Genomic DNA, 65,313 nt, shown 5'->3' with positions numbered 1-65,313 from the left:
TTTCAACTTGCTGTACTATGGGTGACTATGGTCACAATGCTCCTTAGGTATTTTGGGTTGTCGTCTACACCCTTAAATTATCCTAACTGCTTTTGCCTAAATCCGATTAACATTTTGTTAATAAGGTGTATGTTATTGTCATAATACAACTAAACGGGGATAATGTTACAACACACGGGTTAGTTTCATAGCAGGAGAGATGTATGCTACTATGGCAGTTTTAAGTGTGACAACTTTTTCTACGGTTGTATGTTGTTGTTGTTGTGATGTATTCTGCTAGGTCGGTTGACAGTATATCGAACCATTGGTTGCTTGTCTGTTGTTAAAGTGATACTAACAGCTAGCTCTGTTAACACTTTAGTGTGTTAACCGCTAGGTCAGTTAAATTGTGTTTACCGCTAGGTCGGTTAAAGTGTGTTAACCGCTAGGTCGGTTTAAAGTGTGTTAACCGCTAGGTCGGTTTAAAGTATTAACCGCTAGGTCGGTTTAAAGTGTTAACCGCTAGGTCGGTTAAAGTGTGTTAACCGCTAGTCGGTTATAGTGTGTTAACAGCTGTGTCGATTTAAAGTGTGTTACCGCTATGTCGGTTAACGGATAGGTCAGTTTACAGTGTGAACTAGGTTTTGCCCATTACTACGTAGCGTAATTCCTAGTTTCACAAGTCCGCAGTCTGCAGTTGCTATTTTAATCAATTTATTGAAAACATGCGCTTGCTTGCTCGCCAGTCAGTGGGCCTGATATCATGCGGCCTTTTCTGCCACTTATTAATATGACTGATATACAATTTTGTTCAATACCCTTTGGTGTAACTTGTTTGTATGTTGAAGTGTTGACCTGGAATAAAGTATTATCGCTTATATAATGTTGCTAGTTATTTCCTTGAGAAGTCCTAAAATAAATAGTGGTAACACGCTTGACTGTCAATCCAGAGGTTCGAATCCCGGTCCAGGCACTGGAAATTTCTGAGATGCTGTCGAGTGTTGAGTGTCTCCCACCTACCTAGAGGCCTGTACTGGTTCTTCCCGGGAAAGACGGCTTTGCGTGTATCGGCGCTATACACCGGGCACGTTAAAGAACCAGGCTGTCTATTCGCAAAGAGCTAGGCTAAGTTAGCTGGACAAGTCTTATCTAAAAAGGATTCTCTCTGTGTTCTGGGGGCTCTATCTTACTCTGTCCCTCTGGTCAGATCGCTCTGTGTCTGTACTAGAAGAGGATGAATTTCGCGCCCTGTGTGGCTGCGTTTGCTATATGTAAAGTGCCTTTGAACGTGTTTATCATGAAAAGGGCGCTATATAAATCTGGTATAATAATAATAATAATAATAATAATAATAATAATAATAATAATAATAAATAATAATATTACTAAAAAGATAATACGTAGGGTTAGATTTTCTGGAAGCACAGAGCACCCCTTGGAGCCATGCATCGCAAAGCAGGCCCGCAACAAAGAGAAAATTGTAACGGAAAAATAAAGTAGACGGGTTGCTTCAAAAATCCAACACGTACTTTTAAAATTATATGCAAAATATAAAAAAGGGGAAAGGGGTAGATAAAAGGGTGGTGGTTTTTGCGTACTCCGTAGAAAAATCTAACGATGTGACTTGGTAAAGACTATCAGGTGATTCACTAAATTTTTCAATCTATCCCAAATATTTGAAAAAACACACAACACTAAATAGGTGAACAAATCTATGTTATTAATTCCTTTAGTGTTACAAACAGAAAGTTGGCGAAACACCCTTATGCAGCCGAAATACATGGAACAAAGCAAATGTGGAGAATTTTCCTCTTAAGTACGAATGTAATATCACTGATCGTAACACATAGCAAATGAACAAAACAATCGTTCGGCATTGTCCGTACATAACTAGATTATTGAATTCATTTTAACAAAAGCGCTACTGTTAGACTGGACGTTACCTCAGCACGATCCAATGAAATAAAGTTTAACATAACCTGAATTCTAGATAGCATTGCAAACCATGTCTATAATTGCCAAACGTACCGTACTTTTCAAGTTCGGCAACATAAAAATTGCTTAGTTATTTCAGGATTTTGTTGATATTGCAGCTTAACCCATATTTAAAGCTATTTTATTGTTTATTTTGATATCATGACATAAAAAGTGTTTGTAATCTATGTGTCCAATTTGTAAAATGAAAAGGAAACCAGATCTAACATATTTCTTCTACAAAACAGAAATAGATATAACTATGCGTATAACTTTGTCCGTTTGATAATGTCATAATGTCATATGTCCATGTTATGGGCTATTTCTCCGTATGTCAGATCCAGGTTCTCCTCTATGTTGCCCGGGTAAATATTTACATTCACCATGTACACATGTATTTCTTATAGAAAAAAAACGTTTATTTTTGTAAAAATAACATTGGTGCAATAATATCAAGGGCAATCTTTTTCCGCGATACTTAACATGTGATCTGACTTCGATCACAAGCAGATCAAAGAACATGTCGTTAAAAAAATCATTAAAAATCGGCGATAAATTTTTTTAAAGAAGCAGTTAGTGATAGCTAAGACAGTTTATCAAAACTGAATCCTTTTCCCTTGGATTTCAGGTATTTTTTTACCAAAATCAGGAACTGTATTTTATCGGTAGGCGAATTAAAATTAAGCGTGGTCGCGACTGTTTTGCTTTTTTATCTATCTATTGTAAAGGTCTACAGTCGAAGTTTTATTGTGTGATTTTCTTGGAAAGAAGCCTTTTATTTTTGTACTCAGCTGCTGTAAAAATGTAAATATAAGGTCCTAGAGCGTTCATACTGGTATAAACCACATCCTCCAAGAATCGCTAGCGCGATAAATGGATTTGCCAGAAGTTTCAATGTGGGACGCGCAAGAAATAACGTTCAATCCTTAATTAAAAACCTGGAAGTTCGGCTAGCATTTCTTTCCCTTGTCTAAACGGCGAATGAATATCGAAACAAAAACAACTGTGAGTATGGCATCCTTTCAAATATTCATCTGTTCAATCTGGTGCGAATGTGTGATATTGGCGTCATTTCTTTAGTTCTTGCAACACAAAAAGGCGAAGTCGTTGCATACTCTGTGTATTTCCATCCATCCGTCCGTCCATCAGTAAGGTATATTTAATTATTGCATGATCGTTTTACTGTCATTGCCTTCTGAGTCTAAATTATTTTTAGTCATAAAGTCAAGTGTGTTCCAAGTCGTAAACTCCAAAACTGCGAGATAAGTCTTAACACTTTAAGTTCATCTACATGCGAGTTTAAATCTTATCAAGGTCAGGCTATTTTTAGATTTAATAAGATGTTTAAAGTTTTGCACATAACTTTTCATTTTAGGGAGAGATTTATCTAATTCATGGAGGTAAAAGAACGTGTGGATGAAATATTTCGGCTGTATGAAGATGCTGGACAGTCGCAGTATCTTGGAGAGGATGTAACAAAAACACAGCATTCAATACAATGCGCCATGTGTGCTGAACGGGATGGCGCAACTAGCGAAGTAAGAAATTACAATTTTACCACAGTCATTTACAAATGTTTCATTAACTGATGTGATTGAATTGTAAGCGCTTATTGTACAACATATGGATAGTAAAATGTACAAATATATGTTTTAGTTGTGGTATAATTCTTTCCATTTAACGATATGTTAGGTCACCATCACGTGGTTGCTTTTTTTTATTTCATTATTTGTAGGAAGTAGTAGCTGCCTTTCTCCACGACGTTGGCCACTTGATTGGAATGGACAAAGGTTTACCTGAAATGGTGACAGATGGAAGGAATATTGGGACAAAAGATCATGATATAGTCGGCGGACAGTATCTCCTCAATAAAGGATTCCCGAAATTCATTTGTGATATCGTTGCCGGTCATGTTCAAGCAAAAAGATACCTCGTTTATAAGTATACGGACTACTACGAAAGTAAATATATCGCATTTTTGCTGAAAATTAGTAAATTCAAGTTGAGATATTCTTACGCCTCTTTTTTGGTAATTGAAATAATTTTTTGGTAAGAAAAACATATATCTGCCACTCACAACACAATTTATTATGACTATTCCATGGTGTAAATGAAAATTTGCAGCTTGTTTTATAGTTCTAAGGTACAGCATATACGAACGCTTGTAATAAGAGTCATTTACTGGTAATAAAGTGGAGATATTTTATATTTATCCAAAGAGATGCTGTACCTATTTATTAGCACTTGCTTAATGAAGAATTCCTTTTGAAAGTGTTCACAATCATTCTGAAAGTGTTTTAGATGGCAAAGAAACATTAAAATGAAAACACAAATTCAAAATGCATATCTCTGTCGCTAACATAAGCTTCAACGCATAATACTTTATTAACAGATTTTTTGTAACATCCAGTAAAACATTATGTTTCAGAACTATCTGAGGCTAGTAAGCAAACACTGGTTCACCAAGGTGGGACAATGTCAGAGGAAGAAGCTAATACCTTTGAGCAATCAAAAGCCTTCCAAACTATACTAAGAATGAGAAACTGGGACGAGAAAGCTAAGGACCCCACAGCAAAAATGGAACATTTAGACAAATATCGACAAATGTGCATCGACGTTCTGTCAAAACAGCGAGAAAACTAACTTAGATATGACAAATATATATTGCTTTTCTTCAATCTATTGTCATTTTACTCTTTTTGTAGAACTATTTGATGTATGTCTGTATTAAGTATTTCACATTTCAAGACATTAGACAACGGGTATTACGTAATCTGTCCACGTTCACTACTGATATTACTTATGATTTATCAAACTAATGCTTCGTCGGAAATCGTGATAAATCATTTATAACTTAAAATCAAGATGTAACTTTTACTCCAAAATAATCAATCTATGTATTCAACAATTCAACCACACAACCAGGAATTATTTTGCAAGCTGTGAAAAAAATAAAAACATTTGTAACTATAGTATTGTTGAATAGCCTTTTCACGATTAATAGGACTTACCATCATATTAGCCATCTTGATACATAAGGAGAAGTCGACCAATACTGTCATGGACATCCTGGACGACATCAGCTATATTGACAAGCCGCAAAAGCAGATCTACCATCAATAGCTCATTAAACACAAAATATATTTAAGTGTTTACATTGTTTATGTAACAAACTTGGTGCATTGTTCCGTCATCAAAATCATCGCGAAATCATCACCAAATATGCGCTCTTTTACAAAGGACCTTCTAATGTTCGTTTGCCTGGAAAGTCGTTGATTAAATGTTTTGGGACTTTAACGTCGCACCGATACAATTATATGTCGATCATATATAGCAACTTTCCAGCTTTTAATGATGGAGGAAGACGCGAATTAAGTGCACCGCGTGCACTATTTCAGGCATGAGCAGGCACCAGGGTAGAACATCGGCTTTCTTCACATGAGCGAAGTCTACATCCAAGCGAGGTTTTGAACCCGAAGTGTTGAAGTGCTAGTAATACTACCAATTCAAATGTAAGTCTAAAAAGTCATACTCTTTCTTCCTTTCCTCGTGCCCTTTCTTAATAGCATTGTGTTTTCTTTTACTCTACTGCATTTCAGTATGTATGTGAAATCGGCATGCTTCTATATCATACTAGATTAAAATGGCGTGGTAAGTCTCAAAAAAGAGATATTGAAAGAAATGAAAAGGTGTAAATTCAGGGGTTGTAACTTTCTTATAAAAGCTAACATCCCCCTTTCTCCTTTTCTATAGTTGCGATGAAGGCTCTGAAAATTTTATATTGTAGAAAATGCTGAAATAACGTTATTAAGTAAGTGGATTTTATATGGAAAAAAATAGAACAGCCGGATTTAGTGATGTCCAACAATGACAACCGCGTTGCAGTATGTATGTGTAGCGTTCTATCGAAATCGGTATGTGTAGCGTTCTATCGAAATCGGTATGAATCTCATGTTAGGAAAAATGGCGGTGCAGTTGTATGCCTAGAAAATAGACTCTTCCATGCGTTTATACTACACATTAACATTGCAAGAAGGAAAAGAAGTAACATCTGAGGGTTGTGTTTAATGAACTGTAGGGAAAGGAACCCGAAGGGGAAAGTTGAACAAGGACGAATATACAAAGGGAATGCCACGTTCCTTAATAACAGTCACACTACAACGTAAACCACAATAGCGCAGACACTCATGTACCAAAGATAAACAGACAACCACGACTAACTGAATAACATAGGAAAACGAACAAGCAACACATAAAAAAACAGTAGGGCAACGTTATAGACTCACAAGCATACAAACGCACCCACACAAGTAGGAAAACCGTGTACCGTTTTAGGATTCCGGCTGTCAAAACAAAGGGGACCCACGAAAACTTACTCAAAGTAAAGGGGTAGGGGATGCACAAAGTAGCGTAAATGCAAGGGAAATGAGGGTGCTATGGGGGGGGGACGCTTACAACAAACAAGAAAACATACACAACAGATAATACAAGACAGACAAAACAACCAGTTGAAAATAGGGGCACCGCCTTGGAACGGTCAGCAACCTATATAAAGGAAACTGGGGATTTAAACGCGTTTAGGGCATGCCAACCTCGCACTTACCCTATTTTCAACAAGTTAGACAACACAATGCAAATAAAATCCCCGCTGAGAAAGGCTCTAACATTAGTGCAAAAATAACAGATAAATAAAGCAAAACCTAAAATTAAGGTAAATCTAAGGTATAATTACACCAAAGTACTCAACAACATGTCTGAAGTCAGAGCAACAAAAGCCTAACTTTTAAGGGCCCTTCACTTCTGAGTTTCCTTAATTCATCGAAAATATCATACATGTTTTGTTCTGAAGAATTAGAGATAAATGAACTGTCACTTTCAAAACAAATCCGGTAATAAAATCTTTTCAAATTGACAATAATGAATTATGTGAAAATGAAGTTAAACTTTTAGAATTTAATCTTGATTACCTCTTAAATTTTAACAGTCCGGTTTACTTACTAATTTATGTCAAAAGGCAGCAAAACAACTTAATGTCTTGATTAAGTAAATTCTTACATTTTGATACTAGACTAGAATAGTATTTTTTAAACCATTCATTAAATCAAGCTTTAATTATTGTCCTCTAATTTGTCACTTTTGTAGCAAAAGTTATTAAAAAAAATGGAAAAAATTCAATACAGAGCACTTAGGAGGATAGTTTTTGATGATTATTCTTCCTCATACGACATATAATTTAACGAAGTTCATATGACATCACTTCATTTAGGTAGGCTCAGAACTATTGCCACTGAAACATTTAAAATAATTCATAATAATAGACCTTTCTAAAGTAAACGTAAATCGGAAACGGATTACTGAATCCGTAAATGTTATTTGCAAAAAATGGTCTAAGGGAGGTTACTATTGCATTACTATTGGATGAAATTGTCTCCCATAGACCACAAATTAGCCTAAAATTTTACGGATTCAGTATTCCGTTTCGTAATTACGTTTACGTTAGAAAGGTCTAATAGTATGTGACCAGAAGATTTAAGACCTCTAATCAATGTTAAAGACTTTTCTTACAAAGTTCAGGTTTGTAAATACATTAGAATTACACAAGGTGAAGACTGTCAGGTATGGCAAAAAAATCATTAAGGTTTGAGCTTGTCAGGGTGTGGAACAGTCTGCCAAATAATATTAGGATCATTGATAATTTCGAGCACTTTGTCAGATTTGTCCGCACCTGCATTAGCCCCAAATGTAAATGTGCCATGTGTTTATAGTTTCTGTTTTAGTTGTTTTTCCCTTTGTTACATTTTTTTTTAGTTTTTATTATGCTTTGCTTGCTTTGTTGTCGCAATGCATATTGAAACGTACACGGGGTCTGCTAGCCCGCGCACACATTAATATCCAAACGTGGGTTCTTCTCAAACACACGTGGGGGAAAATAGGGAGATAATGAGTAAATTACACGGACAACTGAAATAAAGTTAAAACACAGTGATTTATTTATATGTCATTTCACAAACAATAAATTCGGATATGGTCTATCTTATTATGGCTCGATCTGGTTCCTCGTCTACCTCTTGGTCTGGAATGCTCGCCTACGCCAGTCAAAAGTTCCTCATCTAGATGTAGTTCAGAAAATTCTAAAGAGTATAGAAAAGGCTTGACAAAAACAGTGTCACGTCTTGCCTTGGTAATATTTGAGGCTTGACAAAAAACGGTGTCAAGTCTTGCTTATAGATCTTGTCAGGAAATCCGGTTGATGATTCCGGCTCTCGGATGGATGAATAGAGTTAAGCTATATAGTTGAAAGGAATCTGTGTTAAGTCAAAATAATGGTAGTCTTGTATTGGTAGTATAGTAGATAGTAATCAGTTTATTTGGCATACGATGCCTAGCTTGGCAGGGTTGTCATGGCATAGTTGCCATCTAGTATATATTGCCAACTGATGTATGGTATGAACTTTAGCCCTTGCCAGAAATGGCATAGATGATAGGCAACAGATGGTATGAATATTTCAATGTCTCTAGCATGATGTATGTATAATGGATATCATAAGCATGAAAATACGCAGAAAAAAGTATAAATTTCCATGCAAACCGGTATCGGACTAGGAATGTGATATGTGTGAATTTAAAGCTTTCTACATTCTACATGCATTTATATCTGGAGTTAAAATGATAATGGCTAGATCGTTACTATATGTTATATTATCCCAAACAAAAAAGGCCCAATAAACACTGTCAATAAACGCCATGAACCGCAAGTGAGTTGTTAATCCAATAAACACCATCAAAACCGTGTTCCAATTTCACATGCAAATGAGCTAATGGATCGCTAATTAACATAAATATGTCATTTAACAACACGCTAATGGAGCGCAAAATAGATCACTCAATGGAACGCATAATAGATCGTATAATGGATCGCATAATAGATCGTATAATGGATCGCTTAATGGATCGCATAATGGAACGCTTAACGGAACGCATATATAATAGATGTGTTTCATCAAACTGATACATTCCTAATATTAATTTAATTGTATTTAATTGAAACCATGCATTCAGTTTTGGCAAATCGTTTATGTTACTGGGTGTAGCCTGGATTTGCAGAGATATGCAGTAACTGTTGAAAAGGCCTTTCTGTTAAAATTATTCAAATATTAATTTGTTACAATAATGTTAACTATATATATATAATACAAATTTAGCAATCATTCAACATTTTCATGATCATTTGGTTGCAGTCTTATACAAATCATTTGATAAATCATGCAGCTAACAGAAATTCCATCTTTGTGAAATATGGATAGACAAAGAAAAACAATTTTTTATAAACTAGTTTCCATATACAGGTCATTTGAATCAGCATTTCAAAAACTACTGCGTTATATTTAATAAATCTTTGAATTCTAACATACACTTATTTTTATTGAAATCGGATATTTTAGCATCACAATGTAAACATGCATTTATTTATATATTAAGAAAACACCTTCAGTTGTAAATCATAGAAAATAAATGAAATAACAATCACCATTTTCTCTTCAAATGCACCGATTTATGTCCCTCTATATTATACCTTAGATGAGATTACATAACATAACTATAGCAACTAGAAGATCTGCTGTATTGGTACATTGGATGGATTAAAACAATATGTTTCCTGATAAAAGAGGAGAAAGCCTTCTGAATGGCTCTGTAAAGTTAATAACTCGCTTCAAAATCGCGATCCATTTAATGGAACACGTTCCGTTAGCGATCCATTGCAACCATTTCTTGATTGTTTCAATGGATTCACTAATGGAACGCACTAACAAACACCAAAAAAGCGGTTTTGATAGTGTTTATAAGGTGTTTTTATAGTGTTTATTAAGAAATTTTTTTGTTTGGGATATCAGTGCTCTTAAATGTACTTATTTTTATTTTTGTGTGTGTAATCCTTGTTCTTGTTCTTACTTTTAGCTTCATTATTTTGGCTTTCTGTATGCTAATGCTAATGTTTTCTCATTTATATTTTATGTTGCTTAAGGTGATTTAATATGTATATGATTTCTTCTTATTTTCTTAGTGTCAGCTATGTTTTTGTTGCTTTAGATGTGCTTTAACATGTATGTAATTTCTTACAGCTGTTTTACTTAATATGTTGATCTTATATTTACTTCTGTTTGTCGGAAATGGCTTTAAGCTTATAAGATTCTTTCACTGGTTGTAGGTGCAGATGGGAATTTCCGGCCTCGAGGGTAACTGTTTAGGCGGTAACGAGGTTCCTACCGAGTTCCCAGTAGGCATTTGACGTCAGTTAGACGTCGTATAGACGTCGGACCCCGACGTCTGATTAACGTTGGATTTTGGTTGGATTTGCAAACCGTTTAGACGTCGGATCCCGACGTTGGCTAGACGTCGCAATCCGACCATTTTCCAACCAAACTCTAACCACTTTCCAACCAAAATCTGACCAAATTTTCAACAGAATTTGCAATCAAACAAGTAATCAACATATGTATTTTATCATCTTTATTTCACATGATAGCGACATAAGTCTAATATCATAAATTCCAAAAAGGTTATCCAGTAATTGAAACTTTCAAGTTTAGTCATGTCTGCATGATTCTTCAACTCCGCTAAAATTCCCATCTGAAATGTATAAAATTTGACAGTTTCATCATTTCATAAAATTTGAAAACTTATACAAGTATGCTAGAGCTATTACTAAAGAACATAATTGCTACGTGCAAAACAAACATGTTTTATTTTAAACTCCAAAAGAAATCTCTATAATCTCACAAAATGTAATGAAGTTTTATGTTAAATGCAATTGACTTTTTAAGTAAAAAACACAATGCATCAATCTTTGAAAGAATACGTAACACTAAAAAGAATAACTATTAAACTAAGTACAATTTTCAAAAATCTGCTACTCACGTTGCGGGTCCCTTTGTGTAAAGTATTTAACTTGCTCTATCTTATCCCACAAAATATCAAATTACCGGAAGACTTGTGTAAACCGATGCAGGCTTATCTCGCAAAGGCACGACTAATAAACAACATGTGTAGAAGAAGATCCTTAGGTGAATTTAGAATAATTTATACATGTGTATAGAATGCAATTTTTTCCTGAACAGTTTTAAATTGGTAAAAAAAAAGAAATCCGTTTCCGAAAATAGACAATCTCATGCGATTTTGTAACATAATTAATGATCATGTTTGATATGCGAATGACTTATTATTTATAAGCGCATGTTCAGGCATAACTATCTTTAAACTATTCTAGCAAAATTACACCAGTTGATTTCATAAATGAAAACATTTAAACAGACTTTCTAACCAACCTAATTCCAACGTCTCCTAGACGTCTAAGTCTGACGTCTATTAGACGTCGTGATAATGACGTTGGTTAGACGTTGGATTCAGGTCGCCGACGTCGCAACCAAAATCCAACGTCTAACCAACGTCGGTACGACGTCAGGTGTTTACTGGGTTACCGCCTAAACAGTTACCCGAGAGCCGGATATTCCCATCTGCACCTATAACCAGTGACAGAATCTTTTTCTTGCATACCGATATCAAGATATAATAATAAAAATAAAATCAGTCGAACGGCTTTCTTTTTAGAACTATTTCTTATAGCAGCGTATTTAAATAAAGCGCGGGAAAGCAACGTCCGTAAACAGGAAAGACGTGATGACGTTTCAAAGACAAATAACAATGTTTAGTTCTGGTTTTGTTTGATCAGATGCAGAGTAACGTTATGGATTTTTGATAAAATAACGTGTTTTGAATCGAGAAATATACTATCAGGAATAAAGAGGAACTGTCAAGGTACTGGATTTTTATTCCATTTTTCGAAATAAAATATAAATAACTACATAAATCTTCTACATATATGTAGTTCGTAATACGTCATTTAAAGCACGAGAGTCATCTTACACCCCGGGGTGTAAGATGGATTTTTCCAGCACCGGTAAAAATACCGGAAATCCCCGTCTGGTATGCAAGAAAATGTTATATATGTTGTACTTATCCGACGTTAAGAGACAAGCATATTAGAATATTTGATATTTTTATAACACTGTTATATAGAACTTGCTTATTCGTGAATCGGATACATTAAATCAAAGAAGTATAAAATTTGTTTTTATAGCTGTTTGATTAAATATTTTTTCTTATAGGAATAAGGTCAGTATTCGGTCGAAAATGTGCTTCCGTGGTGTATTTCACAATGAAACTTGGCAATATGTTTGGTATTACATCTTTCTTGAAAATAGAAATGAAAATTGTGTGATATATGAAAAGAAACATTTCTTATAGGAATAAGGTCAGTAATTCGGTCGAAAATGTGCTTCCGTGGTGTAGTCGAAAGAAGTCCATAATAAATAGATCCTAATTTTCCCATTTTTTGCGCAAATTCGTGTAGAACGAGTGCTTTAATCACCATTTTTCACTACTAGAAGACATTCTGCATGAAATGAGATGGTTTTCATGTTCATACACCCCACATGGCAAGTTTTGCAAATCGAAACCGGAAGTAGGTGTTTATTGCGCGGACGAGAGCAAATATGCGCCATTTTTAGGGTAGCAGACCACAACTGACTGGCATTTCACTAGGAACTACATAACCCCCTATTTTCTTTTCATTTTTTCGTTAATTTGTGATAGAACTTTCATGAAAGATAGGTGTAGGAAAAAGTGATGTTCTCTAAAGATACGTAAAGACTACCTGAAGTTGTCGTTTTTTATATGAAACAAAGAAGGATTTGAATTACTGACCTTTAACCTTGTATCTTGAATTGTATCTCTTAGTGGTCTTCAGCCTAAGTTAATTGTAGTTTCAGACCTTACATAAGCGGAAACACACGAACATTGTCGACTGTTTCCGATTGGTGTTGTCAATATAAATAACCCATAATGCTTTGCGAAATTTTTTTCCACAAGTAAACGTCAACTCTGGGAATGCTAATTTTTCCATTGATAACTTAGAGTTTACGGAGTAAATCATAATATTGTATTATTAGGTTTCAATTTAAATAAGGTAAGAAATGATCAGTATGTTAGATGGCTCTGTGTTTACTCCAGTAGGCGAGATAGGTGTGAATGTTTTCAATGTTCGTACCTAAATAAATTCGTACCCGTACCATAGGCATAGCATGCTACATTTCTAACAAATGATTTTATAAACATGTGATTATGAAATTTCTTGAACAGAGATTCTTTAAAGGCAGGATTTATTCCAGCAGACCTGTAAAATCATATTGGTAAATCTACAAGCATAGCCATTTATAAGTATTCAGGGTTCTAGCCAGGCTATTATCGCCTGTCGCGTGCGACATGCCTTCAGGCTTTGAGTTGTATATTCGACATCCCTTATTTCCCCCGTCATCCCTTAATGGCCAAAGCGACATGTCTTACATGCATTCCAATAAACACCTCGATTAATCCGATAGTGTATTCCAAAGTTTACCACGTGCTCACCCGATAGTTCAGGCAGGCCTTTTTTTCATCAATTTGGGAATGCCACCGGCACCGGTGGAATTGGGAAAATGTTCTCGGAAATTGTCTTAATTGGGACAATTTGCAAATTACCAAAATCTACATAAATATGTTTTTGTGTGAAAAATTAATGAATTGCATTTCAGTAATTGTTCAACAGTATTATAATTTACCTAAATATACATACAAATTAGCAAAACTATCTTAAAACAGCAAAAACCCTAAAAGGTATAATCATTTGGGAATTTTGAATTCAACTTTGGGGAAAAAATATACTTTTTTGCATTGGGATTACTTCCTTTTATCGGAGGTAGATTTATAGGGGAAAAAAGCCCTGTCAGGTAAAGCGATGTCAGTTAAGATATACGATAAACCAATGACAGCTTCCTATGTAGAAACGTGTGAGGTAAATTTCATCGTAGCTCCGCCTTTAAATCCTTTGACAGACGGTATCTTGTGATGTGTACATGAAAGTGTTTTAAGATTTTTTATGTAATCAGAAATAATGACAGATGACTTTCAACAATAATTGTCCGAATGTTTTTCGCAATCAAGGAAAGACAATGGAAGGTACTAAGTCAAAAATTGTGCAACACGTTAAAATGATTTTGAACAATTCTCGGCGTAATATTAATGTTTTTTGACATGTAAAAATTGTGTTTTCTCGGGTGGAATATCGAAAAGACAATGCCAGAATTAATGTTTCTGTCGTCACTTTCAAAATAGAACTTGACAGTCTACAAGTTATAGAGAAAAGTTTGAAATATTGTTGATCTATTACTTAATTATTGATGATGCCTGGAAATAAACGTAAATCAGAGAGTGGGACATTGTTAAATATGAACTATTTCAAGAAGCTCCGGAAGGAGAACAATGTTAGTGACTCAGTAATAGAGGAGACAGTGCGATGTAAAAAGTGAGACAATCTGTGAATGACAGTCTTCCTGAACCAGGTACACCTGGGAAAACGGTCACAAATTCAGAATCCAACCCAGTCACGCCAGATGGCCAACGGAAATCAAGCATTGATCCAAAATAGAAACAAGCGTTTCCCTGGATGACAGTCTCAGAGAATGGTAATTTAAATCATTTTTAAGTAATCCCAAAACTACTGAACGGTCTATTGAATGTATCATATCATATGTATCAAGCGATCAGTTAACGTATTTTAAAAAACAAGAGCACCGCCTTGCGGGTGCTGACGCTCATCTGATTTTTTTTGTATAAAAGAAATATTGTCCTACCCATGATTTTCTAAGTCTAAAAAGGGCCATCATTCTTGCAAAAAGCAGGATAGAGTTATGTTTCTTGATGTACAGTGTCCACTTATGATTGTGAAAAACTGTTGCAAGTTTTAAGTTGCAATAGCTTTGATAGTTTATGAGAAAAGTTGCCTTAAACATAATACTCAACCAAGAAAATGATTTTCTAAGTCCAAAAGGGGCAATAATTATTGCAAAAAGCAGGATGGAGTTACGTTGCTTGCTGTACAGGGTCAGCTTATGATGGTGAACAAGTGTTGCAAGTTTCAAAGCAATAGCTTTGATAGTTTAAGAGAAAAAGTTGACCTGAACATAAAACTTAACCAAGAAATCTGATATTTTCTAAGTCCAAAAGGGGCCATAAATCTTGCAAAAAGCAGGATGGAGTTATGTTTCTTGCTGTACAGGGTCAGCTTATGATGGTGAACAAGTGTTGCAAGTTTTAAAGCAATAGCTTTGATAGTTTAGGATAAAAGCTGACCTAAACATAAAACTTAACCAAGAAAACTGATTTTCTAAGTCCAAAAGGGGCAATAATTCTTGCAAAAAGCAAGATGGAGTTACGTTGCTTGATGTACAGGGTCTGCTTATGATGGTGAACAAGTATTCCAAGTTTCAAAGCAATAGCTTTGATAGTTTAGGAGAAAAGTTGACCTAAACATAAAACTTAACCAAGAAATCTGATATTTTCTAAGTACAAAAGGGGCCATAAATCTTGCAAAAAGCAAGATGGAGTTATGTTTCTTGCTATACAGGGTCAGCTTATGATGGTGAACAAGTCTTCCAAGTTTCAAAGCAATAGCTTTGATAGTTTAGGAGAAAAGCTGACCTAAACATAAAACTTAACCAGGCAACGCCGACGCAGACGCCGACACCGACGCCGACGCCGACAACCGCTCAAGTGATGACAATAACTCATCATTTTTTTTCAAAAAATCAGATGAGCTAAAAAGTGCAAACTATCAGTTGTTAAACAAATTATAAGAAGACCACATTTTATATTTCAAATCTGATTCCTTTGGGGAAAAAATATTGGACATGCATACTTAGAAAATAGGGAGGAAGAGTTGATGACTACAGTACAGTACGTTTTATGTGTTTGTGTCTTTTTTTTTTACATATATATAAGTTCTTGAAATTCATTAAAAACATTTAGATCTCTTATCATAGCAGTGACGGATCCCTTTGGCTACGTAAATAACAAAATTGTTTTAAATTCTTTACTTCAGGCCAAGGTATGTTGTGTTCAGTATGTGTAAAGCACCAGAGAAGGCCAAAGAAGTGTGTTCCTGGTAGATTTGTGTGGGTTGACATTCCATGTACCTCAATAAGGCGATCATCTTTAGTATTTCATAAGGACTGAGACTCACACAAGAAAGCATTGTTATTTGACGTTGCGGAAGCAAAAACAGGTGGTGGGATCGAGGCTTGTTTTCTGAGGGAAGAACATGTGAACCGTGAGGCAATGACAGCATCTATGACACTTCTTTACTTTCCGTGTAAGGAGGAAATTCCCCACACTACCAAACACAAACCTTTAGTTGATGTAGCTAAGACATTAGGAGTGGATGTTCTAAATAGTTTGGAGAAGGGGGATAACACCAAGTACACAAAATTGATAAGTTTACGTTGTCATTCAGCAAATAAATTCCACAGGAATAGAAGACTGAAACTTTAATGTGCAGTGCTAAAATTGTGTTGTTTTACGTAAAATAAATAGTGAACATTTTCAGAAACTTATATATTAACTGGATAAGTTTACATTGTCATTCAGCACATAAACTCTAGAGGAATTTTTTATGACACATTATCTCTATTTGTTCTTGTTGAGCATGTAAATGATGCTTATTAAACATTGAAAGTAACACTGTGTTTTTCACTCTGAAATGCACCAGAATGCACCAAAATGAGTTGTAGTAATACATCAGAAAATCCTGACTAGAACCCTGGTATTTATATAGTCCAACTAATTGTTTGTAAGTTGCGATATATAGTAATAATTTTTGCACAGGTCAGTATCTCTCCATCAGGGCTCCGGAAATTTTGATAACTCAATCGGTCCGAAACGAAAATCCTGACATCAGCGCTACCCCACCCACCGCATTCCCAATATTACATATTTTGTAAAATGTGATAGGGTAAAGAGTTACCAGTCACCGCGCGTTACCATACAATGAAGACAGTTATTCAGTGTCATGTGTGATCGTTACTTTGTTTAAATTTCGATGTTTTTCCGAGATAAGGGATATGGTCAGTTATTCGGTCGAAAAATGTGCTTCTGTGGTGTAGTCGAAAGAAGTCCATAATAAATAGATCCTAATTTTTCCATTTTTTGCGCAAATTCGTGTAGAACGAGTGCTTTAATCACCATTTTTCACTAATAGAATACATTCTGCATGAAATGAGACGGTTTTCATGTTCATACATCCCACATGGCAAGTTTTGCAGATCGAAACCAGAAGTAGGTGTTTATTGCGCGGACGAGAGCAAATATGCGCCATTTTTAGGGTAGCAGACCACAACTGACTGGCATTTCACTAGGAACTACATAACCCCCTATTTTCTTTTCATTTTTTCGTTAATTTGTGATAGAACTTTCATGAAAAATAGGTGTAGGAAAAAGTGATGTTCTCTAAAGATACGTAAAGACGATCTGAAGTTGTCGTTTTTTATATGAAACAAAGAAGGATTTGAATTACTGACCTTTAACCTATAAGAGCTGAAATAAGACTTTTTCGAAACACATCGCAATTAGTCTTAATAGTCATAGATCGGTTGTATATGATATAAAAGTGTGTTTCCAATGCAAAATAATAGTGAAATTTGAAAAAGTTTGAATTTTGTCCATATTTTGAGTAAATGTGCCTATTCAGCAGCAATTTTTGGGATTAAAAAGCCAATATTTTGTCTGCAGAATGTCAGAAATTGCACAAAATGCATCCTTCTTGGTCGTATTCATGACGGAATGAATGATATTTCAGAATCCAAGTGAAAAATAATGCAAACGAATGAAACTTTTACCAAAATATACAATAAAAGGACCATAGGGCCAAAATTTAGCCCAGTAAATTGGTAGGGGGTGGCTTCTATTAAATGTCTGTATTTCTACAAAATCTCGAAATTTCACAATGAAACTTGGCAATATGTTTGGTATTACATCTTTCTTGAAAATAGAGATGAAGATTGTGTGAAATTTGATAAGAAACATTTCTTATAGGGATAAGGTCAGTAATTCGGTCGAAAAATGTGCTTTCGGTCGAAAAATGTGCTTCCGTGGTGTAGTCGAAAGAAGTCCATAATAAATAGATCCTAGTTTTTCCATTTTTTGCGCAAATTCGTGTAGAAAGAGTGCTTTAATCACCATTTTTCACTACTAGAATACATTCTGCATGAAATGAGACGGTTTTCATGTTCATACATCCCACATGGCAAGTTTTGCAGATTGAAACCGGAAGTAGGTGTTTATTGCGCGGACGAGAGCAAATATGCGCCATTTTTAGGGTAGCAGACCACAACTGACTGGCATTTCACTAGGAACTACAAAACCCCCTATTTTCTTTTCATTTTTTCGTTAATTTGTGATAGAACTTTCATGAAAAATAGGTGTAGGAAAAAGTGATGTCCTCTAAAGATACGTAAAGACGATCTGAAGTTGTCGTTTTTTATATGAAACAAAGAAGGATTTGAATTACTGACCTTTAACCATAATACGAGGCATTGACACCGTGTGCGTAACTAGTCTAAAAGCCAACGCACGTGACTTCGATACCGTATACACGGCAGATACTTTGTAATGTTTCCTCATTCTTTGACGGAATTCTATAAAATACAATGCGTCAAAGTGAGTTACACGACACATATTCTCTGCTAAACAGCCTCAGTATTTAAGGAATACCCTGCCGCGGACCGAATGTGTACGTTATTTGAACGCTGAGATCGAATTTCCCGCATGTATAGTACCAAAACGTCACGCGGGTTGGCCACGGATATTTCATTTCACTTACGTTGTACTTCAATAAGCAACTACATTTTATAAAGTTATATGTTCTCTTCTGATGTAAACAAAAATTTCATTTTGAAACGTTTTTTAAAAGACCGATTTGATAAACAGTGCCACTCCGGTTTTCTTTATCATTCGTGGTTGCCCGTCCATTTTTTTCTTTTTTTTACAGTCTGGTTTCAACTGGAGCCCCAACAAATGAATCATGTAATTTTTTCAAATCAAGTAATTATAAAAATTATTTTTATCGGTTTTCCGTGTGATGTCTCATTAAATCAAAGACCTATAATATAGTTTTTTGATTAAATGCAGCGACCATTTGTTTGTTACCGTGATCAAACATAGCCTTTTAAAATAAACCATCCGTCGGATTCTAAATAAAAGAAGTGGATCCCCGTCGAAATGATTTGGATCCAGTCAGAAACGTTAGGAAACCAGTCAAAAATGTTTAATACACCGCAGTCGGCTGTCTGCAAACATTAAAGGATGTGCCGCGCGAGCACTGATTGCGTCACGCGCTAATTACGGACCAATTATCAAAGTGACAATCAGACCAATTGACACGTTTATTGATTATCTGAAGGTGCGACCAACAATTTCCTACTTGGCAGGTGATCGTGTATTGAGATATCAGACCGAAATTTATACTTTTCTCCATTTTTACGGGACCGATATTTTTCGTTTTTTCACTTCACGAATCGGTCTGAAAAGTCAAAAATCGGTCCAAAACCGAAAAACCGGCAAATTTCCGAAGCCCTGCTCTCCATGTACACCCCTCTTACCATTCGAAACGATGTGGAAAGTTTTCCTTCTATGTGTAGGCTTCATATTTCAACACAGTTTTTCACACTAAAAATTACATGTCTGGAAAGCTCATTCCAAATACAATCATTATATGTCCTAACTAATGAGAAACCCTCCATTTTGTAGGCAAACATCTCTGTATGTCAGTGTGTTTTCCGCTTACACCGTTAAATTTCGACCTCATTCAGGGTTGGCAAAATGCAGGCATTTAAGAGTATTTGACATGTCAGTGGCATTTACTGACATATACAGAGCGCCTAAAAACTATTTTTTTAACCCTTCATCAATATTAGAACAGCCATTAATGAAAATCTGTGACATGTTGATATCACGTACTGACACCATTAACATTAAAACACAATGATATCTAATATTCCAGTTACCGGACCGCTTAGCCACTTCCATTTTTACTTAAAGGTGTTTGCCCACTAGGAATTGGTTTAACCAGTAGATTAGCCCCTCTTCCAGATACCACACCAGCTTGCTGAGGTTTTTATATGCATCCAGTAGTCAATTAGTAATGAGTATTATGCATAGTTTAATTGTTAAGTGATGTATTTGTTAATTTATCATATGGACGTTTTCTAAAAGCATCATGATTTAAATCCCACTAAAAATGAAATCGAATGAAATATCAAAACATTTGTTGATATTATGTTCAATATAATTTTTCAATGACTTTATAAAAAAAAAGAGAAATATCTAAGCATACTAGTTGCAGGAGATTGCTGCTTAGATAAAATGACATAAATTTGTAATTATTATAAAATAGATTAAAAATTTTTTGCTTAAAATCAAGTTAGCCATTGGGCAAAACCATTCAAACTCCATTACAACTGAAAATTTTGTCAAACTTGGTAAGTATGTAAGGCTACATTTAAAAAAGTATTTGTTTGCTGTCTCCCAACCCTACTAAATTTTTAAAGTTGGGTAGGTAGGTAGGCCATTTTTTTTTGTTTTTGGTGGGGGTATTATACTTTTACCAGTAGATACATGATTGTTTCTTTAATACAGAATATTTCTTCTGCATATGTTGTATAAAATGATGAAATTAAATAATGCAATTTAAACTTTCTCTGTATTTATTTAATATTTTGCTTAACTGTACTTGAAATATGCGGCACTTGTCATATCGCAACTTAGAAAAAAAATTGACCAGTATTGTCCAGTAAAAACTTTTGGGGCGCAGCATTTTAAGCAGGTAGGTAGGGAGACTGCAAACAAACATATTTTAATTTTGGCCTAATGTATTTACAAGGACTTGGAAATCACGATCAAAATAACTGATGGGATTCTGCTTCCGCCCCGCCCGGGCCGCCCGTCCCTAGATTTGCCACTATAATGCCACCCTTTCCAATGGTGGAGTATTTAGACAATTTTCCACCAAAATGCCACCTAAAATTGCCACCAAAATGGTGAAAAAATGAACAGGACAGTGGCAAACCTGTTTTCCACTAAATTCCACCTTTTTCCACTTGTGTACACCTTTAGGTGGCAATAAGTGGAGTATTTAGACAGTTTTACACCATTATGCCACCATTATGGTGGAAAATTTGTTTGCCACTTAATTCCACCAAAAGCCACCTTCATGGTGGCAGTAAGTGGAGTATTTAGACAAATTACCACTAAAATGCCACCATTATGGTGTAAAATCTATTTTCCACTAAACGCCACTTGTTTCCACCAATCGCCACCTAACAGGTGGCAGTAAGTGGACAAAATTTCACCAAAATATTTCATCATAATATGCCAGGAAATTCTATTAATCGGTGTATTTCTTTAAAAAATTAAGGGTTATTAAACATTAGCTTTTATAAAAACATATAATATTTACCTGGTTCAGAATCATCTTGATATGTTTCTTTTATGCAGTAATAAGCTGTATGCTGCTCAGGTATATACAGTCAGGCAGATCATGTCACAAAGTTGCACTTTTTTTCACAGAAGGTTCCTGGTATGAACAGTTTAAAGTACATATTGTATCCTTAGTGCTAAAATAATGTAAATAATTACAAAATAATTACAAAATGATACAATTTTACAAGCAGTATTATAAACATGATTGAGCTATATTTCAGAAAATATATCTGGGATTTATCCATCTGCCAAACTTCCTAAGACATAAAAGGAGATTTGTTGATTTTAATTTAAAGCAGTTTTGTAAATGTTGTTTCAAATTCAAGTATTTGTTAAGAGTAAGTAACTAAGACAATGTTAAAGACAGTAATAATTAAAAAAAATAAATAAACAGTATAATATTGTTACCTCTCACAATGTATTTCCATTTTCTCCTTGACTGACTCATCAAATGCCAGATTTCAAATTTTGGTATTACTACACAGATAAATTGATTCCACACATGCACTTTTTTGGTCAGCTAAAGAAGGTGTCAAATACTAAGTTGAAAAGCTATGTAAAAACATCCTTTTTATATACACTTCTTTTTTTCAATTAATGAACAGAAAAGACAAGAACTATTTCTTTGCTTCTGACCTCATGTTTGCCTGCATATAAAAATCTTAACTGACCCAAATTCCACCTGGGGTTGTTTCTATACATTAGTGTGGGAGCTTGTAACTTGATCATTCATTAATCTTATCTTTAACCAACTTTCACTCATGCAGAAATAATACACTGTAGACACATTCAAAGATGATCTTTTCAGATTCAGCTTGTACAGCCAATTTCCACTAGTTGCCACCTATTTACCACCTTTTTCTGTCTTTCAGAATTGTTGATTGAAAAAGTGACTCATTTATATTTACGTTGAATATAATACAAAGATATAATAAATTATAAATATTCTGTCTCACAAAATAACCAAATTTCAAATTTTCTGTATACCACTCTGAATATTATTTTTGTCCAGCTAGAGTCAACATAGACTTATTCTCATTTTAATGAAACCCTTTGAAGAAGGAGCCTGGGTATACTGTTTTGCAGATGTCGGTCAGTCTCTAGGTTGTTCGGTATGTAGACAAATCGGTTTCCGGATGACAGTTAAGCTGTTTCCAGATGTTGATTTGAGAACTCTTTGACCTAGGATCATGAAACTAAATAGGGAGGTTGATCATGACCGGCAGACGACCCCTATTGATTTTGAGGTCAGTTGGTCAAAGGTCAAGGTCACATTGACCCAGAACACTAGAACTTTTTTTGCCTAAATACTAGAGAATGTTTTGGTCTAAGATCACATTTGATACAGAAGTCACAAATGACCCATAGTTATTGATTTGAGGGCAGTACATCAAACGTCCAGTGCACAGTGACCAAATGATTTCTGTTTCTTGTACAGTTACTGAATGCATCAAGGGTGGGGGGCTTGTGGGGGGGGGGGGGGGGGGAAGGTGCATTTTATGTTCTGTGAGCTGTTGTCAATGTGGAGTTTTAGCAAAGTCAGGTTCGGTGTCAGTTAGGCCTGAAGTTTGGTGTCCATTACACCTTGATTCCAACCTGAGTCCATGTGAAGATTTTTGTACAGGGTAATCCAATGTCTTACAGTTTGCTTTTAAATCAAACATCGCAAAAAATTCTAAGTTTTATTTTCCACCCATTCGCCACCAAGAAAATTTTCTAAGTCCCTATTTTCCACTAAACGCCACTCATTTTCCACCATGAAAAAAAACTATGTTCTACTTTCCACCAATTTCCACCTTTTTTGCCACCAAAAAGAAAAACTGTGTTCAAATTTACACCTAATGCCACCTAAATGCCACCAAAATAAAGTGGCTTTTGGTGACAAATTTACCACTTATGTGGAAAAAGAGTTGAATTACACCAAACGCCAGCTAATGCCACCTATTTCCACCAATTGCCACCCTTTTTTCATGGAAATAAGTGACAAAGAGTGGCATTAGGTGGCAAATCTAGGGACGGGGGTGTGCAAAATTTAAGACTGTCTTGTGAGGGCACCCACGGGTTTCTAAAATACATGTGTTTCAAACTCAGCATAGAGTGGTAAGAAACAAACATAGCCATGCTTTAAGTGATACCTATGAAATTTAAATAGCATTTTTCAGTCTGTTGTTTTCCCATCTGACACAGTTACCTGGTGTCCGAGTGTTAGTATGTCAATAGATACACTGACATTACAAGTAAATACATTGGCTCTCATACTGGGTTCAAATATATACAAAACAATTGTCATTGTTGACTTGACTTGACTTGTCAAGAAGTTGCAAAATATTAACAGTACTTAACCTTTAATGTAAAAAAAATATTAGGTGGCAAAGTTATCCACATACAGTGATTCAAGAAGCTAGACCACTTATAGGTACATGTACCCTTTTCTGGGCCTTTTGATAATTCATTTTATCCTTTTTCTAAATATAACTGTAGTCTTTTCACCAAAAAAGCAACAGGTGAAGTGAGTTTCAATGTGCAGAACTGTGAAATATTTTCACAGAAAAGTAAATGAGCATTGCGAAAAAACTTCAATTTAGTTATCTCGTCAACCAATTCATATGATACAAGGGCCATAGCTCTTTCTCTTATATTTCATGAATTGTCATTCATTTCAATTTGATTTTGATGCTTTAATTTACACCATATCTCTGTTGTTACTTAATGGATTTGATTAAAACTTAAAAAGGTTGAACATTCCATATCATCATCATCAAATGACACAAGGTCCATAACTGTAGCAACAGTATTTTATGAATTATGGCATTTATGCCCCCTTTTTAGTTAGAATTTCAGGATAAGGTTGTGATGCACTTTTTCTCTACCTCAGTTATTACTTGATTGATTCAAATTTAAAATAGTTATTCCACAATATTAGCTGCATGATATGACACAATCATGGTGCTTTATTTTTTACTTGAATTATGTCCCTTTTTTCTGGAATCATTAATCAGTCCAGTGATAGCTCCAGTTTCTGCAGATGTGCCCTATTGCACTATCCAGCATTGAAAAATACCAGCATGAAATCTTTAAAAATTAAGAATAACATGTTAATTCAAAACAAGCTACATGTGATATAAACAGAATATTAAATAAATACTGCTCTATCATTAATAATAAAGACATTCATGATTAATTGATAATGAACATTTAAAGATTTTTTTCATCAGACAGACACAATTTCACTTTATGTCTGATGATTTTTTAATTTTCAAGTGTTGTGGTCCATGATACAAAATGTAGGCTGGTAATCATAAAGCAAATTCTCTCTCTATTGACATAATATTGATTCTTTTGATGAAAGGTTATGTCTCAAAGGTAGTTTATGTATTACAATGGAAAACTTTGGTATTGTATCTGAATAATGTTAATATATTAAACATATTAATATACAATGTGTGATATTTTGTTGCTTGTCGTATAAAAGTGCAGCGATATCAATTTTTGATGCAACTGTGATATACATGTTAAGTATAAATTGAGAAATAAACAAGTGAACCTAAAGACTGAGTAACAATTTTTTTAACATTTGAAGAGGGGCCCCATTGACTGAGTGGTTAAAGTCACTGACTTTGAATCATTTACCCCTCATTGCTGTGGGTTGGAAATCTCCCGTGGGGTGTTGAATTCTTCCATTTGAGGGAGCCAGCTAGCTTACTGAAGGTAGGTGGTTCTACCCAGGTGCCTGTTCATGCCTGAGATAATACCCAGAGGGGCACCTGGGGTCTCCCTCCAGTTTCAAAAGCTGGAAAGTCACCATGTGACCAATAATTGTGTTGATGTGACATTAAAACCAACAAAAATAAACAACAGCAGCATTTAAAGAATACACAATCAGTTTAGTTTATTGTATTCTGAATTTCTGTTAATACATTGATTTTACCAAATTTTTAAATTTGGATATAGTTTGATTAGTTATTGAAGCATTTTTGAGTTTACATTTGAATGTTTGAAGAATTTGTTTTTATTCTGTGATTTGTTCAGGACTGTTTCTTACCTAATGGTTCAAAAGTTGATATGTACATCTTTCATTTTACTTTCAGCATTGGTCATCGTAACAAGAAGTATAAAACATGGCAACAGGGGAGTGTGTAAAGGTCATCGTAAGATGTCGGCCAATGAATGCAAGGGAAAATGACCTGAAATGTAAATGTGTACTACAGATGGATGGTAACAGGGCCCAGTGCGCCATAACAAACCCACATGATGCTAAGGCACCACCAAAAAGTTTTACATTTGATGGATCGTATTTTGTTGATTCAACGACAGAAAATATCTACAATGAGATAGCATATCCACTTGTCGAGGTGAGTTCTCTAACTAACGAACCAGTTTGTTATCAGTCCATTGAAAGGAAAAAGGCATTATCTTGACAATCAAAAACATCTTTAAATTGCCAGTTAGTAAAATATGCATATAAGAAAAAGACATGTCTTGAAAATGAAAGAAAGGTTTAACTAGTTAGTGGCCTTTAAAACATTAAAGAAAAAGATGTGGAAATTTTCTTTAGCAGTTACTAGTCTATTATAAGATACTGCAATTTATTTTGTAAGACTGGTAAAATGTTTACAATAATTTTTCAGTAACGATGTTTCAGTGCTTAATATATATATAAACATTCAAATAAAACAGAAGTTACATAACATCAAGACAATATTAATGTTGAATGGCAGATTCATGTGATAAATACAGCCTAAAAATGCCAAAACAGACATATACAAAAATATAGTATTGGATCTGAGATACAAATATTTTCCACAGAAAATATCTATTTGTACATAGATGTAAGAAAAGACTTTGGCTAGAAAGCAAAAGAAGAATTTATCAGTTAAAGGTCCAATACTAAGGAAAGTGAACATTTTAATTTCTTTTAAAAAGCACAGAAACTATTTCATTTTATTGGAAAATGAAAGTTGGTATGTAAAAATTCGAAATAAATCGCAGTATATGTACAATTATTTTTCTATGAAGTATGAAGAAAGTTAAAAAGACCTGGGGCGTCATTCTGTCGATTCATTGAAATTTCAACATAATACACATACATTTCTTTGAGTTCCAAAGACCTTCTGTAAATTTTGACCTGCCAATCTTCATTATTTAGTGTCTTGCAGAAGTCTATGCACTGGCTATGAAAAAAATTGCCAACTCACTTTCCCTTAGTAATGGACCTTTAAGGTCTTACATATGTTAAAAAAAGATGTGGCTTGAAAATCAAAAGAAAAAATGAGTATAATCAATACTAGAAATATGCAACAAGCAGGTATTGTAGTATCCTTATATGTGAGTATCATTTGATTCATCCTTTTGGGATCCAGAAAATGCTCCAATGCCTCTACCAAAATTGTACCAAATTATTGAAAAAACCCACGAAAGAAACATGTAGGTACAACAAATTTGCATGCTATTCATTTGTCATGCACATAAACCAGAAAGGTAATATCTACCAGATTTCAGAAGTTTACATAATTTTCTGAATCCACATTTTAAATTTAATTTCAGTAAGGTGGAAAAAACTGATCTGTCTTAGCAGACATATGTTTTTTTATGTGTTTTTTGCTCACTTTATAGAGAAAATACAGAATTAGAAGTATAGAATAGATAAAACATTTTTTTCTTGTTTTGTCTCTGAATTTAATCAGGAGGAAAAGATTGCTTTACAATATTATGAGATTTTTGTCTTCCTGGTTGGTCGACACAGGTTTATATTCAAGTATTGAAATGCATTGTGAAAATCTATAAATATGATATATCAAGTACAATTGCAGATAATCTATCATACCCCTTTGAAGAAGTGACGTTTTTATTAGTATGAGGAAAAAATCAATCTATTTCCATTGATATGTTATCTGTAAGTTTTGTTGAAACAATTTCATTGAAAGGTATTAGATGATTATTTAAACCATTGAAACTGGTTTTAATACCATTGTCTAGCTAAATAATGAAATAAGATGGTCTGAAAATTCTTAAGGCAGCTTGTTTCTGAAATAGAAGTCATAATTATGTTTTGTAAGTTCAAATCTGCCTCCTGAAATGCTCAAGTGAGATATTTTTATTGAAAATTTCAGTCTTGAGATGTTGCTTCCAATATGTTTCTTCAAAACAGGTTGTTTTTCCTATAGATAAAGATACCTCCATTTAAAGGATAAAAACTAGCGAACTAAATACAAGGGCTGTCATCCTAAATTGGCAAAATTGGTACAGAATTTTGGAATATTGATACAAAAAGTAATCAATGGCAAATAGAAAAGATATGAAAAAAATAAATGATACTAAAACATTGCAACAGTGGTATCTTATTTTGAAAAGTTTTGATAGTTGTAATTTCAATCTGCCATAACTTCTGTGGAAGAGTCCATTGAAATTTTGATGTATTGTTGAAACTAAATGCCAGCAGAATATTTTCAATCAAAGACTGCCCTGTTCTAAATACTAGTGATTTTTTTATCCAGATATGTCAAGTGTTATATAGTAAAGATATTTTACAAGCAGTAATTTATTAACAAATCTTCTGATAAAAATGTGCAAGAATCATAGAGATCAATAGTACATAGAGTTAATCTTAAGTTGTGATTTGACATAGGGCATAACAGAAGTAATTTACAAGTTGAGTAAGGTCATAATTATTCTTTAGTGTTGAAATCATATATTGAAAAATGATGTTTCATGAACTTTTTCTCTTCTGTTAATTGACAGGTTTTCCTTACTTGCAGGGTGTCACAGAAGGTTATAATGGAACAATATTTGCCTATGGACAGACTGGTTGTGGCAAGTCATTCACGATGCAGGGTATTCCAGATCCACCAACTCAACGAGGTATTATTCCCAGGTAAGTTACTGACAGTCAAGAAAATTCACAGATAATTTGAGTAGGTGTAATTTCAGTGTTACTGACAGAGCTCTATCCCACACAGTAGTGTTACTGACAGAGCTCTGACCCACACAGTAGTGTTATTCTGACAGAGCTCTGACCCACACAGTAGTGTTCTTCTGACAGAGCTCTGACCCACACAGTAGTGTTATTCTGACAGAGCTCTAACCCACACAGTAGTGTTATTCTGACAGAGCTCTAACCCACACAGTAGTGTTATTCTGACAGAGCTCTGACCCACACAGTAGTGTTATTCTGACAGAGCTCTAACCCACACAGTAGTGTTATTCTGACAGAGCTCTAACCCACACAGTAGTGTTATTGCAAGGAAAGTTACTTAAGGTAGTGGGCCGGTAATGATAATTTCAATTTCTGTTCTAGTTATTAGTATAAGCAGTTTTTTCAAAGAGTGTCAGTAAGTTTGGAGGTTAGCGCAAGATTTAGGAGAAACTTGAATTGCAAAAGCCTGTCGTGGTTTTTATAGTGCTAGGTATGAAGCATCCACATATAACCTTGATTGAGAGTCTTCTCTGCAAAAAGATATAAGTTATGTTTGGAAGTGTGGGGGATCTAGTTCTTTGGAATAGAAATTTAGCAGGGTAAGGGTTAAGCATACATGTTTGCCTCAGGATTACAAGTACCGTATTTTGGTGTGTATAGGTCGCGGTAATGTATAGTCCGCATCTAAGTTTTGCTCTGGAAATGGTCGGAAAATTTAACTTCCAGCGTATTAGTCGCAGTTAAATTTCGGATTTTTTCCCCAGCAATATTTAATATTTACCGGCAAAAAAGTTATGGCGGCGGCCATATTGATGCCGCGGACTGAATTATTATCAGAACCTGATTGGTGGAAATCGGACAGTGTTATTTTCCTTCCCAACCGTTTCGTACCAACAGTAGTATCGGTAACAGACTACATCAAAGAAAAGCGGCTTTTTGACACTAATTGGCAGCAGACGGTTTGCGTTTTCATTCTGTTATCATGCAAGTTTAAGTGTGAATTGTTTGCACAGCAATTATAGCACCTTTCCGTGTCATGTAATTAACAGCGTTCTTTTGATTCTGAGTAAAAAGATTAACAAAATATCTCTGTTTGGATTTTTTTCTTTTATTTAAAAATCAAAAGTAAAAAATTATCTTTCAAGTGGTAGTGGAATAAGGACTTACATAGATGGAGATAAATAGAAATAGACATGACCTCGAAAAGATTAATAGAAATAAAAACATAGCACATCCAATTTTGTATTTTCACAGAGCATTTGATCATGTATTTGAGACTGTATCCTGTGCAGACCAGACAAAGTTTCTGATCCATGCCTCATACTGTGAAATTTACAATGAAGAGATACGTGATCTTCTTGGCAAGGACATCAAGGCAAAGCTAGATCTTCATGAACATCCAGAGAAAGGAGTCTATGTCAATGGTAATATTTTCTTTATTTATATCTCCTCAGAGCATTCATTCTGATCTACGTTAAAAAAAAACAATGTCTTCAAAATTTGAATGTAGTTTTCATCTAGCAAGACTGTAGGTCTGTAGTCAGGCCTCTGCATGTTTCAAAGAAACAGCTCTGTGAGTCATAATTCTAAGGAAAGTGTTACTTAATGTTAAATTTTTTTAATTTGATAGCCTATTAACCTGTCAGACTTATATATCTGCACATTTAAGATAAAGGCATTAAGAGCCTATAAAGAAAATCTAGAATGATACAATATTTAATATTGATAATCTCTACACAATTCTATAATTTTCATTTAAAGGTCTTTCAACACATCCGGTACATAATGTTGTTGAATGTAACAAAATCATGGAAAAGGGTTGGAAGAACAGATCAACCGGAGCCACATTGATGAACGCTGATTCCTCGCGAAGTCATTCCATATTTACCATCATGTTAGAGATGATGTCGGCTGATGAAGCTGGTGAGGAACATATACGAGCAGGAAAGCTAAATCTTGTAGATTTAGCGGGTAGTGAAAGACAAGCAAAAACAGGTAATTCATATCATTTATCTGTACATGACTTAACTGTTTTACCTTAAGTTTGTTTGTCTGGTTGAAACGCTGTAAGTCTCGGTTTTAATTCAAGGGGTTTCAAGGAAAATTTACACATATTTTAAGCATGAGAAAAAGGTATGCCATTTGCAAAGTTAGGATCTGTACCTACAAGGTCAAGGTCACAGGCAAGGGGACACCTCTTAAGGGGACATTTGCCAATTACTATGTTGGTGACATTTTTTCTTTTATATTTTTTGACTACTTTAATACACACCTACATATATTTATACCATGACTTACACTGGGCTGTAAGAGATATTGCCAATTTTCAGGGTGTTAAGTAAGAAAAAGATAGAAATATTCTTTGTCCTAATGTTTAGGCGTGTGTAAGAAATATTTATGCACATATTTAAAAAAAAACTCATCTTGTGAATATAGTTAATTTTATCTGCATGAAAGTAAAAAGTTAATGTCCATTTTTCTATTCATTTTCAGTTCAAATTGTCTTTGTATACATTTTGTCAGTACCTATATTTTGTAGTGTTTAAGTGGGCATTTTAACTTGTGTTGAACAAAGCTAGTTTCTGTGGTGGTCAAATGTTTTGATATTATGTAGAAGCAATAACCTTTGCCGGTGGTCTTTATCATAGTTGAATGGCATTTTCTTATGCATGCATGTTATTTATTGTAGGGGCTACCGGAGATCGTCTGAAGGAAGCCACCAAAATCAATTTGTCTCTATCGGCTTTGGGTAATGTAATTTCTGCATTAGTCGATGGAAAATCCAAACATATACCATACAGAGACTCGAAACTTACTCGTCTTTTACAAGATTCTCTTGGCGGGAACACAAAAACACTGATGGTTGCTTGTCTGTCGCCGGCCGACAATAATTACGATGAAACATTAAGTACGTTGAGATATGCTAATCGTGCGAAGAACATTAAGAACAAGCCCAAGATCAATGAGGATCCAAAAGATGCTCTGCTCAGACAATATCAGGAGGAGATAGAGAGGTTGAAGGCCATGTTGATGGGGCAGATACCTATGCCAGAGGGGGGATTTACAGGTATGACAGTGGTATCAAAATTTTTCCCCCTAATACTTTAAAATCAATTAATTTGTGGACACAAAATTTGGCAGTTGTAAAAAAAAAAAATGGCAACTTTGTTTGAACACTAATTTTGTAGACATCACACTGTATAGGTAAATAAACATGAATTTTACATGTTGCTTGATTTTAATACTTTTTATGTCAGAAGCCAAGAACTTCACAAAAAATAGTTTTGGGCACATAATAATGATTTCAAATATTCATAAACAGGCTACATGACCAATGGAAGTTTATCCTATACTCCATAAATAGAACTTTTTAGACTTTTTTATGAATTCTTGATAAGATTTTCCTCCTCACTCCATTATTCATAGGATATTCACTCCCCAACCCCATCCTATATATCCATAAGCAGGATTTTGACACATTTCCTGAAACTAATAAATTCAGATTGTTGGGAATATTACAGATGATTATTGCACATTCTAGCATAAAACTTCTGTTATTGTCACGTTTCGGGGGTGTTTTAACAGGAGAGAAAACGTGTGTTAACAGAGAGATTCTCGCGCTCACGTGCTGTTATAACACCATTTTTATATTTGCGAGTTCCGTGGCAAAGCGTAAACATCATTCGGCCCCAAAACGGATAATTCAAAACGAAATGACGTCAACGTAAAAAACAGCTCAGACATTCCCGTGCATTTCATGAAAATTTAATGACGTTGAGATAGGATGTATTCATTTATTAGTATTTTTTCCGTGTTTTATGCTAGAATAGCGTTAGCGCATGTTCATTTCGTGTTATAACATCTGCAGAATCCCTCGGGATACGTTGGTACCCTGGCCCTACGGGCTCGGGCACCAACCAATCCCTCGTGATTCTGCAGACGTTATAACACAAAAAAACATGCGTTATCCCTACATAAAAAAAACCAACGAGATAATGGTAATGCAAATGATATGATGTTGGTGATTTAAACATTATAAATTGTGGAAACATATTCCAATAGCTGACATAATAAAGTATTTTACAGATGTTATGGCTGGTGACACCAGTCAGATGTCAAGTCGGTCAAAGGGATCAGATGACTCAGCTCGTCTGGAATTAGAAGAAGAAAAGAAGAAGATAAAAGAGGTTTGAGAAACTTGATCTGACTTTGTCAGTAATTTATATTTTACTGTTGTTTTTTGTTATAGATGAAGGAGATATATTCTGTCAGAGTTTCATTGAAGCTGTGCCAGATTAACAACAAATAAAGGAAAAAAGAAACTTTTCCATTTTAGAGAACTGAATTATTAATTCCTTCTAAGTTAACACTCTGAACGTTAGACCATTTCGAATTAATTATTAGATTATCATCCATTTTTTTGTGTAAAAATGGAATTTAAGGAGAATAGGCATGAAATTGAAGTGTCCACTCTAACTTGAGCAGTTCTTATCCAATAATCACCAGTCTTGGTCACAGTGTTAATTGGCATGATATCTCAGCCAAGTAAGATAACCAGTTGAATCCTCTAAGTCTCAAAGTTACTGCCCTTGAATTACTTAAAATTGCTAAAGTTTACAGTTGTCTGCTTTCTGTCTTGAGCAGTTCTTATCTAATGTTCGCCAGACTGGGTTAGAATGCTTATTGGCATAATATGTCAGCCATGTTTGATAACCATTCAGATTTTCTTAGTGGTTTTGGATTTATGGCCCTTGAATTGATAAAAATTGCAAAAATGGACATTGTCTGCTCTCTTACTTGAGGTGATCTTGTCTAATGTTCATCAGACTGGATCACAACAATAATAAATATAATATCTCAGTAACCAGCCAGACTGTCCAAGTTCTTCTTTGAGTTATGGTCCTTGAATGGCTTGAAATTACAAAAGTGATAGTGTCTACTTATTAGCTTATGCAGTTCCTATCCAGTATTTAACAAACTTACGAAGAATGTTTATGGGCATATTATCTTGGCCAGTTAGATTTTCTTTGTTGATCTTCAATTATGACCCTTGAATTAGTTGAAATCGAGAAAATTGGCCGCAACATGTAGCCTGTCTGTAAGTAGCATATTTTTTATAAGTCAAAAGTAACTTTCTTTGATGAGCATATATTGTGACAGTTTGGTACTCTTGTTATGTTAGAAAGATGAAAAAAGGTCAGGGTGGCATTGGGATGGTGGCAGGAGAGGATGATCCAGTTATTCATTTATTGCGGCCTCAATAAATTTGGGCCCACCTTATTGTTTTTATGTACTTAAAAATGTAAATTTTCTATAGGACTATGACAGGAAGTTGGAGGAAATGCAACAACAATATGAAACAGAGAAAATAAGCAAAGCAAAACTTGAACAGGACATGATGAAATTACGGCAGTTTTATGACAGCCGACTGGCAAATGTTGACGGACAAATTGAGAAACTTCCCACAACCGCCGAAAGTAAGTTTCTGTAAAATGACCACTTTTAATCTGTCTCTTTATAGTTGATCACTTACACATTAATTTCATATTGTTTCAGTTTTTATCTAGGTGTAGTCAACTTATAATTTCATTCATATATTTTTCACTTTTCATAAAAGGCACTCTTGGAAAATGCCTATATACATGTAGATAAATAACTCAATTATAAGGCAAACAAAATACAAATGTACATATAATATTATATTGTATGCCTATTACCAGTTTCTGTGTGTTTTCCTACCTTTTCTAGATCAGTTCAGTTGATCTTACCATACTCTTAGACAACTATATTTTCTACATATTTAATACCTCTGTTGTAATTTGACACAGTAATTGTTTCCATTAATCAGATGGCAAAGAAAACGATCAGTGTTTTTTGATAATTCAACCAAAAAACCAAAGGAATTTTTACATCGCAACTTGCAATGAAAAAAAATATGACCACCTGAATTTTGTAATGTTGTACATAGAAAATTCAATGGTTTATGTTATCCATACTAGAAAAACGCCAAAACACAAATGATTCTCAACAAATGCGTGTGATGGCATTCCAAAACTTGATGGAAGCTTTCAAGCTTGCCACTGATCAGAAAATGACGTTACCTCCACAAAGTAAAGGTGATTTACATGTACAGGGCCCTAGATTCTACAGTCACTGAACTTCTGACAACAAGACTGGTATCTTATTATAGTCCAACATTAAAGCACTGTCAAAGTGAGGGATAAGAGCTAAAGAGATCTAAGTTCTTCCTTATTTATATCTACTTATATCTGTTTTGCACTGACCCTTAAATAGGAACTCCCAAAAAGTAAGGATTTTCTTTCATATAGAACTGCAATGTTGCGGGTTGGGTAGGGGAACAGTTGACAAGGCAAAATATTTGACTTCTTTTAAAGTTATAATTATTCGGGTAAATTTTTTAGCAGTTTTTTTTTTTTAACAAGCATTAAATTGATCTGTTCCTTAATTTCAAATTTACTAATCCTTTAGGCTTAAATAATAACAAAACCGGCATATTTATATTTATTGTCAAACTTAATTTAAAACTTTTATTTATTTTCAAACCTGGTATTAAAGAATTACCTGGTCCATTTATAAATCAGGAAAGTTTTGAATGGAAACAAACTTAATTTGACAAAGAACTATGATTAAGTTTTGCATAAGCTTCAGTATAATTTTCTAGAATAGTACTGCTATAAATATTTGATTTGCTGGGAGTTTTGTAAACCAGGATATATTGTTTCAGGAAGTTTTTAGTTTTTCATCTTTTAATCAGTCCTGTTCATTGACACTCAGTCATTTTAGCATTTTATGGTAATATTTACTGTTATTATGTCTCCCCTAGGAGACATATTGTTTTTGCCCTGTCCGTCCGTATGTCACACTTCATTTCCGAGCAATAACTGGAGAACCATTTGACCTAGAACCTTCAAACTCCATAGGGTTGTAGGGCTGCTGGAGTAGACGACCCCTATTGTTTTTGGGGTCACTCCGTCAAAGGTCAAGGTCACAGGGGCCTGAACATTGAAAACCATTTCCGATCAATAACTAGAGAACCACTTGACCCAAAATGTTGAAACTTCATAGGGTGATTGGTCATGAAGAGTAGATGACCCCTATTGATTTTGGGGTCACTCCGTCAAAGGTCAAGGTCACAGGGGCCTGAACATTGAAAACCATTTCTGGTCAATAACTAGAGAACCACTTGACCCAGAATGTTGAAACTTCATAGGATGAATGGTCATGAAGAGTAGATGACCCCTATTGATTTTGGGGTCACTCCGTCAAAGGTCAAGGTCACAGGGGCCTGAACATTGAAAACCATTTTCGATCAATAACTAGAGAACCACTTGACACAGAATGTTGAACCTTCATAGGATGATTGGTCATGCAGAGTAGATGACCCCCTAGGAGACATATTGTTTTTGCCCTGTCCGTCCGTCCGTACGTCACACTTCATTTCCGAGCAATAACTGGAGAACCATTTGACCTAGAACATTCAAACTCCATAGGGTTGTAGGGCTGCTGGAGTAGACGACCCCTATTGTTTTTGGGGTCACGCCGTCAAAGGTCAAGGTCACAGGGGCCTGAACATTGAAAACCATTTCCGATCAATAACTAGAGAACCACTTGACCCAGAATGTTGAAACTTCATAGGGTGATTGGTCATGAAGAGTAGATGACCCCTATTGATTTTGGGGTCACTCTATGAAAGGTCAAGGTCACAGGGGCCTGAACATTGAAAACCATTTCTGGTCAGTAACTTGAGAACCACTTGATCAAGAATGATGAAACTTCATAGGATGATTGGTCATGCAGAGTAGATGACCCCTAACAATTTTAGGGTCACTCTGTTAAAGGTCAAGGCCACAGGGGCCTGAACATGGAAAACCATTTCCAATCAATAACTTGAGAACCTCTTGACCCAGAATGTTGAAACTTCATAGGATGATTGTTCTTGCAGAGTAAATGACCCCTATTGTTGTTGGGGTCACTCCGTTAAAGGTCAAGGTCACAGGGGCCTGAACATTGATAACCAGTTCCGATCAATAACTTGAGAACCACTTGACCCAGACTGTTGAAACTTCATAGGATGATTGAACATGCAGAGAAGATGAACCCTATTGATGTTGGGGTCAGTCTTTTAAAGGTCAAGGTCACATTGGCCTGTTCATGTAAAATCATTTTTTGGAAATTACTTGAGAACCACTTGACCTACAATGTTGAAACTTAATAGGATGATTGGACATGCAGAGTAGATGACCCCTATTTATTTTGAGGTCACTTGATCAAAGGTCAAGGTCACAGGAGCCTGAACAGTGACTTGAGAACCACTAGGCCAAGAGTGTTGAAATTTAGCGGGATGACTGGACATGCCAAGTAGATGATCCCTATTGCAGCCAACCATCAGTGTCTCTTTGACTTTCGCTCCTGACCCCTATTGACTTCTTGCCTATAGGACTTTGCATTGGGGGAGACATGCGCTTTTTTACAAAAGCATTTTCTAGTTCAATTAATATTTTCAGTCGAAATGCTGCATTGACTGCCTCTGATTACACATAATACTGATTGCTCCTCATTTAGTGATGTCATTGAATAATGATTGTAACTATTCATGCATACATAGGTTGAATAATTGAAGGGTATTCTGACTGCATACTTAAACTTGATTGCGTAAGATTCGGTACCTTTCAAGTAGGACATTTTTGATATTGTCTGACAGACTTCTGGAAAATAAATTTGATTGTGAATGGTACCATTTATGAGTACCAGTTCTGCTGAAATATACCTGTCTTGTTGTCAGTCAGTTATCAGTAATTAACATAGAGGGCCACTTATATCTTTAGCAATATTAGAATAGCTCAGTTACCATAATTTATCTAATACTCGGCTAGAATTTACTCTTTATTTTATGTTAAAACATTATTTAAGACCAGAAACAGCTAGCTTTACTAGATAACTAGAGCAGTGACATATACCTGAATGTATATTACGAGAAACATTAAAGCTGCACATGTTTCAGTGATGAAAAGCTAGCACAGTTGAAGATGTTTAATCAGTAAGAAATGTTTTATACATTTTCTCGGAATTATACTTTTCGATTGAATGGAAAATTCTCATTAAACTTGAAAGAAAGTTTTCCATTTAGTTCTGGAAATAGATATTGCATTCAATGTTCAAAATAATGTACTACAGGGAGATTTTTAAAAGTTTATTACAAATTGCCTCAAGCAACAACATCAGCATCTTCATCAAAAGTAACTTGTAAATCTTATTAGAAACAGCATAAAAAAGCAAAATGGTTTCAAATTTTCAAACTTTCAAATTTACACATTTTTCGAGTACACAAATGTACCATAAAATCGGAAATATTTGTGACAAATTAATTTCGCTAATTTTGCATTTTTGATTATTCATAGCAAGGACATGGATTTTTATAACAAGATTAAACTTTGCATTTTATGACTGCTTTTGAATTTTGCAAACTTTTGTTCACATGGAAACATTTGCTATTGAAGAGTGTTTTGGGCATAATATTACACTTTCAGCTTTAAGAAAAGGGCCTGTCACATTCAAATATTCATTACAAATTAAACACTTTTAGCCAGTCATATTTTAAAGTGAAAGAGCATAAAATATTTCATCTGCTACAGAGTTTTTGTAATAAGAAAGATTTTATTTTAATGCTGTGAATGAAAACTGTTCATTTAGATTGATTAGTAGGACACTTAAAACAAAAATCTCAAAAATGAAACAAGTGCAGCCATTTTGAGTTAAGATCAGGGAATGTTAGAACTTATGTAGCTGCTTGAACACAGTAAAAGAGGTATGATATGGAACTAATCTAGAATTCAGACACTTTTTGTTTTGTTTTGGCATGATCAGATATAGACTTTAGAATAGCAACCGGAAAAGAAACAGTTTCTTTTGTGTGTGAGAGTTTTTTTATTTTTATGATTTTAACAGTAGAACATTATGGTGTTCAGAATGAATAAAAATCAAGTTAGTCAGATTTAGCTTCATTTTTAGTTTTGTATCATTAAGTTTATAATATTGTGGTAAAAAATCAGGTTGATCAGTTTACCTCCATTTTAATGAGGGTGTTCTAATAAGCTTTTTTGAGCCATTTGTGTTGCAGGGCAATAATCATTTGCTAATCATTTGTTCAGTTCTTCATCTGTTTTTTGTGTGAAGGAGCACTTTATATAATACTTTTAGATGTGTTTGATTGTTTATAATTTTTAATGACGTATTTGATTCTGTTGTTGCAGTAAATTTCAGACATGCCTTTCCTAAGCAGTCATGTATTTTGTGTGCTGTATCAATTAAGATTGTGTATGTCATATATTTCTGTCTAACAGGACGTCATTATTACCACGGGGTTGGTTGTTGAGCTGCTCATGCAGTGCTTTAAGTGAGTGAAAGGTGTGAAAAATTGTGACTTTTTATTCATATAACATCATTCCCTGACTTTGTCCAACAGGTGCCTGGTGTAAATTTTCTTTGAGTTTTCATTTTGTGTTAATATATTAAGGTGCCATAACAAAAAAGGTTGTTGAAAGTAACATTTTGGATAGTTTGTTCGTTTTTGTTAAATTATAAGTGGCTTAGTGGCTGACCCCGTGTATAGCAAAACAGATAAAATTGACTTTAACACTGATGAAATACTGCTTTTTCAGCTTAATAATTATAATGCTTCATATTGACTTTTTCAGGGAAAATTCTTTGGTAGCAACATTTAGAGTACTAACATAATTATGTTTGTGGAAAATGATAGTAATTTCAAGAAAAAAAGATTATTTTTTTATTTATATTTTAAAATCTTACTGTACAGTCAGTCTATAATTGTGTCAGCAACCAAAACAATAAAAATGTACAGTCAGTCAGACTGGAAAGATTACTTATGAAAATGAATATTTTTGTTGTAATAATGAGTTAACTAAAACACGCCCCCATACCTCCCTTCGGATTAGCATCAAAGGAAAGGCCAATGGAAGTTGTACATTTTAAAATGTTTTAAAAACCTGTTTACTACAGGAGACTTTTAAGGCAAATTTTGACTGTTGCAATACTATTGATATTGTGGAAAGTACTGTTGCAATACTATTGATATTGTGGAAAGTACTGTTGCAATACTATTGATATTGTGGAAAGTACTGTTGCAAATTACTATTGATATTGTGGAAAGGACTGTTGCAATACTATTGATATTGTGGAAAATACTGTTGCAATACTATTGTCATTTGATATCACAGAAAGGATTTATTACAGTTCTATTGACTTTGCAGAAAGGACTGTTGCAATACTACTGATAATTAAAATAATTATATTCTTTGAGCAATAGATAATGTGTTAGAGACAAGATTTCTGTACTGTACCAGTTTTACAGAGGGAGCAATATATGGAAAGCCAGATATGCCAGAAGAGAATTATTTTGTGATTTGTTTTTATCATGCTTTCTATAGATCACTAATTTGTATTTTGTTTTAATATAAAATAGTTCTAGGTGAAGATCAAGATGGGAGTGAGTTGCCTTTCAATTTGTCCACCACTTTAATATCACATTTGTGCATGTACTCTATTTGCATCAACAGAAAATTGAGATGGATGTATGTTTTTTATTTCCCCTTTTTTTGATTTTAAATAACCAGACCTGCTTTTTTTTTTTGTGAAACTGTTCATAACTTGACCACCACAAAGGATATGTTTAAAAATGAAGAAAAAGAAGTTTATAAAAAAAGTGAAATTTTGTAGTCACAAAAGTGTAGTTTTACATTATATTGCATCTCAGTTTTCTACAGTGATGTTGCTTTCTTGACAAAAAGACCAATTGCAATGATTCTGCATGAAGGTAGCCATGACTGTGAGTGCCCATGTTCTATCTACCTTTTCTTGTTTGAATCTTCTTCTCAATCTACAGCTTCATACTGGCCGCATTGAATGATTTTTGCTGGAATTGCCACCCTCTTTAAGATCATTTTATAATAAAGCCTGTCCAGAATACTTTGTCCTTTTCTTTGATAGGATTTGAATGAGACTTAATACTGGAAAGACCAGACAGAGTGTTGTTGCACAATGTATTATGGGTTTTACCCTTAAATGAACTTTTGGGGGAGTTATGGGCCTTTGAAATATCAAATAAGTAAATCTTGTCCTGATAGTATTTTCTGCATATCAGTTTTAGGCACTTTTTACCTGTGAGGCTGAGGTTATATAGTATAAATTTTGGAGTTTTCTGCCATTCAGTGGTTTTCAAGGGTTGTTTCGTGACTAAGAGAATTCTAAATTATAAAAAACTACAGTAATATAAATCTTGACCAAAGTAGACATGTCATGTTTGGTGGGCTGAAATTTTAGACACTATAATTATGGACTATGATATTTCTATTTAGTTATCTTCTTATTCTTTGAATGAAGTGTGTCTCAGTCTTTCTGTTTTTAGCTCAGCTGAGCAATACTCAGGTGAGTTATTGTGATCGCTCGATGTCCAACGTCCGGCGTCTGTCGTCCGTCATCTGTTGTCTTACAACATTTAGCTTGTGTATGCGATAGAGGCTGTATTTTTTAATTGATCTTCATGCAATTTGGTCAGAATGATTGCCTTGATGACATCTAGGCCAGGTTTAAATATGGGTCATTTGGGGTCAAAAACTAGGTCACTAGGTCAAATCATAGAAAAACTTTGTGTATGCAATAGAGGCTGTATTTTTCAATTGATCTTCATGAATTTTAGTCAGAATGATTGCCTTGATAAAATCTAGGCCAAGATCGAAAATGGGTCATCTGGGATTAAAAACTAGGTCACTAGGTCAAATCAAAGAAAATCCTAGTGTATGCAATAGAGGCTGTATTTTTCAACTGATCTTCATGAAATTTTGTCAGAATTATTACCTTAATAAAATCTAGGCCAAATTTGAAAATGGGTCATCTGGGGTCAAAAACTAGGTCACTAGGTCAAATCAAATAAAAACCTTGTGTATGCGGTAGAGGCTTTATTTTTCAATTGATCTTCATGAATTTTGGTCAGAATGATAACCTTGATGAAATCTAGGCCAAGTTCGAAAATGGGTCATCTGGGGTCAAAAACTAGGTTACTAGGTCAAATCAAAGAAAAACTGTGTACGCGATAGAGACTATATTTTTCAATTGGTCTTAATGAATTTTGGTCAGAATGATTACCTTGATAAAATCTAGGCCAGGTTCGTAAATGAATTATCTGGGATCAAAAACTAGGCCACTATGTCAAATCAAAGAAAAACCTTGTGTATGCTATAGAGGCTGTATTTTTCAATTGATCTTCATGAAATTTGGTCAGAATAATAGCCTTGATAAAATCTAGGTTGAGTTTGAATATGGGTCATCTTGGATCAAAAAGTAGGTCACTAGGTCAAATCAAAGAAAAACCTTGTGTATGCGATAGAAGCTGTATTTTTCAATTGATCTTCATGAAATTTGGTCAGAATGATTGCCTTGATGAAATTTAGTTCAAGTTTGAATATGGGTCATCTGGGATCAAAAACTAGATCATTAGGTCATATCAAAGAAAATACTTGTTTAAACTCAAGAGACCACATTTTTGGTCCAATCCTAATGAAAATTGGCCAGAATATTTGTTTCCATAAAATCACTAGGTCAAACATGTTTACACTGTTATGGTGTGTTTCTCAGGTGAGCGACCTAGGCCATCTTGGCCCTCTTGTTTTAAATATGTGTAACACATCCTCCTCAAAATATAACTAGGAAACTTCTGTGGAAGCACATTCTGCTTGTACATTGTGCCTGAAAGCAACTTGAATGTTGTTACGGAAACTTTAGCATGTTTTTGTTTAAATATTCAATGAGTTTCTCAACCTATTCTATCTGTTATCTGCCTATCTTACTTGTGATTTCTGCTACATAAATCTTTTGGAATTGAACTGAGTGTGAAAATATATGTATATAGTCCAACCATATAATTATTATGATTATTTCTCCTTTTTAGGAATATAGTCTGATATCAGTTTTATCAATATAAGTGTAAAAAATATTCGTTCAAGTAATTTTAATACTGCCAATATGTTATGTTGGTTAAAGAGAAAGTATGAAAGTTTTAAACATTTTATAGTCAGTAGTAAAATTATAATATTTTTTGCAAGGCAATTGTTCTGCAGTTTGATTAATGCCCAAAGAAACTAATATTGTATTCCCCACTTCTGTTTGGGGAAGATGTCAGTTATGTCAGCGAGCAAAGTGTTGCAGGTAACTAATGCAAAATTTGTCTTAAGTTAACTGTCAAAAATATTTTACTGAAGTATATTTTAACATTAGAAAAAAATGAAACAAAACTAATAAAAGAGATAACATTAAAATATGTAAATAAGTTTTATTTTAATTAGAGAAAAAGCATTTTCTATAACTTAGCGAATTTGTGTTAACAATTAAAAATACATTGTTGTCAGTTATAATTCTATCTGTCTTGCTGCTATCATTGTCAGTAACTATTCGTTTAATTAATGTTAAATATGTCGCCTGTATTCAGAAGTAGATCTGAAAATAAGCCATTATGCTGTAATACCTGTATATTTAAAATAGAGAAGTATGTACCACTAACATTGTGCACATTGTTCTGTCTACTCCTCACCTGCTAAACTGCAATTCCCATGTTTAAAGTTTGCTGAACCCCCCTTGATTCTCCTTCTCATTTTTACCTCCCTTTGTTTGGATGGGAAAAATTTCAAACATCCGCTAATATCACCAGCTGAACTGCCGAGATCCCTTCATTTATATTGGGAATGGAGTTTCAAACAAAAGCAGAGTTGTAGGTATATGCTACATATGCCTTTTTAAGTGTAGTAAGATTTCATTGTTTTGGCTTGATGTGGAAAAAATACGATAGATATTTGTGTTAATGGTACAGTGTTTAAAATCAGATTTTCAAGAAATAAGAATTAAATGCATATGCAGATTTTTTTTTTAAATGAAATTAAACAAAATAAGTTTCAGTGCATCAAAACATAGATCTTTTTACACTTAAATGGCAGTGTTTTTGAATGTATTTTGTTGTTTCAGTATACAGCAAACAGATATTTTGATTAGTATTTAATTAACTTCCATTTGTATATATCATTATTATGTACTAACAATGTGCTATATGCCAGAGAGATATGAAATTATTTAATTTTCTCCATTTTAGCAGTTTACAATGCTGACTATGGGTAGTATGTATATAGCATTAAAACATATATAAGAGAGTTCTGGCTTGTGTTCAGTTAGTCATCTATATGAACCAGAGAATAACAAATATCTGATAGTATGTTTTAAATTTCTTGGGTTCATAAAAGTTATGGATTTCAGGTGTTAAACTTAGTTACATAATCATTGTGAATAAGAAAAAAAAGATAAATAAAATGTATTTTATTGTTCTTTATTTTGCATTTTTTGGAAAACCTTTTTTACAAGAAATTGAAAAGTACTACTTGATCTGGACGTAATTTCTAGCTTAAAAGTATAATAAGATGCATACAGTTTCTAATAAAAGTTGATACAGAGGCGGTATTTTAATTTTTAATGTAGAGGAAGGTTTAAGATTGTGTTAAGGTTTGAAATGGCATCGGTAATAGTATAGTATTTTACAACTTTTCAACCACAAATTGAACTTTGGTTGAGAATAAATATTTTTCTCTTTGATGATGTAGGTGAGGATGTTACAACAGTACCTGGTGTTTCAGCTCAGCAAGCTGGGCAACAGCCACAGGGTGGGTCTCAGCCAGCTGGGAAACAGTCACAGGGTGAGACACAGCAAGTTGTTGTGGTTCCTGTCCTCAATCCAGATGGAACTCCTGCCAAGGATGCAGAAGGACATGTATATACTTTATCATCTACTCATTGAATTTTATGAATAAACAGATAATTATGTTGATTTTGAAATATATCAGTTGAGCCAGTTATTAATGATGCAGTTACCCTTGAGTTTTCCATTCTGTTACTGTAACTGTTTTGCATGCTACCTGTGATGTTTCATATGCATGCATGTGACATGCAAAAATATACTCTTGTGGCCCAGTTTTCAGGAGAACGCAATACAGTTAGGTTTTAGAAAACTGTTTTATATGTCCCCTTTGCATAGGGTATTTTGTTTTATAAATTGTCTGTTGGTTGGTTTGTCTGTCAATAGTTAAGTCAGTTGATCAGTAGAAAACTTTATTTTCAATCAAGAACAAGGGAACACTTTGGTATACAGTGGTCCAACTTCATAGTATGATTGTCTGTGGCGAGTAGATGACCCCTTAAATGTATAGGGTGTATGGAAGTCACAGTGTACTCAAGCTGGAAAACATTTTTATCAATTACTGGAGACAAAACTGTATGAATGATTGTCTTATCCTCAAAGGAAAGAATGTCACAGTTGTTGTTTTGTTTGTCTGTCATGGTCTTCTTTCAATCACATATGTCACAGTTGTCCTGATCATGACTCCCAATGCACTGACTTAAATGCAGTTTTATCACCCAATGCATATGATCATTTTACAAAGCCCTGTAGGGGAGCATCTTTATGTTCCACTGGTAGCCTTGTAAAAAACACAAATAACACAGTCTGACTTTACTCTGTCCTTTTATTGCTTTTTATATTATTATTTATTTTAACAAAGGCAATAGTAATTACCATTTTGGAATTTATTTTTAAGGTTATTACAAAAACAGAGTATGTGACAAAGACAGAATATGTTAATGTTGAACAGAATGGAGAAGTTGGAGGGAGGCCCAGCTCTGTGATGGGAGAACGTCTACCATCAGGCCCAGGTAAGACTTGATTAACCTTATTTACTTAAGCTCAATCGTATGTTCTCCTTTATTTGTAAAGCATCCAACATAAGCAGATAGCCTAGCTGCAACAGTTTTAAGTTTTGTTATGTTTTGAACTTTTGTGCCTTACTAGACTTCTGGCATATTTTCTCATTTAGGATCATAGCATATAAAAATATTTTGGTTTCTCTATTGTTTAAGTTTTCTTAGATGTGTTTTGCAGTACAAACAGATTCTAGTTCCTTAGATTAGACTTTTAGATAAGCTTACAGTGTCGCAGTACATAGATGTGAACTATTTATTTCAATCACACACTTATAGTTATTTTTATTTCTTGCAGATGTCGATGATGTGAGACTCCAGAGTGTTGTAAGTGTTCTGTTTATACTCCCGTCTCTGAAAGAGCGGGGCATATTATGTAAACACCCGTGTCGGCGGGCGGGTGGTGTCCAAAGCATGTCTGCTCACTAAGTCGAACAGTTTTCATTGGATCTTCACAAACTTGCATAATATCTCGGCCAAGTTCGATAACTAGCCAAATCACCCCAGGCACTCTTGGATTATGGCCCTTGAATTACTCAAAAAACAGCGAATTTAGCCTTGTCCGCACTCTAAGTCAAAAAATTTTCATCGGATCTTCACCAAACTTGCTGACAATGTTTATGGGCATAACATCTCAGCCAAGATCGATAACCAGCCAAATCGCCCCTGGCACTCTTGGATTATGTCCCATGAATAAGGCCAAGTTCGATGACGGGTGTATTTTGTGACACTCTTGTTCATTTAATACTGTAATTGAGACATGCATTCCCAGAAACAAGAAATGTAGGACACCTGACTCTTCCACATGTTCTTTTTACAAGTGCACTTATCTCTGATAAATGAAATTGACAAGACTTAGCTTTTATGGACTGTTTTCATGAGACAAAAAGAAGTTAATTTTCACAATGCACCAAGTATTGAGTTTACATATTTATTGTTACCTGCCTGAAACACCTCTCAAGTATTGTTTCTTTCTGCCTTTTGTTTGTCTCGGATGTTTTCAATTGCTTGTATTTTGCCATGCCATTGAAATGAAATTTTAGAAGTATACTGACTTTGATGTTGATAATGTGTATTTTAGAGTGGATCTGAAGACCTGCAGGCATCTACAAGCAGTAAGGGTTCAGTTTTTGCCCCTAATGCTCAGGTACCTACACAGGCAAAGGAGAAAACAGCCATACAACACCCTGACCAGGACAAAAAAGTTACCATAGTGAATGGACAGATGGTGATACGGTCTACAACAGCTTCTGGAGATGAGAACATTCTGGTACGACCTACGACTGCAGGAGGTCGCAAGGCTGCACCCGTCACATCTGAAGATGTAGCACCAGGGTCCTTGGCTCCAAGGTCTTCCCCAACTCATTCAAGTATGCAAGAACAGCTGAGATTTCAGCAAAATGAAGCTCTCAAAAGGTCTGTTAATTATTCGCATATTTTAGGATTGTGAACAATGAAATATCTTAAGATTTGAGTATCTTTAACATCACGTTACTTCCTCAGTTTTGTTGGCCAGGGTATATATTAAGTCACAGAAGCCTGTGGTCTAGTCTTCAGATAAGACAGTTCTGTGAGAAAATTGTGTGATTGTATACAGTAAACAGTTCCTGATCTGAGCTGAATTACATTCAAACTTTACAGTAACCTTAACATTGATATGTTGTGTTTATTACAGACTTCAGGAGTTGGAACAGCAGATGGTTGGAGGAGAAAATAGAGAGGACAATGAATTGAAAGAGAGAAGGAAGAAAAGAAAACAATTTGCAGATGAAAGAAAAAGAAAACTAGCAGGTATTTTTTCATCATTTGTACAAATGAAATATCATAGTTGATGCTAGGTTTTTCAGGAAGCACCCAAAACTTTAAGTGAGCTTATTCTTGATGTTCTCTTTCATAGTTAAAAAGAAACTTTAAATGTCGGTACCAGGTTTTCTATCTGTGGTTTCTTTTACATAAATGTGTTTTACACAATGATTACTTAACTACTCCATCCATTTATATCTTAAAAGACTTTTTGAGTTTTACTCATTTTAATAAGATTTTAATTAGGCAGATTTTCTTAAAAATGTGTGGTCCACAGTTTTGCTCATGAGCCTATATTTATTCAGTTACCAAAATAGTAAGTTGTGCATGTAAAATACAAATGTTCGAACAATACAATCCTTAAATTTTCTCTAGATAATTATAAGATCATACCATTTGATGTATCACTCTTAAGAAAGTCAAGGGTGGGTGTAAGAATGTTTTAATATAAGATATCTTTAAAATCAAACAAAATCCTATAACCACTCCTGGAGACCTAAAAAGTGATGTATAGCATTTATCTGGTCATTACAAAATTAAACCACCATTCAGCAAGAAAAGCCTTGTTACAATTTATAAGTAGACCAAACAGTAGCTTGTTATTTTCACAGAGGCTATAGCCAACATGGATGATGATGGTATCATGCTGGATATCTATGACCAGATGGGAGATAAACAGAAAGTTACAGAAAAAAGATTGGAAAAAGAAAAGGAAAAGGTAACCACACTATACTTAAAGATGTAAAAATCATTGTTTAAGAAATAAGTATCAAAATAAGGTTTATTGTACAATAACCCAAGTTTGGAGTTCTTTGCATCCAGATACATTCAGTCGTGTAGAAGTTATGGCCCCTGACTTAGTTAAAAATTAGTCATTTTATTGTTGTGTCGCATGTAGCTCCGAAAGTATTTGACCTAGAGTCACCAAAGTTTACAGGAATTTTGGTCAGCATGTGCAGTTGTGCACCTTGGGTTTCACATCCAGATTCATTCAGTATTGTAGGAGTTATGGCCCCTGACCTAGGAAAAATTTTTTTTTTTTTAAATAGCAACATATTGTTTTCCCAAAGTTGATCTGTGTCCTGTCATGTAGTGGGGGCATCTGTGTCCCATATAAACATTACTAGTTTTATTCTAACCCACCTTACTTCAAATAATGTTAGACGAGCATCAGAGGAGTACATTGTATTTTCATCAAACGTAAATTACAACTTCGTGCTATGCCGCAGCATTAGCCAAAACACAGTGTGCGTGCAGCATAGTTCAAGATAGGTAGATTTTGCTCTACAAGTATATACTAGGTTATTAGCTGTTGGTGTTAGAATAAAAAAATTAATGCATTTGTTTGTAAATAATTGTAGGTTGAAGTATGATATGCCTGCATGATTAATGTCTGTAAAAAATCTAAATGAATGAATATGTTAATAGATCATAAAAATGCAAGCATCTTGCAAAAAGAGATACATATTTGGTCACTATACAAAATGTTGAACTAACATTTTGACATCTTCATATTTGTTTGCATCATTAAGGTAATTCTGCATGTTCAGATCAAAATCTTTTCTACAATGTTGAATTTGATTAAACCCTATTTTTTCAAAACTTCATAATATGCTTAGAAAATTTTGGCAAATAAAAAAAGATTTTTTGCTACACTGATTTGAAAATTTCAAAAGTTGTCATGATGAAAGTCTATGGGAAAATCACAATTTCGATAACATTTTAGGGAATAGGATTTTTTCTGCAATGTAGATTTTAACAAAACTTTTCAGTCATAAATAAACATATGATCTATATATAAAGTATGGTGAAATAAAATATAAAGACATCCACACATTTAAAGCTGATTTTAAGACATTCTTTAAAATTATTTAACATGTAAGATGTTTTAATATGAAATTTAAACTTTAGAAAGATAGTAACGTTGCCGTTGTTATAAATTTAATTCATGAAATGATTTTCATTGCTGTATGCCGAATCCAGGTATAATTCTACGTTTTCCGGTTAAATGATGTTACGCCATCACTTCCGGTTAATTAAATGTGCAGAACTATCTTAAATGTGGGAATTTATAAATTAAGCATATCTTGAGAAAATCACATATTGCTAATCCAATCCGAAAGGCCTGGGTGATTTTTAGCTCATCTGATTTTTTGAAAAAAAATGATGAGTTATTGTCATCACTTGAGCGGTTGTCGGCGTCGGCGTCGGCGTCTGCGTCGGCGTTGCCTGGTTAAGTTTTATGTTTAGGTCAGCTTTTCTCCTAAACTGTCAAAGCTATTGCTTTGAAACTTGGAATACTTGTTCACCATCATAAGCTGACCCTGTATAGCAAGAAACATAACTCCATCTTGCTTTTTGCAAGATTTATGGCCCCTTTTGTACTTAGAAAATATCAGATTTCTTGGTTAAGTTTTATGTTTAGGTCAACTTTTCTCCTAAACTATCAAAGCTTTTGCTTTGAAACTTGGAATACTTGTTCACCATCATAAGCAGACCCTGTACATCAAGAAACATAACTCCATCTTGCTTTTTGCAAGAATTATTGCCCCTTTTGGACTTAGAAAATCAGTTTTCTTGGTTAAGTTTTATGTTTAGGTCAGCTTTTATCCTAAACTATCAAAGCTATTCCTTTAAAACTTGCAACACTTGTTCACCATCATAAGCTGACCCTGTACAGCAAGAAACATAACTCCATCCTGCTTTTTGCAAGATTTATGGCCCCTTTTGGACTTAGAAAATATCAGATTTCTTGGTTAAGTTTTATGTTTAGGTCAACTTTTTCTCTTAAACTATCAAAGCTTTTCCTTTAAAACTTGCAACACTTGTTCACCATCATAAGCTGACCCTGTACAGCAAGAAACATAACTCCATCCTGCTTTTTGCAAGATTTATGGCCCCTTTTGGACTTAGAAAATATCAGATTTCTTGGTTAAGTTTTATGTTTAGGTCAACTTTTTCTCTTAAACTATCAAAGCTATTGCTTTAAAACTTGCAACTCTTGTTCACCATCATAAGCTGACCCTGTACAGCAAGCAACATAACTCCATCCTGCTTTTTGCAATAATTATTGCCCCTTTTGGACTTAGAAAAATCATTTTCTTGGTTGAATATTATGTTTAAGTCAACTTTTCTCATAAACTATCAAAGCTATTGCTTTAAAACTTGCAACAGTTTTTCACCATCATAAGTGGACACTGTACATCAAGAAACATAACTCTATCCTGCTTTTTGCAAGAGTGATGGCCCTTTTTAGACTTAGAAAATCATGGGTAGGACAATATTTCTATTATACAAAAAAAATCAGATGAGCGTCAGCACCCGCAAGGCGGTGCTCTTGTTATATGTCATTTTAAAATAAGTGATACTGTAAAGTGTGAAACACAAGGTTTATCTTCAGAAAAAGCATTTTGATTTAGACATTGTGAAGAGATTGTCTAAGATAGAAATAAAAATCCTTTGTACTTTTGCATGCTATGCCAGGTCATGGATCAAGGTTATCAGGATGAGTTTGGAAACCAGTCTCAAAAATTAGCTTTGTGATTGGTCAGTTTCAGAACTCGGCTAAAAATTAACCAATCAGAAGCTAGAGTTTTGAGACTGCTCCCCAAGTCTCTGTTTTATAACCTGAACCTGGACATACTACACGAGATATTTTTAATGTGTTATAAATTGAACCTGTATTGACACAACTCAATCAAGTAGGAATAACAAATACCTGTACAATTGTTCTGATTAAATTAAAGGCCCTGTGTTCTTTTTTCAGTGTGAGGGGTTGAAGAGAGAAGTTCTGGACTTACAATCAGAGTTCGAGTTTGAGCGCATAGATTATCTTGATTCTATACGCAAACAAGAAAAAGAAATAAAACTTTTACAAAAAATAATAGATGTGATACATCCATGTTTGCGTAAAGATTGTAACTATAGCAACCTGGACAGAATAAAAATGTTAAGTAAGTGGGATGAAGATGAACAGAAGTGGATAATGCCAGGATTGAAGATAGAGAAGACTGCCCTACCAGTTACAGGTAGCTGTGAATTTTTTTCTTTTTCTTTTATTGCTGTAAATCTGTTGTAATAAGGATTGTAAGTCTTACTCCACCAGCTGAAAAAGTCACCAAAAGTGATGGAAAGTGTTTCGATGTGAGTCTTAACCCAACAAAAAATCTATATATTTTTCATAGTATACTAAGTATGCACTCCTGCCCCTTCCCCCTGCATTGTACTAACCACTACCTAAAAGGTCTTGTTTCCGACAATTTCATTTGTAACTTTGTAATATTTCTTCCCAAACTCAACACTTTCATCCTTTCAACAACCCACCATTAAAGCCAATCCCTGCTGAAAGGAAAAGTCTTTTTTTTTGGTATTTTCTATGTTAACCCTTATTGTTTCTCTTTACGTACCCCCATACATACAAGTTCTATCTCTCTCCCATCCATGATTACACTCACCTTCAGTTACAACCTGAATTACATGTACAGGGCTCTCGCGAGTGGGCGACTTGAGCGAAATAGGCGCTCTAAAACTTCAAACTTCGCTCAAATCTAACCTCAAAGCGAAATGCAAGTCGCCCGATTTTCTTTGATTTCTGCACTCGCTAATTACTGCTGCCCGGACTGTTGACAATTTGCACGGTGTCATAATGAGTGTCGAATACACAAACACACGCCGGCAGCATAATTTAAGCTCCGCCTACCTCAGGTACTTGCGAGATTTTCCCGAGAAGTGTGAAAGCGAATCAGATTATCCGATACACCAGAGTACATTGTTTTAAGCCAATCAGAGCCGCGTTTACGTCTTTGACACCTTGCGTAAATTGTCAACATGTTTGAGTGCAAAAAAACAATGTTTTATTAAAGAAACTGCTGATTAACCATGCGATTAGTTGGAATATGGTACACAATTATTTGTTATCTATGATAAAAGAACGACATGTAATGTATTAACTACGTTAAATTGACTTCAGTCGATGAATTTATTTGAATATGTATTTCTAGTTTACACATTTTACTTTCAGTTTTATATTTCGAGTGAGATACTGACATTCCTCGGGGAATGGTTGGTGCAAAGAGCTATAAAAATAAATACACTTCTACTTCTTTGCTTGGTGTTAATAATAAACACTTCATACAAGATATAATCAAAATCGGCGGGTTACATTTATAGCATCGGCTTGAATTTTGAAAACGACTTTTTTCAGAATTTTGTAACAAAACGATAACCACTGTATGGGAAATGATCTAAGAAAATGAATGGTCACATCAATGTTTTTTATCAAGAAACAAGAAAATTACAGCCACCTTTCGAATCACTCAACATCATTGCGGTAGAAAAAGTCTTCCAACTTCTCCCTAAAGTCTCCCCACTTCTCCCTAAATCAGCTTGAGGGAGAAGTGACTTCTCCCAAAAATTTGGACCTAGCTAGACCCCTGATGTATATATACATTCTATATTATATCAGATTTATATAGCACCTTTCACATGATAGACACATTCAAGTCTGCCTTAGATACAAAGGCAACCACTTAGGATTCCCAAATCATCAACCAGTACAGACACAGAGTGATATGATCAGAGGGATAAAGCAAAAGTAAGCTCTCAGAATTGAGAGAGGAATTTTTTAGGTAAAGGCATGTCTGGCTAACTTAGACTAGCTCTTGGTGAATGACAGCCTGGTTCTTTAATGTTTCCATTGATAGCAGCAGGACATGCAAAACTCTCTTTCACAGGAAGAACCAGTTCTGGCCTCTTAGTTTGGAGGACTCACTCAAGAGCATCTCAGAAATTTCCAGTCTGGACCCTGGATCTCTGGGTTTACAGCCAAGCATGTTGTCACTTGGCCACGGAACTACCCCCACATGAAATTATTCCACTTGATGTGTAACATTTTTGTTACGTTTAAATAAAATATAAAACATACTTCTGCTTTGTTATTATTAGTACTTTGACAGCAGGATTTTAAGTTTTTTGTCCATTATTTGACCTGAATTCTCTTTTTATCATTACCACTTTAATTTTCATATAGGTACCACACTACCTACTGGAGTGAATGGTCACAGAAGCCCACGGATGGTAAATGGTGACTATGATGACTTTGAGGACAGATTTAGACATGTAAGTTAATAAACTGTCAGGAATCAAAGAATTGTGATAAAACCCTGTAGAATCCAAATGCATCAATATTTTGCAATTTCATTTGTGCATGTTTATATGAAATAAAAATAAAATGTGACAGTAAACTGCATTTCTTACTTTAATTCTGGACTGATTTATGTCCTCTGTTTATTGCAAGATGCATGTGATTAATTGCAACCCAATAAAATGGTCCTAATGGTAGTAGAGTTGTTGTCCTTGCTGTTTTTGAATCGCTTGCCCCTCGACACTGCAGGTTTGAAATCTTGCTTGATGTGTAGAACTTTTTCACGTGTTGAAGTTTTGCACCTGTCTTATAGAAAGTGTATGGTTCTACCCAGGTGCATTCCCATACCAGAAATAATGTCGGTTAAGGCACATGGGTTTTAAAACACAACAGAAACAGAATGGCAGTGAAGTATCATTCATATGTCTTTATATTTTGATTGTAATATTTGCAGAATCAGATGAATAGTTTTCCATGCACAGTTACAATTTTACATGATAAACTTGCAGTTATAATCAATGCTGCTAATTGACATTATTACAAACAAGCTGTCATCGTGCTTAGTGATAGCACTACCTGATGCTAAATAGTAAGACACTGTTCTTAATTGTTACAGAAAATCATGCGCAGTGAGGACAAGACGGGTAACTATTTCCAGACAAAACGGCCCAGTCAGCTGGTCTCTGAGCCACTTACAAAAGTTGGTTAGTATATGCTTTGTGTTAAGGATGTAGGAGCGAATTTTTTCTAACGTAAAGAATTTTTTCATACTCTGTGAGCTTGAAGAACATTTGTTTCCAAGACAAACAAGAGAAGAAAAAACATAGGTCACCGAACTCATTTTCATTTTATACGGCATTTTCTTCACCCACTACTTAAGCATTTCTGAAATTTTGTAAAATTAGAAAAATGGTGATACTTTATGAAACATATAATATCCCACTTAATGTTATAGGAATTTCAGGTGTTACAGGTTAATATGAATACAAGGTGATGCCAGTATTATATAAGCATAAATGTCACTAACAATTTTCTTTCATTTTCACATATTGACATAATTACCCCACCCACTTTATTGTCAATGGAAAAATGTATTTAGATCTACAAAAAATTTCTGACGTTAAGATTTTCAAAATATTTTGCAGCTTTAATGACCCACAAAAATGCTTCAAAATGGAAAGAAAAACAGTTGGGGTCACCATGCATCTAAGAGATTTATTAAGAAAAAACTGTTAAAAATTGGTGAATTTTGGTATTTTTTGTTCTTTTTGTTTTAATATATGTTTTCTAGAAAATATAATGTGCCATCTTGAAAACTTTTATTTCAGTTATAGCTCATTATTATATGTATCAGTCAGGAAAATTTCAAAACCAGACCTTATTTACTTTAATAAATATTTGACATTACCTACCCCTACCCATTGTATATCTTACATCAATTTTAGGCAAATACCGGTACCAGCCAAACATAAGGGGGAAAACAAATTTTTTCGCAAAAAGTAGAATTTATTTGATTAAATGGTACATTATTAGCCATATATTAATTATCTATCATAATTTTTTGGCAAAACTTTTGTTAGAAAGCACTATTCGGAGAAACATTTTTCAAAATGGCGGATATCCTATAAAAAACGCTCTTACATCCTTAATATAAAATGCAATCCATGTCTGATGTTGAAAATGATTTTAACCACAGAGTTTGATAATTGAAAGAGCATATTTAGAAGACATTTTATGGAAGTTTTGTCATTAGTTGTAAAGTGTGTCAAGCATGATAATCATGGGAATTCTGACAAAGATTTGTCAATGAAGTCTGAGAGAATCCATTGAGTTGCTCTCATATGATTTTGTAAATTCAGTACTGTAGATTTCATGTACCTTTAAATGTCAGATGATTTTATAGCTTTATTACATTTACTTATTTGAGCCACATTTAGCACTTCATAACTGATGTATATATATATATCTATGATGTTCTTGACACAACATCTCTAAATGCTGTTGGAGACTTACTTAAAAGCATTGTAACTTTTGAAATAGTGAAGATAATATTTTCAAATAAGTAGAAGCATTTTTAGCTCGACTATTCAAAGAAAAGTCTAGCTATTCTACTCACCCTGGCGTCAGGGTCGGCGTCACACCTTGGTTAAGTTTTTGCATGCAAGTACATACAGCTATCATTTGAAGGCATATACCTATATTTTTCTAGGTCAATTACCAACCTCACTGGATCAAGTTACATAACTCTAACATGTATTTTGAGCAAATTATGCCCCCTTTTGGACTTAGAAAATTCTGGTTAAAGTTTTACATGCAAGTTACTATCTCCAAAACTAATGCAGATATTGAATTGAAACTGAACATGTGTCTTCGGGGTTATAAAACTAGTTGATAGCACCAAGTCCCATAACTCTGACCTTCATTTTGGTCAAATTATGCCCCCTTTTGGACTTAGAAAATTCTGGTTAAAGTTTTACATGCAAGTTACTATCTCCAAAACTAATGCAGATTGGATTGAAACTGAACATGTGTCTTCGGGGTTATAAAACTAGTTGATAGCACCAAGTCCCATAACTCTGACCTTCATTTTGGCCAAATTATGCCCCCTTTTGGACTTAGAAAATTCTGGTTAAAGTTTTTGCGTGCTGGTTAAAGTTTTGCGTGCAAGTACAAACAGCTATTACTAAAAGGCATATAGATTTGAAACTTATTTTTTCTTTTTCTAGATCAATTACCTACCGCATTGGACCAAGTCCCATAACTCTGACCTTCATTTTGGCCAAATTATGCCCCCTTTTGGACTTAGAAAATTCTGGTTAAAGTTTTTGCGTGCTGGTTAAAGTTTTGCGTGCAAGTACAAACAGCTATTACTAAAAGGCATATAGATTTGAAACTTATTTTTTCTTTTTCTAGATCAATTACCTACCGCATTGGGCCAAGTCCCATAACTCTGACATGTATTTTGGGCAAATTATGCCCCCTTTTGGACTTAGAAAATCCTGGTTAAAGTTTTACATGCAAGTTACTATCTCCAAAATTATTGCAGATATTGAATTGAAACTTCACATGTGTCTTCGGGATTATAAAACTAGTTGATAGAATCAAGTCCCATAACTCTGACATGTATTTTGGGCAAATTATGCCCCCTTTTGGACTTAGAAAATCCTGGTTGAAGTTTTGCATGCAAGTACATACAGCAATTACCAAAAGGCATATAGCTTTGAAACTTATTTATTCTTTTTCTAGGTCAATTACCAACCTCACTGGGTCAAGTTTCATAACTCTAACATGTATTTTGAGCAAATTATGCCCCCTTTTGGACTTAGAAAATTCTGGTCGAAGTTTTACATGCAAGTTACTATCTCCAAAACTAATGCAGATATGGAATTGAAACATAACATGTTTCTTCGGGGTTATAAAACTAGTTGATAGCATCAAGTCCCATAACTCTGATATGCATTTTGGTCAAATTATGTCCCCTTTTGAACTTAAAACTCTTTTGATATTTAACATTTTGGGTAATAGTTTCCTGCTTATGTGACAAAATTTCAAATAGTCGAGCTTGGCTGTCTTATGGACTGCTCTTGTTAAATAATATTTTTTTACCTCCATCTTGTGTTTGACTAACACAGGTTGTGTCATGGAAAAAACCCATATAGAATTCCGGTACTTGGAAATAATCTAAGTTTGTTGAGATAAAATTTTATAGTTTTGGCCATGGTGACTAACTGACATGAATCCATAGACTTCAAATTTTGACCTTTGGACTGATGTATAGTTTTATAACAGGATATTGCAATATAAAGCCATAATTCACAAAAGTCCTGTTACATATTTGGTAGATAAAACAGTAGTTTAAAGATTTACTGTATTTATTGTCCTTGGAGAATGCAATGAAAGAGCAAAAAAGTATCATGCTATTTCAACTATTTCAGACATGTCTGAAGTGAAAAGAAACTATAACATACAGCCACAAAATGTTTTACCAATGAGCAATGGCTTTGGTGGTCGTAATAGTTTAGTGGACATGGATGAGCCCATGAGTAGTGGACTAAAGGCGGCAAAAGTCCATGGGCAGGTCATGAATGATGAGGGAGTTGTCAGAAAACCGACAAGGTTGCAGGCACTAGGGCCTGTAGGGAAAAAGGAGAAAAGGAAGAAGAAAAATAATTACGACGATGGTTATTGATGAAAGGGAACATGTTAGAAAATCTGTTTTTGAACTTTATACTGTTTAGCTACTTTTGTAGAAAAGACAGAAAGTAGGTATTGGTAGCCCAGTATAAAACTATTGTAACTGCTTCATGATTTATGTGCAGTTAGAATAGTTTTGCACTGCGACAATGTATCAGTTGTCTTTCTGTTTCACTGGCAGATTAATTCTAGAGGTTTTCTATGACAGGTAACCAGATAACACTGAGTGTTTTAGAAGTTTGTGTTTATTTTTACAGAATGCAGTTTATTTATTATCTCAGTTTTTTTCCAGGTTAAGCCTGTAACTTTTATTTTGTTAGACATCTGGAATGGAGCAACATCTTTGTTAACATTTTTATGACTTTTTGTGCCCCCCTCCCCCATGAGTGGTGGGGGCATATAGATTTGGTCTTATCCGTGCGTGCGTCCGTCCAAAGTTCGTGATTGCCTACCTCGAAAAGTATTTGATATAAATTGATGAAACCTTGCATGAGTCTTTATCATGATATGAACTTGCACACCTCCTATTTTTGGTCTGGCCCCTATTTTCAGAGTTATGGCCTGTGAAATAGTCAAAAATGCACTTTTTTCACCTAATTATGTGCATAGTTCAAAAAGTATTAGATGTAAATTCAGGAAACCTTACTGGAGTCTTTAATGTGATGTGACCTTGCTAACTTGGCATTCTTCTTGGAATCTTAGCTCTTATTACAGAGTTATAGCCCTTGAAATAGCCAAAATAGTGGATTTTTGTTTGTGATGCTCATAGCTCAAAAAGTGTAGGGACTAGAATAATGAATGCTTTTCATAAAATGTTTGTTGAGGCTATACCCCATTAAGACTGCAAATATTTGAATTATTGCCCCTTATTTGTGACAAATGTACCAGTTGGGGGCACACCCTGTGTCCTACAGACACATTCTAGTTAAATATTACCCCCAATTTTGTAAGTTACTAGTAATGCAGAAAATGTTGAAAACAGTATCAATAAATGAAATGCAAAGCAACTTCAGTCTTTTAAGTTCTTTCATGTTCTAAAATGGCGTAAGTGCAATGAAAAATATAACATTTTACTTTTCATAAAATAATGATAACTGAGTGTGAATTTCATCCAGTACAGAAAGTTATAAAGATTCACATGTCATCATATCAGTAACATGCACATATTTTCTTTTATTATATACCTATAAAAATTCTGTAAAAAAATCAGCTTGTATTTCACAATTAAATATGAACAGACAGACAAAAATTCCGTATTGTTCCTTTTAAATTCTGTATTGTACCTTCCGTATTGTATGCTGCTGGACTATTTTCATTAATATGCATGACCCGGCACATTTCTATAAATAGCGCACATAAAAACTTCTCTATTATTAGTTCCATTTAATATCGATAAACACTGAAGATTTTGTTCAAGAACAAAACAAGAATCAAAATGGTAAAGGTATATAATAAAAGGGTCATTATAACAGTAGCTAGATCTGGGACTTTGTATTCAGCTCTCGTGGATTTTGCAAGGTTGGATCACACCCGGCGCTTGCGCGCCTCGTGAGATCCAATCTGGCAAAATCCACTCGAGCCGAATACTGCATCCCAGATCAAGCTACTGTTATAATAATCCTATTATATTCATTTAAAATGTCAAAGCTTTATTTTTAGAACTGATCAGAATGATATCATGTTATTTTTAGAACTGATATATGTCACTGCATGCTATTTTTAGAACTTGTAATGTGATTGGATGTTATTTTTAGAACTGATTACTATGATTGCATGTTATTTTTAGAAGTGATAGTCAATGTGATTGGGTGATACACATTCACATTTATATTTTGTAATTGTATTTTTATGCTTTTGTTGTCCATCCATATAAGAGAAAAAAAAAGCATTGAAAAAATACAAGCCAAGAGGGTAAATTAAATCTGATATTACAAGACTTAGGTTAAAACTTTCGAGCTTTTTAAGTGTAATAATGTACTGTATTAAGTATGCATGTGTACATAAGGCTCTCGGGCTTAGTCGTATTAGTTTAGGGAGAGGATACAGATCACTGGGTCTTGACTTGATCTCCAGGTGAGGCCTATGTTCACCCTTATGACTTGGTTAAAGACACTGCATCTGAAGTCATTTCGTCCTCCACCTCAGATTCATGTGGAGAAGTTTGCACTTACTGGTGGAGAACAGATTAATACTGGTACAGAATCCAGGAACACTGGTCGGGTTAACTGCCTTCATCTGTATAACTGAAATACTGTTGAAAAACAATGCTAAACCCAAAACAAACAAAAACATTTGTATATACATGTATTTTCACAGTAACTTACATGTATAAGTATGATACAGTCTTGTATGCAGCAACAGCTCAATTTTAGCTCTTTGAATCAGTTTAACAGCAAACTTACCTACATATAGCATTGAAATGGAAAACAGGGTTTCCTTTACTCAGTATAATTTTGTCTCCTGGCTCTAAGCACAATAATAATGTTTATATTTTGTGATTGATACCTTTACTATTAGTATGTTAGAGCAGAAATTTGTTGATCAAATTCTGTGGGTAGTGACTGCTGTTTCACTAGAAATTGTAAAAATTTAATGTTTGTTAACAATCTGCGGTTTTATTATACAAGATATATTTGTACAAAAGTGTGACAGATTAAAATGTATGTGATTATATTATACCAAGACTTTTCACAAATTTGATACCAATTTCACATGTTTGTAACAAATCATATCAAATAGGGTAGTCTGGAAATGTCCGTCCATGTAATTGAATGTCTGTTCCCAAGTACACAATGTACATTTTATTTTCTTTATTTGATTTGGAATATTTTGCATAAAAGTGCTGTAATATATGACTTTATGACTTTATTATTGATTCTTATTTATGATGTGTCTGTGAACAGTAACATATTTATTTTGGTTGTGATTTGCATAATAAATACAACATATTTGAAAACTACATATTGAATATACGTATCACACAAAAGTATATATTTATTCCATGCATGAATGTAGTATTTCACCATCACCAAACAGTTATAAATTTGCAATGACATTATAATTTATAAGTTGCACGACAATGGTACATTGGTGTATGGGAAGTAGTAATTTATTTAGAAAACATTGTTCCAGTTCAAGAAATGATATCCTTATATGTGTTTTTCTTATTTATGCAAGAAGGGTATGTAACAGAATATTTAAGACTTAAAGAGACTTGCTTCTAGATTAACGTAACAGTATGTTATCTTTTCAAAATAGATGAAAATATCGTAGGTGAATGAGATTGAAGTTGTTAATACTTTTAATATACTGTACAAAGTTCACTAAAGCACTACATAATATTTCTAATAATTGTACCCTATTACCAAAGGGGTAAAGAGAATTTTCAGTATGTTCACAATTTAACAAACATGTTTTTGATACAGATATTGGCCATGGAAGTTTTCTTTTTCAGTAGCAATATAAATCATAATGTAGTGCTTTCTTTTTTTACAAAATGTTTAATTAATCTGGAAGTGAGTCCCTTTAAATATTGGACTTGAAAGTAAATACATTACTCTGTGTTTAGGTGACAGTTTTCCAGTTTTCTGAGATCATGTATAATGAGTTTGACATTAGCAGTAAACTTATGCAATGAAACCTTTTAAGAAAATAAATAAAATAATACATTTGTTTAATTTGTTAATGGCTGGAACAAGCTAAGCACCTTTAGAGTTGGAAATAATGTTAGATATTTGCATTCTTTTAATTGTATCTTTACCTTTATTAAGTTCATACTTTTCTTACTTTGTTTGATATGGAAACAACAGAAACAAAATGTTCATGCTGTCTCTTTTGTAACTATTTGCTGCGATCTTACAGCATTTAGTTTGATAACTCTCATGTCATGTTAATGTTTTTGTAATTGTAAAGTAATCATGTGTTTTATTAAATCAAGAGTGTTTTTTCATGTTAAAGCTACATTATACATTGAAGTATAAGTAAAATTTAAGAAAATGAATCATTTCATTTTACATTTTAAATTCAATGCATTTGTATTTTTATCGGATAGCTCTCTAGCTACTTAAATCTTTTGAAAATAATTGACCTTTTTAGCAAAGTTTCTACCAAATTATTGTTCTGTCTCCTTTTTCATTTTTGGCTTGTCGTTTTTGACCAATTTTCATAATTTCTAAATAGGCAAAACGTAAATAAATACCAATAAAATGAATGTTATAGCCACACATTTTTTTTCTAAGGAACACTCTTCATATAAAAAGAACAATATTATCATTCCTTAGTCAACAAAACACCTCAAAATAACACCTACAAGACATATATTGGCAGATGTTCTGTGATATATTGATTTAGTATGTTTTACATGAAAAGCAATTTTCAGGACCAAATCAATCAGTCATATGATTTTTTTTTACAGCTTATTTTGACGACACCATATTCACTTTTTAAATGTTTTAAAATATGTACTTTTATATAAAAGTATCTCAACCAGACACACAGTTTGGCTTCTGTAGTATTCTTTAAGTTTTGACAAATGATTTGTTATGTACATACTTGGGTACATAATGTCATGGTGAAGAAAAATGAATTAAGGGAAATTTTTGGATATTGTCTAAATATAAAAAAAATGAGCTTTACATGTGTGTTACATCAAAAGTCAGTCGAAAATGTTTTTAAATCGAAAATGTTAAGTTTTATTATTAAGTAGGCTGTATTTTTATCGGTCAAATATCAGTATATGCTGTATGTAGATGTAGCATCACGTAGATGTTCCTGTTATAAACTTTATTTTTCTAAAGATTTTTTTTTATGTCCCCCTTTGAAAAAGGAGGGGTATATTGTTTTGCAGATGTCCGTCGGTAGGTTGGTCTGTCGGTCGGTCGGAATGTAGACCTATCCGTTTCCGGATGATAACTCAAGAACGCTTGGGCCTAGGATCATGAAAATTGATAGGGAGGTTGGTCATCACCAGTAGATGACCCTTATTGATTTTGAGGTCTGTATATCAAAGGTCAAGGTCACAGTGACCCTGAATAGTAAAACGGTTTCCGGATGATAACTCAAGAACACTTGGGCCTAGGATCATGAAAGTTGATAGGGAGGTTGGTAATAACCAGCAGATGAACCCTATTGATTTTGAGGTCAGTATGTTAAAGGTCAAGGTCACAGTGACCCTGAACAGTAAAACAGTTTCCGGATGATAACTCAAGAATGCTTAGGCCTAGGGTCACGAAAATTGATAGGGAGGTTGGTCATGACCAGCAGGTGACCCCTATTGATTTTGAGGTCAGTATGTCAAAGGTCAAGGTCACAGTGACCAGGAACAGTAAAATGGTTTCCAGGCAATAACTCAAGAACGCTTGGGTCTAGTGTCAGGAAAATTGATAGTTAGGTTGGCCATGACCAGCAGATGACCCCTATTGATTTTGAGGTCATTAGGTCAAAGGTCAAGGTCACATTGGCCAGGAACAGTTAAATGGTTTCTGATCTTCTTGTCCAAAACCATAGGGCCTAGGGCTTTGATATTTGGTTTGTATCAAAATCTAGTGGTCCTCTACCAAGATTGTTCAGATTATTTCCCTGGGGTCAAATATGGCCCCACCCCTAGGGTCACATGGTTTATATAGACTTATATAGGAAAACACTTTGAAAAACCTCTTGTACAAAACCACAGGGCCTAGGGCTTTGATATTTTGTATATGACATCATCTGGTGATCCTCTACTAAGATTATTCAAATTATTCCCCTAGGGTCAAATATGGCTCCGCCCTGGGGGTCACATGGTTTACATATACTTATACAGGGAAAAACTTTGAAAATCTTCTTGTCCAAACAGCAAAGTCTATGGCTTTGGTATTTTGTAATGTAGCATCATTTAGTGGTTCTCTACCAAGTTTGTTCAAGTTATCCCTCTCCAGTCAAATATGGCCCTGCCTCAGAGGTCAGATGGTTCATATAGACTTATATAGGGAAAAACTTAGAATCTTCATGTCCATAACTTACATCATTCAAATTTTGACCACATGGACCACATGTATAGTTTTGATTGGCAAGATGAACCTTGACATGAGTTGACCTTGATCTTGACCTAGTGACCTACTTTCACATTTTTGTACCTACAGCCTTCAAATTTGGACCACATGCATAGGTTTGTGTACTGAAAAAAACTTTGACCTTGTTATTGACCTAGTGACCTACTTCCACATTTTTGAAGGTACAGGTTTCAAATTTGGACCACATGCATAGTTTTTTGTTCCAAAATAAAGTTTGACCTTGATTTTGACCTAGTGACCTAGTTTCACATTTCTCAAGCTACAGCCTTCAAATTTGAACCACAAGCGTACTTTTGTGTACTGAAATGAACTTTGATCTTGAGATTGACCTAGTGACCTACTTTCACATTTCTGAAGGTACAGACTTCAAATTTGGACCACTTGCATAGTTTTGTGTTCTGAAATAAAATTTGACCTTGATTTTGACCTAGTGACCTACTTTCACATTTCTCAAGCTACAGCCTTCAAATTTGAACCACATGCATAGTTTTGTGTACCGAAATGAACTTTGATCTTAAGATTGACCTAGTGACCTACTTTCACATTTTTGAAGGTACAGGCTTCAAATTTGGACTGCTTGCATATTTTTGTGTTCTGAATTGAAATTTTACATTGATTTTTATCTATTACCTACTTTCACATTTCTCAAGCTACAGCCTCCAAATTTGAAGCATATGCATAGTTCTGTTTACCGAAATGAACTTTACCTTGAAATTGATCTAGTGACCTGCTTTCACATTTCTCAAGCCACCGCTTTCAAATTTGGACCACATACACATTGTTTTGTACCTAAATGAAATTTGACATTGATTTTGACCTTGAGCTAGTATTGAAATTTGGAACATTCAAAAATGGCTCAGTGGCTGGCGCCAAGATCAATCTGTAATCTCTTGTTAGGTTAATAGGTTAAAGGTCAAGGTCAGATTAAACCAGAATGGTAGTACTTTTGTTTACAGTGAGCATATAATTTCTGTTCCTTGTGCAATTACTAAATGCATCAAGGGGGGCATTTCGTGCTCGACGAGCTCTTGTTTATTTTCAGACACTGGTAATGGCAAAAAAAATAATATGTAGAGAAACTACTTGTACTAGATATTTCATTTAAAGGTGTCTTGTTGAAATAACTTGTGTCTTCATATTTTAAAGTCTTGAATGATCTTTGTTTACATTCCGTCCTGATGCAGTATTACATAATTATAATATATTCACCTCTGTGATGATATTTTTGTTGTTGTTAAATTAATTGAAATAAAATTTGCTGTATGAACTTGTTTTATCTGTTTGATGTTTAATTGATACTTGTCTACATTGATTACGTTCATTGAAGTCTTAATTGAAGACTTAAGTAGTAAATCTTATCAACTGAGGAACACAAGACGGGGTGCATCTGCATCATCAATACTGAAACTGAAATCAGTAGGAAGATTGAAAAATATGGTATAAAATATGGTCACCTCACAGACTGCTTTAACACATATCCCACATATCCCTTTGCCTATTTATATGTGCAGAAATAATGCAGTGTTATAGTTAAACTATAACTTAGAAACAGTTTCGCCTAAGCCATGAAATCCTTTGAATGAATTAAACAAACTAGATCACTTCTGGGAAGCAACAGAGCTACCTCTTTCAGAGGTATACGATAAATCGCTCTGTCGCAACTTCCGAGCTAGTACATGTCGCGAGAAAAAACGTAAACAAGGATGAGTGTCATCAGTTATTTTGCATTTTTACAAGCATTGTATCAAATATAAAAAAAAATCGGGGAATGGTAGGCGATGTAGATTTAACTTTCCAGAAAACTTAAAGTTAGCAAATTTATTCTCGATTTGTGGTTGTGGCGATGTTTACCAAATAGCTGATTTATCTGTGAAGAGGGCCATTTCGTCATTGCAGCACTTTCGTGGTCAAATGTTTGCCTTTTAACGGATATCAATAAAGAATCCGAGTAGCCATGAGATAGTTCTTATGAATAAATTACATTTGGATTTAAGATTTGTACCTAAAATCGTTCTGGAGTAGAAATATTT

The 65,313-nt window shown here is 34.3% G+C and overlaps 2 protein-coding genes and 1 long non-coding RNA gene across 5 annotated transcripts; 2 read left to right on the top strand and 1 right to left on the bottom strand.

Moving 5' to 3' along the window:
- Positions 1 to 3,251: 3,251 nt before the first annotated feature.
- Positions 3,252 to 5,096, top strand: LOC123536815 (2-amino-1-hydroxyethylphosphonate dioxygenase (glycine-forming)-like). Its single transcript, XM_045320264.2, has 3 exons — positions 3,252 to 3,491; positions 3,689 to 3,914; positions 4,382 to 5,096. The coding sequence occupies exons 1-3, from the start codon at positions 3,348 to 3,350 to the stop codon at positions 4,594 to 4,596; spliced, it is 585 nt and encodes a 194-aa protein (XP_045176199.2). The 5' UTR covers positions 3,252 to 3,347; the 3' UTR covers positions 4,597 to 5,096.
- A 5,350-nt stretch (positions 5,097 to 10,446) lies between these two features.
- Positions 10,447 to 11,395, bottom strand: LOC128550260 (uncharacterized). The gene is made up of 2 exons (XR_008368183.1): positions 10,870 to 11,395; positions 10,447 to 10,581 (listed from the first exon to the last, which is right to left on the bottom strand). It is a non-coding gene; the product is annotated as an uncharacterized LOC128550260 (long non-coding RNA).
- A 1,436-nt stretch (positions 11,396 to 12,831) lies between these two features.
- On the top strand, positions 12,832 to 64,557 carry LOC123536397 (kinesin-like protein KIF17). Of its 3 annotated transcripts, none has more exons than XM_045319560.2 (19): positions 12,832 to 12,976; positions 25,446 to 25,709; positions 28,113 to 28,228; positions 29,525 to 29,694; positions 30,032 to 30,265; positions 30,960 to 31,337; positions 32,357 to 32,457; positions 33,588 to 33,747; positions 39,771 to 39,794; positions 43,945 to 44,111; positions 44,935 to 45,049; positions 45,393 to 45,421; positions 46,176 to 46,510; positions 46,770 to 46,885; positions 47,509 to 47,615; positions 50,664 to 50,925; positions 52,926 to 53,014; positions 53,656 to 53,743; positions 56,975 to 64,557. In XM_045319560.2, the coding sequence occupies exons 2-19, from the start codon at positions 25,476 to 25,478 to the stop codon at positions 57,226 to 57,228; spliced, it is 2,979 nt and encodes a 992-aa protein (XP_045175495.1). In that variant the 5' UTR covers positions 12,832 to 12,976; positions 25,446 to 25,475; the 3' UTR covers positions 57,229 to 64,557. The 3 variants fall into 3 exon arrangements, with proteins under 3 accessions (XP_045175495.1, XP_045175494.1, XP_045175496.1); XM_045319559.2 differs by lacking the exon at positions 39,771 to 39,794 and adding an exon at positions 34,270 to 34,386; XM_045319561.2 differs by lacking the exon at positions 39,771 to 39,794.
- Positions 64,558 to 65,313: the final 756 nt, after the last annotated feature.

The sequence above is a fragment of the Mercenaria mercenaria genome, chromosome 17 (genome assembly GCF_021730395.1).
Source record: "Mercenaria mercenaria strain notata chromosome 17, MADL_Memer_1, whole genome shotgun sequence".
Lineage (NCBI taxonomy): Eukaryota > Metazoa > Mollusca > Bivalvia > Venerida > Veneridae > Mercenaria > Mercenaria mercenaria.
The sequence above is the reverse complement of the archived record's forward strand: the minus strand, read 5'-3'. Positions and strand labels throughout refer to the sequence as shown.

Coding starts and splice junctions, on each gene's coding strand:
- LOC123536815 (XM_045320264.2), top strand. CDS start 3,348: ATGGAGGTAAAAGAACGTGTGGATGAAATATTTCGGCTGTATGAAGAT. Junction 3,492..3,688: donor GGGATGGCGCAACTAGCGAA/GTAAGAAATTAC, acceptor CATTATTTGTAG/GAAGTAGTAGCTGCCTTTCT. Junction 3,915..4,381: donor GTATACGGACTACTACGAAA/GTAAATATATCG, acceptor ATTATGTTTCAG/AACTATCTGAGGCTAGTAAG.
- LOC123536397 (XM_045319559.2), top strand. CDS start 25,476: ATGGCAACAGGGGAGTGTGTAAAGGTCATCGTAAGATGTCGGCCAATG. Junction 28,229..29,524: donor CAACGAGGTATTATTCCCAG/GTAAGTTACTGA, acceptor GTATTTTCACAG/AGCATTTGATCATGTATTTG. Junction 53,744..56,974: donor TGAGCCACTTACAAAAGTTG/GTTAGTATATGC, acceptor CAACTATTTCAG/ACATGTCTGAAGTGAAAAGA.